The sequence below is a fragment of the Lotus japonicus genome, chromosome 2 (assembly GCF_012489685.1).
Source record: "Lotus japonicus ecotype B-129 chromosome 2, LjGifu_v1.2".
Classification (NCBI taxonomy): domain Eukaryota; kingdom Viridiplantae; phylum Streptophyta; class Magnoliopsida; order Fabales; family Fabaceae; genus Lotus; species Lotus japonicus.
The window spans coordinates 41854746-41926834 of NC_080042.1; the positions used below are offsets into that span (position 1 = coordinate 41854746).

At 40.8% G+C, this 72089-nt stretch overlaps 3 long non-coding RNA genes across 5 annotated transcripts; 1 reads left to right on the forward strand and 2 right to left on the reverse strand.

Moving 5' to 3' along the window:
- Nucleotides 1–17255: 17255 nt before the first annotated feature.
- On the reverse strand, nucleotides 17256–18866 carry LOC130738010 (uncharacterized). Its single transcript, XR_009019095.1, has 2 exons — nucleotides 17718–18866; nucleotides 17256–17613 (listed from the first exon to the last, which is right to left on the reverse strand). It is a non-coding gene; the product is annotated as an uncharacterized LOC130738010 (long non-coding RNA).
- Nucleotides 18867–35282: 16416 nt separating this feature from the next.
- LOC130738011 (uncharacterized) lies at nucleotides 35283–36641 on the reverse strand. Its single transcript, XR_009019096.1, has 2 exons — nucleotides 35830–36641; nucleotides 35283–35725 (listed from the first exon to the last, which is right to left on the reverse strand). It is a non-coding gene; the product is annotated as an uncharacterized LOC130738011 (long non-coding RNA).
- A 4240-nt stretch (nucleotides 36642–40881) lies between these two features.
- On the forward strand, nucleotides 40882–56181 carry LOC130738012 (uncharacterized). Of its 3 annotated transcripts, XR_009019099.1 has the most exons (6): nucleotides 42137–46323; nucleotides 46422–47015; nucleotides 47196–47371; nucleotides 47578–47662; nucleotides 47755–47845; nucleotides 48456–56181. It is a non-coding gene; the product is annotated as an uncharacterized LOC130738012 (long non-coding RNA). The 3 variants fall into 3 exon arrangements; XR_009019098.1 differs by lacking the exons at nucleotides 42137–46323; nucleotides 46422–47015 and adding an exon at nucleotides 40882–41505; XR_009019097.1 differs by lacking the exon at nucleotides 46422–47015 and having other exon boundaries at nucleotides 43770–46323.
- Nucleotides 56182–72089: the final 15908 nt, after the last annotated feature.

Here is a 72089-nt window from a genome sequence, read left to right on the forward strand (position 1 = left end):
TCAGAAGTGAGATATAGTTTACCTACCTCAAGGTCTTCGATTAGCGACGATCGGTGAAGAAAACGGGCAAGAAACGACGAAGATCCGGATTCTCTCTCTCTCTCTAGCTGCTCACGGTTTTGGGGGAGGGAATGGGTGCCTTTTTGCAAAAAATCAAATTTTCAAGCTATTTATAGGTTTTGGAAAAAGCGGAAAAAGGATTTTTTTGCGATTCCGATTTTTCCTGCGCGTTCCTCTGCGCATTCTAAGATAGGTTCTGGCGACAGAATTCCAGAACTCAAAACAGGATTCTTGGAATTAAACCAAAAGATCCAAAATCGGCATAAGTCGGTGTAAGTCGGATTATCCCGAAAAACTACTTTTTGCAGTGATCGTCGGATGAGAAAACTTCCTTCTGAAGAAAGATTAGGAATGATGAGAGAAATAGGAGAACGCGGGTGGAAAAAGTCTTCATCGTCTGTCGATCTTAGGTTTTCTCGAACTATCAGGGATTCCGTTTCGGCAAACTTCCGAGAATTGGAATTTGACGTTCGTACTTTCCAGGATTTCGCATCGAAATGGTTGTTTAAGGACGGAAAAGAGAAGTTCTAACATTTCTCTGAGGATTTTTTTTTTGGAATTAGTTTCCATCGTGTCCTAAAGCGTAAATTAACTATTCACTAATACCTTTGACCTAGGATTAAGCGTATGTTAGTCGTGCTATAACTCTTTCGGTTTTTCGATAAATTCTTGGACTTTTCCTGAACCTTTTTCCTTCCCAAATTTATCTTAATCAAATAACTCTTTTATTTTATTCACTTATCCAAGGCGTTAAAACTTGGGCCTTACAGAGTCAAACCTCTTCTCTTACTTCTCTCTTAGATTCTGAACTCTTGTGTGTTCCAACGTCCTTTCAGAACCCAAAACACTTGAGAGTTCCAGTGCCATAAATTGTCTACACCAACTCTTTTGAGAAGAGATTTCTTGTAGAGCCAAACAATCTTGTTGATTGTAGGAGGAGTTCTGTACAATACTTGGAGAAGTCCGTGATAATACTAGGAGGAGTCCTGTACAATACTTGGAGAAGTCCGTGATAATACTAGGAGGAGTCCTGTACACTACTTGGAGAAGTCCGTGATAATACTTGGAGAAGTCCTGTCTAATACTTGTATTGGAGAAGTCCTTGATACTTGCTAGTGAAAATCTTGGTGGTGGCCAAGTACTGGACGTAGCCCAATCGTTTAGGGTGAACCAGTATAAATTCCTGTGTGCTGATCGTTCTGCTTTATTTACTTACTTCCGCTGCACTAAACAGTTTTTGAAAAGTCACCAGAACAATTTTCTTAAGAACTTATCTTCTTTTCATAAACTAAAGTTTTAACAAGTAATTTTTAAGAACACAATTCAAACCCCCCCTTTCTTGTGTTACTTATTTACATATCAATTGGTATCAGAGCTTAGGCTCTAGAACTAACATCTTAACAGGTGTAGAGTAAAGATCCATGGCAGAAGATCAAGCTATCGCTACGGGCTCATCCAACAACAAGCCTCCTTTCTTTGATGGAACCGAATATCCCTACTGGAAGACGCACATGCAACTTTTCATAGAATCCTCAAGCTACAAGTTGTGGGATATCATTGAAAATGGCAACATCGTCTATAAAGATGACGCTGGTGAACCCATCAAGAAAGATCAGCTGACAGAAGCTCAACGCAAAGACTATCAACTCAATTCAAAGGCAAAACTATTTCTCTTATGTGCCTTAAGCAAAGCTCAGTTTGACAAAGTTGATGGACTCGCAACTGCCAAAGAAGTATGGGAAGCTCTAGGGCTTGCCTATGAAGGTACAGCAAATGTACGTCAAGCCAAAGTAAGTTTACTAGTGGCTGAATATGAAACCTTCAAAATGAAGGAAAATGAAACCATTGATGAAATGTTCGCAAGATTTCAAACCATTATCAATGGTCTTCGAAATCTCGATCGCACATACGCACACATTGATCAAATCACAAAAATACTGAGGTGCCTTCCTAAAAGATGGAGACCCAAATTTACTGCTATCCAAGAAGCAAGAGATCTTAGCACACTAAAACTTGAAGATCTCCTGGGATCTCTGAAGGTTCATGAGATTGAACTTTCTCAAGATGAAAGCCTAAAGAAGCAGAAAAGCATCGCCTTCAAAGCTAACATCTCCAAAAACAGTCAGACGAAAGAAATGTCTGATGAAGAAGATTCCTCAGAAGAACTGTCCGATGATGAGCAAGCACTGTTCAACAGAAAGTTCAAAAAGATGTGGATCAAACAACAAAGAGGAAAAGGCCTGAAGAAGGACAACAAAAGAGAATCAAGTCAGAAAAAGAAATCCTTTCCACACAAAGGTGAAAGCACCTCAACTGCAGACAAAAGCAACATTACATGTTTCGAATGCAAAAAGCCAGGTCACATCAAACCAGACTGTCCTAGACTAGCTAAAAAGCCTGTCAGGAAACCATTCTACAAGAAGAAGAAAGCTCTAGTAACTGGCTGGGATGATTCTGAAAACAACTCTGAAGATGACGAGGAAGAAGAAGATGAAGAATCTCTATTCGCTCTCATGGCTTCAGTAGATGGATCAGATGATGATGAAGATGATGAGGTAAGATCTGAAAACCTTGAAGAAGAGTTTAATGAACTGCTTGAACATTCTTACACTTTATCTGAAAAATACAAGAACCTGAAGAAACAGTTTTCCAAGTTGCAAAAAGAACATGAGAAAGTTTTAAAAGAAAAAGATTCCATTATTCATGAAAATGAGTTTTTAAAGAAACAAGACTCCACAATGGAAGTATCTGCTTTAAAGAAAAGAATCAAAGTTTTGATCGATGATTTATCTACTTTCACAATAGGGCATGACAACTTAGTTAAACTATGTGGAAACAGTAGAGACTTATATGATAAAAGTGGTCTGGGTTTTGACAGCAGTGAACCGTCTAATGAAACTATGTCTGATATATCGTTTACTTCTTCTATTGATAGTGAATCTAAATTTGTTGTGAACTGTTCAATAGAAAGGGAAGGAAAGAAAATCTTCTATGAGAAGAAGATTCCTCCCAAGCGTGCAACTAACCCTATAGGACCCAAGAAAATCTGGGTACCTAAGAAATCAATAATTCCTGTTGCAGATTTACTTAACAGAACGAAGGAAACGCCAACAATGGTACCTGGACAGTGGATGCTCGCGTCATATGACGGGAGAAAAGTCTATGTTTCCAAAGATTCAAGTTAGATCTGATGGTGGATCTGTAACCTTTGGTGGAAATCAAAAAGGATTCATTGTTGGAGAAGGTACTGTTGGTAAGGAACCTCTTCCAGTAATTAATAATGTCTTATTAGTTGAAGGGTTAAAACATAATCTACTTAGCATAAGTCAATTATGTGATAGTGGGTTCACTGTTTCCTTTAATAAAGTGAAGTGTAGTGCTACTGATTCCGATGACAAAATCATCTTTGAAGCTCAGAGACAAGGGAATCTATATAAGACGAACTTGGAAAACCTAGCAAATCAAAATGTAACTTGTCTAGTATCATCAGAGGATAATACATGGCTTTGGCATAGGAAGCTAGGGCATGCATCCTTAAGGACCATTACTAAAATCATAAGTAATGACTTAGTACGTGGTTTGCCAAAACTATCTATTAAATCCGATGCTACATGTTCTGCATGTACTCAAAGCAAACAGCATCGTACCTCCTGTCGTGCTAAAAACTTTGTCAGTACTAGCAAACCTCTGGACCTCTTACATATGGATTTGTTTGGTCCCACTAGGGTAGCTAGTGTTTCTGGAAAAAGATTTTGTTTTGTCATTATCGATGACTACACAAGATTCTGTTGGGTCTACTTCCTAAGAAGCAAGGATGAAACATTCCAAGCATTCAAGATCTTCAGCAAAAGAGTTCAAAATGAAAAGGGCTACTGCATCACAGCCATTCGCAGTGACAGAGGAGGAGAGTTTGTGAATGAAGATTTTGAAAAATTCTGTGCAGAAGAAGGTATCAGCCATCAGTTCTCAGCTCCAAGGACACCACAGCAAAACGGTGTAGCTGAACGGAAGAACAGATCACTTCAAGAAATGGCAAGGACAATGCTCAGTGAAACTTCCCTACCAAAGTATTTCTGGGCTGAAGCTATTGAAACTGCATGCTACATTCAGAATAGAATATCTATGCGACCCATGTTGAAAAAGACTCCATATGAACTATGGAAAGATAGAAAGCCAACTGTATCGTACTTTCATCCATTTGGATGCAAGTGTTACATTCTCAACACCAAGGACAACATCGGAAAATTTGACAATAAGTATGATCAAGGAATTCTCCTTGGATATTCTTCTCACTCCAAAGCCTATAGAGTTTACAACTCAAGAACAAAAGTTGTTGAAGAATCTATCAATGTCAAGTTCGATGATAGTTCAATCAAGGTCGTTGATCGTTTAGAAAGAGATTTTCTCAATCTAGACCTATCAGATCATGATGAAGCAGATGACGACACAACAAGAGCTCAACCATCAGAATCAGTTCATGAAGATCAATCTCCGTCACCTCCTGGTACTATTCCTGAACAGTCCGACCAAGTCATGACTTCAAGCGGAATCTCACTTCCAAAGGAGTGGAAGTACAGAAGTGATCATCCACCAGAGCAAATCATTGGAAGTGTATCAGAAAGAGTAAAGACCAGATCAGCATTCAGAGAAGAATCAAACAGCGCATTCATCTCAGAGATTGAACCAAGGAACGTTGAAGAGGCTCTACAAGATGAAGGATGGATTCTGGCTATGCAAGAAGAACTAAATCAATTTGAAAGAAGTCAAGTATGGACCCTAGTTCCAAGACCAACTGGAAAATCTATCATTGGTACTAAATGGGTCTTCAGAAACAAGATGGATGAAAATGGGAAAGTCACTAGAAACAAAGCGAGACTAGTAGCACAAGGTTACAACCAACAAGAAGGAATTGACTACACTGAAACGTTCGCACCAGTTGCAAGAATTGAAGCAATAAGGATACTCCTAGCTTTTGCATGTCAACATTCCATCAAGCTATATCAAATGGATGTCAAAAGCGCCTTTCTGAACGGAGTAATTGAAGAGGAAGTCTATGTGAAGCAACCTCCAGGCTTTGAAGAACCATCCACTCCAGACTACGTGTACAGGTTGAAGAAAGCTCTGTACGGTTTAAAACAAGCCCCAAGGGCTTGGTATGATCGTCTAAGCAACTTTCTCATGAAGAATGGTTTTTCAAGAGGAAAGATTGACAACACCTTCTTCAGGAAGCAATTGAAGGACGACTACATCCTTGTACAATTGTATGTTGATGATATCATCTTCGGTGCAACTAGCGATAAACTGTGTAAAGAATTTTCTACTCTCATGCAAAGTGAATTTGAAATGAGTATGATGGGAGAACTGAAATTCTTTCTGGGACTTCAAATCAAGCAAGAGAAAGACAAGATCTTCATACATCAGTCCAAGTACATAAAGGATATGCTCAAGAAATACAACATGCACAAGTCAAATGAGATGAGTACTCCTATGTATCCCAACACTGTTCTGGACAAAAGTGATGAAAGCTCACCAGTTGACCCAACATCGTACAGAGGGATGATTGGTTCACTTCTTTATTTAACGTCCAGCAGACCAGACATAATGTTTAGTGTTTGTCTATGTGCAAGGTTTCAGGTAAACCCACAGCAATCTCATCTTAGTGTTGTTAAGCGAATCTTTAGATATTTAATTGGTACTGCTAATCTTGGTCTATTATATGAGAAAGGTGAAGATTTCAGGTTGAAAGGATTTTGTGATGCGGATTATGCTGGTGATCGAGTTGAACGGAAAAGCACTAGTGGAGGATGTCACTTTCTGGGAAACTGTTTAGTATCCTGGACAAGTAAACGTCAAAGCACTATTTCCTTATCCACTGCTGAAGCTGAATATGTGGCAGCAAGTTCTTGTTGTACACAACTCCTATGGATAAAGCATCAACTTGAGGATTACAACATTCAAGAAAACAAGATACCTCTTTTATGTGATAACACAAGTGCCATCAATATTGCCAAGAATCCAGTTCAGCATTCAAGAACAAAGCACATTGAGATCAAACATCATTTCATTAGAGACCTTGTGGCAAAGGGAAACATTGATATATCTCATATACACACAGAAGATCAACTTGCTGACATTCTCACGAAACCTCTTTTAGAAGGCAGATTCTCAGATCTAAGAACAAGGATAAATATGCACTCTGCTCAATAAAAGGTATGGAAACAAAGGTTTCTATTTTGCAGGTTTCGTTCTTCGAAGAACATCCGCACTGTTCTGTCTCCTCACTGTTCAACTAGTAGATCAAATCGTTCAACAACTCTCCGTTCAATGAAGTTGCTCTCAGGAAATCTATATCGTTTGGTTAACAGCTGGCAAAGACATTGTTTAGTTCAATGCATCATTACTCTTGCACGTGCTACAACAGTGAACTTTGAAAGGTCTCATCACATTAAATGCGAAGCAGTTATCTCTCTTACTTTTAACGCGCATGGTCTCAACTGCTCAATTGTTTAATAGTTTCCCTCTCATGAAAAGAAAACCGCCATCTGCACACCACCCAAAACTGCCATTCCTTATTCCAAATCAAATATATCCAAAAGATTTCCTTCTCTCTCTTTCACCTCACTTCATTTGACATTTACTCTCTCTCTCTCTTCCAAGTAAAGAAACCCTAAGCCTTCTCTGAAACTTCCTCTCATTCCCAAATGGCCGGAGTTCTTGCTACCTCTTCCAAAGCCCCTTCCAAATCTAAGGCCCCATCCAAGAAAGGTGGTAAAACACCTTACTCTGCTGAAGAAATGGAGATCATCCAGAGGAGATCAGAGAGGATCAACCGCCAACGCTCTGTTCAACTCAAGGAGGTTGGAGCCGTGAAAACTGAGAAACTGGGTGACAACTCTCTTGTGTCCCCAAGGTACTTTGATCTGAAGGTGTTTGCCTTCGTGAAGATGGCTGGGCTTGCAGACTTACTTCATCAGGACTGGGAGACGGTGTACACCATGGCTCAGCGCGAAGTGTATGTGCCTTTGGTAAAGGAATTTTATGACTGTGCCGTTGTGATAAATCACAGACAAGTCATTAAGTCCAAAGTAAATGACAAGATCATCTCAGTGACTCTCAACGACATGGCTGAAGCACTGAATGTGAAGTTGGAAGTTGGTGAAAAATATTCCCCAAATTGGTTTGCGAAAGTTAATGACTGGAAGTGCATTTGGAAGAACCAAGAGGAACCACTGACTGTGGAAGTGGGCAATCTCATTGATGATGTAAAGTTCAACAATGCTGTGATTAGCAAGGTTGTCTTACCAAAGGATGGTGCAAGAAATTATGTAAATGCGCATGCAAGGTACGCATTGTACAAGATCTTGAAAAGAGTGAAAATTAACCCTGCACACTTGATGTGGAACTACTTGATCAACTATCTGGAGAAAAGCCAAGGATACCTTCCTTTTGGCTCGCTGCTGACCGTTATTTTCGAAAAGAAAGGTGTTATCAAAGAGTTTCTGGAATCAGAGGATCGCTTGAATGAAGATGTGATCTTTCCTTCACCGATCAGACTGGGAGATGTGAGCAAAATGAACATTCCCTTTGATGCCTCTGATGTTCCTGAAGAATACTTGCCCAGAACAAGGAAAAACACCAGAGGAAAAGAAAAGGTATCTGATGAACAGACTGTCCAGACAAGGAAGAAAAATATGACAGAACTGTCCGATGTGTCAAAGAAGGAACCGTCCAAGAGAATCGTTCCTGCAGCTCTCCGCATCGCATCGTTCCCTGAGGACGAGGAAGAACAGTCTGTTCGAATCAAGATTGTGAAGAGTGGTGAACCATTGCATTCTCAATCCAACCCCATCGCTTCAAGAACCAGATCAGGAAAAGGTTCTCCGCCTGTCAAGAATGCTGAACCCAAAAAGCTAAAGAGATTGAGGAAGCAATTTGAAGAATCTCAAGTTACTGTTGAACCACAACCTGCATGTCAGAAAAGGAAGATTTTCTCTGCTGAACCTGAGGAGCCCGTCTTTGATGAGGACATTGTTCTTCACACAAGGTTAGCAAACTCTCTCTTACCTTATCAAGAAATTCCTTCTGAAATGTCCAACAAAGAATTTCTGGATTCACTGTTTGTTGACAATACTCAAACACCACACTCCTCTCCAACACATTCACAACACCACACTGAACCATTGCCAAAACTCCCACCAAACACAAACCTCAATGAACCCTTGACTGAAACAACAAATGAACCACTCACATCTCAACCAAACTCTACCATGAACACTGCTTTCATCACTGACCAAACTGCCGTTGCACAAGAGAATGGCTCTGCATTCCAACTTGTTCAATCTTTGCCTAAGTCATTGATTGCCGATGAGCATATGACTTCTACTCTCAAACCGTTCACGAAAGCAAGCACTAAGAAGGCAAGCAGATCCGGTACTGTTCTCTATTTTTCTCAAGCAAGAAAGAGGCGCCTTCAGACGCTAGTGTCCTCTGCTATCCAACGCAGACGCACCTTGAGGACTACCAAGGGATCGTTCAAAAGCTACCTGAACCTTCTGGCAAGAAAGATTGACAAGTCTTCAAGCAATCAGCTCACCGCTACATGGAAACGACAAGAGGGTGACAACTACTTGTTCCAACTTCACGCTTGCAAAGTTTCTGATCCAGAGTTCTGGAAATTGAGTGTCTCTGAGGGATATGTTGGTACTATGCCATATTCTCTCATGAATCGGACCTCCGCGCTCTCACTGAAATTTGGAACTTGGGTGTTTGTACTCCTACCCACTCACATTCCTGAAGTTGTTTCTCATTCTGAGAAAGCCAACACTGAAAAAGGAAAGGAGAAGATGCTTGAAGAAGCAGATGATACAGAGTCACAACTGAACAGTTCTGCTGATGGAGAAGAAGAAGATGAATCTGCGGGACTTCAAGCTGATTTCAAGACTGAAGGTGGAAGCTCAAGTGCTCAAGTCTTGGCGACTCAATTTGTCACCAGAGAAGACTTTGAAGACCACCGTGACCACATCAACCAGCAGTTCATGACTCTTGCCCAGAAAATCGATCAGCTGCTGACACGCTTTGGCTAATGGCCAACTCTCTATCCTGAACAATTCGCATTTACTTTTATGTTTTCAGACAATTGTTCACTGATTATGCATATTTTATCGTTCCATCATGCTTATCGTTTTATAACTAACGTTTGCCATGTTTACTATGCATATTATACCTTTCTACTTATTTCTTTTCCCTTTCTTTTTAATAATGCCAAAGGGGGAGAAAATAGGAATTAGGAATTATAGAAAAGTTTAAGATCAAGTTCAAGGTTGTTTCCTTAACCTAACACCAAAGTTTTATACAACTCAGGGGGAGTAATATGATTTGAATAAGTTTTTTTTAAAACTTTTATCTTACCCAATTTAGGGGGAGCATAAATTCTTTTTACTCTTGATCATTATCCTTTTCAATAAAAATTGTCATTATCAAAAAGGGGGAGATTGTTAAGTTCAAACGTGTTACAACGTGTTTCAATCTTATTTTGATCCTAATAATTTTTATAAATACTTTTCTCTACTAAAATCTAATTCCAGATGTTAATGACATTTTTCAGGAAATATATATTATAAGGTCGCATGCTTCAACGAATATGTCTAAGCCTTATAAGGAAAAAGAAGTTTATGCAAGATATGACCGCATCGTCCAGTAAACAAGGAAGACACTTATTCTGTATCGTTTCATGCCACGTCATACCTCAGAATTTCAGAAGAAGCCTTTGAGCGGGAAAGTCAAAATTGTATCTCAACTATTTGCCCCATGCTTTAGTCAGAAGGAAACTAATCTGGTCACGTGCAAACTGATTTACCTTTGAAGAGAGAAGTCTCAATGACCAATGAAGAGGAAAAAGGACAACACGTCAACATCACTTTTCCAAAATGTCTCTCTTCTGCAAAGTAGCCCAAAGCTATCACCACCTACTAGCTGACAAAGTACACCTTTTTGGCTAAAGGATAGCTTTGAACAGCAGCATGCATTTAATGAAGCTACCAACCGGAGATTTGAATCAATGGTTAGATGACACTCACAACGGCTACAAACAACGGCCAGATTTTGTGTCTCAACGGCTACACAACTAGCAAGATCATATATAAAGGACATATCTGAAGATTGAAGAAGACAAGAAGAGAAAAATTTATTGCAAGAAAAGAAAGAACTCAGAGCAGTTACTCCAAACATTCTTCAAAGCATTAAAAGCTCACAGCAGATTTCCTAAGAGTAAAATCCGATCTCATACCTCTGCTAAATCAAGAGAGAATACCAAACCTTAAAAGAGTCAAACCTCTTCTCTTACTTCTCTCTTAGATTCCGAACTCTTGTGTGTTCCAACGTCCTTTTAGAACCCAAAACACTTGAGAGTTCCAGTGCCATAAATTGTCTACACCAACTCTTTTGAGAAGAGATTTCTTGTAGAGCCAAACAATCTTGTTGATTGTAGGAGGAGTCCTGTACAATACTTGGAGAAGTCCGTGATAATACTAGGAGGAGTCATGTACAATACTTGGAGAAGTCCGTGATAATACTAGGAGGAGTCCTGTACAATACTTGGAGAAGTCCGTGATAATACTTGGAGAAGTCCTGTCTAATACTTGTATTGGAGAAGTCCTTGATACTTGCTAGTGAAAATCTTGGTGGTGGCCAAGTACTGGACGTAGCCCAATCGTTTAGGGTGAACCAGTATAAATTCCTGTGTGCTGATCGTTCTGCTTTATTTACTTACTTCCGCTGCACTAAACAGTTTTTGAAAAGTCACCAGAACAATTTTCTTAAGAACTTATCTTCTTTTCATAAACTAAAGTTTTAACAAGTAATTTTTAAGAACACAATTCAAACCCCCCCTTTCTTGTGTTACTTATTTACATATCAAACTTGACTAATTCAATTCGGAACATTTTTATTAACGAATAAAGTATAGGAAACTAAAGGGGAAAATAATTGCGAAAGACGGGGAAAAGTCGACTTTTGTTGTGGGTTCTGGAGAATTGCTAGACACCAGGGGGGGTGAGCCACGGTGATGAGTGAAAGTCACCGAGTACTCTAGTACTCTTGTTGTTGGAGTTTGTGTTGTATTGACCGACACTAAACTCTTGGGTTTTGAGATTGGGTTTTGAGCTAAACACTTGCGTTGGGAGAACGATTCGATGTTTGGCTAACCATATTGCATCATGCATCATTTGAGGTTTGTACGATCGAAAGATTGGGCCTCGGTGAAGAACGGGAATGTTTCACGAAGGTTGGGGAATAGCTTTCATCGAAGAACACATAGATGTATCTTCGGCATAGCGGGCAGAGTGGCACGACCTAGGGTGGTTGGGGCTGATCCGACTATGCATGGGTTTGTAAGCGACACCCGAGCAAAGTTGGCGACACTAGGCCTGTGTCGTGTGGTCTCGTGGTGCCCATCCCAAATTGAATTATCCGGATCATGTTGAATTGCATTTCACGCATACATTCACGCTTACTGGAATTGTATGTTGTTTGAATTATTGAAGCATTGTTAGAGCCAATAACATGCTAGGATTATTAATATATATATAAACATATATATCTATACCCCAATCACATGTTGAATGTATAATTACTTTATTCCGTGAGTTGACCCTAGCGCCTTGGCTTTGGTTTCATGTTTGTGTTTGGGCGGTCGGCTTGCTGCCAGATGTCGATGGCGGACTGGTTTTCGATGGTCTCTCCCTCCGGGGGGATCAGGTTTGAGTTGGTGGACCGTCATGCCCCTACCGCTTGGGTGATCGATGATGTGGATCATCGAGCGACGTACCGGGGAAAGGTCATGGAGGACCGGACAGACGAGCGTGGACGTTTGACGAGGGGAGTGCTACAGCGCATGGAGCTGAGCTTTGACTTGCCGCCTTCAGTTCGTTGTGGACCAGGTACTGGTCGAGGACCACCTGCACCACCTCCGACTTCATCTTCTTCCGATGACGAGGACCCATCCGAGATCGAGGTTGATGTGGCTGCACCTGTTGCACCACCTCCTTCTACTGCTATTGATCCTACCGACGTGGCGTCGTCCTCGAGGCTCGTGGAGCCGAAGAGGGAGTCTGTTGTTCCATCTGCCTCACGTCGTTTTCCTTTTACTCCACCGCGCGGCTACCGTGTGGAACCCCTGGTTCGGGTGGTGGAGGAGGATGTTCTTACTGGAGAGGTGGATGTTGAGACGGGCTCGACTAGGACGGTGCGCAGGACAGTTAGGAGGGAGGTCATGGACTTGGACACCGAGATGATCACGGTGGATTCTGACTCGGACTCTGACAGCGATGTGGACAGCTACTCGCTGAGCGACTAGGGAGAGGAGGAGGAGCTATGAGCGGTACTAGGAGGGTAGGTTAGGCAGCGTCATATTTTGTGTAGAGCTCTGATTTGTCTTACTTTTGGGACAGGGTAGGTTCCCGATGCATGGCTTTTTGTGTGGTTCTCTTGACGAGGAATCACAGAGAGTCTGTCGGACTATAGGGGTCTTTTGTTTAGGCCATTTTGGAGCCGACTTTCTCATTGGATGACTGTACGTAAAACCTTTTACTTACACTACTGGTTCTGTACATATTTGCCTACGGGCACACTATTTTAGAGTCACTGCGAGTGCGCATGACGTTGACGTGCAGCTGAGGCTGTACATGTATATATGTTTGTACATCGGTTAGTTTAGTTGCTGGGTTATGTTTTTAATTTCTATCGCTTTAATTTTAAGGAACCAAACGAAAAAAAAATACCTGTTTTCCGCGTAAAGTTTATTTTGAGTTACTTAAGTGACACCTGGAAATCGGGATGTTACAGGAAGGGGGAAGGGGGTGTCACAATTGGTGGTATCAGAGCGGTCGGTTCAAATCGGACTGTGACCCGTATATAGAGAGAGAGTTGAGTCTAGTGTACATGGCTTAGGATTTTGTGACCACTAGTAGGAATTTGTAACTTCTGATTGTTCTGGTATGGGTTGCAGGCCTGGCCAACCTGGTAACTCATTCGACAAAATGAAGTCCCAAATATCCTAGGTTGCAGATAGTATAGGTAAGTTTTGGGTCAAGGGAAATGGGTTTAGTGCGTTTCTGTTGAATACTCTGAGGATAGTTAAACTTTCAGTGATTTGGTGGATAGAAGGTTGCTAGGACAAGAAAGATCTATACTTGGTGCTGAAAGTTTATAGGATAATGAATCATGAGTCTCTGAGGATAAGTTATGATCCTTAAGGTTTCTTATCACTTCCAAAGGAACTTGTAGTAGTCTCAGTAAGTAGTGGGCGGATTGGTAGGAAACATTTTTACCTACTTAACTTACTAGTAGTTAAGTGGTCATTCGAGTTCACAATTAAGGGAATTGGTCTAAAGGGAATTGAGTTTTAAGATAGGTATACCACGGGAGTAGCAAAACCCAACAGGAACAATGACTAACAACTAACACTCTAACACTCAACAGATTTTTCCCCAATCTGTTGAAGATACCTTTAGGTATCAATACTAACACTTGAAGTGATTATGAGTGTTGAATTGCAATATGATTATGTGTTCTGTGAATTTGATGTGAATTTTTGTGTGCATTTCTGGATTGTTGATGCTTTATATCACCCTAGGCAGACGACTTATGATAGGATAATGAGTAATGTGCGGTGTTAGACTGCCATTTAGTTAGCTTTAATCTACCATAATCTTTTGTAGAACTAGGACTTTGAGTTGCCAACCCTATGGCAACAATCTTTTGCACGTTATATAGTTAGATAGAATAGAAATTCTGAATAGGATGCGTAGATAGACGACCTTCATTCACGTTTTAGATCTATTCTAGGAGCACAGAATCCCAAAAAAAACTCTTTCTTTATTAATCCCGACACTTCTGAAACAAGATATGGACTTACGCAGTAAACGTAAAGTTCAAGGAAACTCAGAAGCTGGCATCAAAGGAAGCTTATCATACACGCAATACACCAAAAGAAAACTCACCTAAAGTGGAAAAGGGAATGCCGCGAAAGAAAAAGAGGAAAAGTAGGAGGGAAAATTCAAAATTTTTCTTGATCATTGTGTAGTATTCGGCCAAATCCTAGCCTTTCAAATTACTTTTTGTGAGAAATCCCAACCATTCCTTGTCTTGATCCGTGCTCCAATGTCTCGACCAATCACCATTGTAACGCCCCGATTTCTCGAGTGTTACACAGTAACTAATTAACCAATTTTCGTAAAGAGTTTTCGTCGATTCATTTATTAATCTTGAATTAATGATAAAAGTTCAATTTTACAAAATTCTCGAAACTTAACCATTTCAAACTTGCGGAAATAATCATCAACGTAAACCTCAAACTTTATTAATCATTGAAAAGAGTATGAAATAAATATCCGGAAGAAAACTTCAAAGTAAATTACATCAAGCTAAACTATCTTAACTAAAATAAAGTAATGGTTCAATACTTCCAAAATTCGGTACTCTCAACCCAAAAGAAAAATGGATGTCTCACAACCCAACCATATCCTTGGCCCCTTCCTCTTTATCTTCTTCCACTTCATCAGAAGTGTAGTCGTCATCCGGTAGTGGCTCATCACGTAGCATCAACTCCCAAGAATGAGTCGTCGTCATGATCTTCACGACCATCTACCCCCCTAAATAAACACATAGCAAACAAGCAGGGTCAGGTACAACAAAAAGAATGATAATGACAAAATCAACAACAACATAATATAAGTACATTATATGTTTTTTATGGGAAAGAGTCAGTTACTAACGGAATCTCACATCACACAACCCACCAATCCTGCCTTGTGTAACGCCCCGAATTTCGGGTGTCACTTTAGTAACCTATTAAAGTAAATATGCAATATTTTCCAAACGAATGTATAAACACGAGTATTATATTTTTTTTTCTTTTCGAAGTGTATTTCCAAAACATGTCATGCATACTCCCAACTACAAAGCCTAACCAATAGAAACAACTCAACAAAACTATTATGCAATGACACCATGAATCCGACATACTCCTTACGATCTCCACATCGGGGAACCGCAGGAAAGCAATGCATCGGAACCTACCCGAAACCTCAAATATAAATTCCTAAAATCTTTATGCAAGCTTAAACCAATAACGGTAAGCTCTGCAACCCAAGGCTTTAGCCTTAAACCAGACTCTACTCGTCGAGTACTCCACTATCCTTCAAGTCCTCATCTCTACTTGCACAAAGGTTAAGCTCCTTCGAAGATTCTCCATCGCCTAATAGCGTTAAGCGCCCAAACAACAAATAACAAACAGAAAGGGTTAACTCCATGCAATTACCATGTATAAAGAGAAAATCATGCTATTCAAATTTAATTACCTAGCATGGTAAATAAACTAGCAACATAACTCAACTCATATATCAACAACTTAAACATAGATTAACTCAGATAATAATAACCTCAACAATGTATCATCAAATCAGATATCAATAAACCAATAAATAGAATCCAACAACATAGGGTCAGGTGTTAGTTTCCTATAATGCAACTATATGCTGCTACCAAAATGGATCGATCAATAACGTCTCTCAAGACGGGACAGACATGTGAAACGACAACCACTGAATGCCACTTAATATCGCCTCACAAGACGGGACAATCATGTGGAACGACAACCACTGAATGCCACTTAATAACACCACGAAGGACGAGACAGACATGTGGAACGACAACCACTGAATGCCACTTAATAACGCCTCACAAGACGGGACAACCATGTGGAACGACAACCACTAGATGCCACTTAATAACGCCACGAAGAACGGGACAGACATGTGGAACGACAACCACTGAATGCCACTTAATAACGCCTCACAAGACGGGACAACCATGTGGAACGACAACCACTGAATGTCACTTAATAACGCCACGAAGGACGGGACAAACATGTGGAACGACAACCATTGAATGCCACTTAATAACGCCTCAAAAGACGGGACAGACATGTGGAACGACAACCACTGCACTACCACTAAGTTCAGCCCTATATGCCAAAATCAATCAACAATAATCACGTCTTATCCACTTGAAAGCAGTAATGACGGAAACTAGTAAACGGCCGAAGCGTTCAGAAAACATTTGGCACAAGCCTCAGAAACAGTCAACATAAGCAAGCATACAACATTGCAAGCATAATAATCATAATCCAGTGCCAATCAATATAAACATCTTCATCTCAAACGCAGGCAGTGCAATAAAAGCATGCAAGACTCAAAGACACTCTAAAACTGAGTTACCCTTACCTTAGCCAATTTCCTGCCTAAACTGCAACTTCAATCCAATAAAATATTTGTTTTCCACGTCGGCTCGCTTCCTTCTATTCTTTAGCTTCGCCGCGAGGCGCTTTCGTCCTTCGTACCCTTCACAAAGTTCATATACTAAACCTTAGCCTCTAAGGTCACATCCAAAGTTCCAAAACAAGCTTAGCTAATCTTTCTAACTTACTTAGGCTAATTCAAATGCTTTATTGTTTCAAGGACTAAAGTCCAAGAGAAAATATTTATGAGTCTTAAAGAAAGGTCCTTTAAGAAACGCGTTTTGCAAATAAGTCCTCAACTATAAGTGAGTTCTTTTTCAACCCTCAATCTTTAATAAATTTATCAAACAAACCCCAAGACTTTTAAAACTCAAGTTTAACCCAAAACTTCTAAGCATATTGTGTTTTAGGCCCTAAAATTATTTTCATACAATTTCTAACACTTAGAAAATCCACAAGTTATTCAAGCATTGTAATATAATTTTAAAATAAAATATTTTCTCATCTATTTTCCAAAGTAATTCTTTGCACTTGAAATAACTAATTTTGTCAAACGATTATAAACTGTACAGCGACTTTGGCTAATTTTTAAATATGTCAAATGCACTCCAAAAAATCTAATATTTTTATCATGGTTTCGTCTACAGGTTTTGTAAATCCCTATAAATTTTCAAGTCTAAATTCGAAGTACAAAATTCAGGAAAAATAGAATACTAACAGCAGTTCCTGAGAAACGGGACAGCTTAACCCGTGCTCACTAAAATGCGCATAACTTGAGCTACACGAGTCGGAACGACATGAAACCAGCGGCAAACGTTTTCTAACGAAAAGATCTACAATTCTTATGAAGACAACTTCTTGAAATTCATTTGTTAACACAGCTTAAGAACGAGTTCAAGAGTTCGTAAATCCTACTAAGTTTTCATTCTGAAAACCTAACCTTTGTACTTTAATTCACAAAGGGCTAAAGTACAAGGCTTCCTATATATAAAAGAAATACAGCAGCACCATGATACATTTTGTAAAACTAAAATCCAATTTCTATTTTCCAAATCAGAAAAATATATTAACCCTAGACTAACAATTGACAAAAACCATACAACCAATAATCTTATCTTTTCAATTAACATATAATTTCTAAACACAGTGTTCAATTCTTTCTCCTTCTACCTCAAGTCTCATGGTCATGGGACTGAGCTTCACTTCTTCCTCTGGTCTGGTCTGGTCGGGCTCTCCCCTTCCTCCAGTAGCCATTGAAACTGAATGATAAAGGCACATAACTCAGAGAATGGAACTCAGGATATGAACAAGAGAAAAGCTAGGGTTTTGAAAAGGGAAATTTGAAATAGATAAGAATAATCACCTCTTAAAGATGATTGAGCCTTAGATTCAGGAAGAGGAGGTTGAGAGCTTCAAGAAATTGGCCTCCTTTCTCAGAACAAAGCTTGCCGGAGAAGACGGCGGCGACGGCGGTCGCCGGAGTCACGGTGGCCGATCATCGAATCGATGGAGGGGTTTTGTTGCGGATGATGAGGGGAGTTCATTGGTGGTGTTTGTTTCTCCAAAAACTTAATGGGTCGCCGGAGATCGGAGGAAAAAGGTGGCGGCTAGGGTTTTGTGGTGGTGACCAAGGTGGCTCGTTCATGGTCACGTGATGGTGGTGAGGACGTGGTGGTGCTCGCAGCTGAAGGAGGTGGCGGCGTCACCGTGGCTGCTGGCGGTGGTGGCTAGCTTGGGTGATGCCATGGTGGTTTGCACATGGAAGGAGAAGAAGGACATGGTGCTGATGCTCAGCTTAAGGGAGGAGAAGGAGTAACTGGGGCTGTGGTGAAGAGAAGAGAAGGTGATGGTGATGGGTTTTGCAACAAAAATAAATTGAAGAAGAAGAAGGTGTTGTGGGTGAGTTGCAGAGGAAAAAGAGAAGAAGCTGTAGTGGGAAGGAAGAAAAAGAAACGTGAATGAGGAGGGTGGAAGAGAGAGAGAGCGGTTGAGGGAGTGGATGAAGGGAGAGAAAGAAAAGAAAATAATATCTGATTGGTAGGAGTGGGACCCGCGTAGGAGAGAGGAAGAGTAGTGGAGAAGAAACCAAATTTGACTAATTAAAGAGAGAGAGAAAGAATGAGGACGGTTGGGGGTGAGTGAGGGAAGAGAGTGTAAATTCAATTTTGATTGGTGGGGTAGGGACCACGAAGAGAGAGAAGGTTATCAGAAATTTGAATGTGTAATGAGGATGAGAGAAGAATAAAGGATATTCTTTTATGATAGGCTATCATAGGGAATTAGGAAAGGTGACCTGTTAGAGCAGGTCATCTCTTCAATAAAAAAAGAGATAATTAAAGAGTGGAAATTCCTAAGATTAAAATAGAATAGTACACACAAAAATAATTAATACGTCGAAAATAAATCAATAATCTAATTATTTATTTTAGAGTCTTACAATACTACCCTCTAAAAAGAAAGTTTCGTCCTCGAAACTTGGTGTCAGAGAAAGCTCGGGAATACCGTTCCCTGACATTTCCTTCCACCCTACAAGTAGTGTCAGAACGCATCCCAATACAGGGAAACGTTACAACGAAATACCTTAAAGGTGACATACAAGACAAAAGCAATTTTTAGGTATTATCAATCATCCTCGACTAGACCTAATAACATGCTCATGCTAGTGTACTAAGCATCAAGATCCAAAGCCTAACTCACTCGCTATATGAACGACTTCACCGATATCGTCGTGCTCTCACACTAACAGCTCAACCATAATACTCACTACCATAAACCTCATGCTAATACTATTCTAATCTCATCACAAGCTTCTTCTACCAACAGTCTCTTACGCAATAAGTCATCTTAGAATCTAACAATCCACTAACGTCATCTCTTTCTGAAACTATCCTCATTATAACCATCCAATCAAGTTTAGTCTCTTAGTGCAATTAGCACGGAATCACATAGCCTATGGTTTTATAACTTTCGAAAGAATACTTAAGACTCTCTAACATTGAATCTTTTGTCTTAGTCTACCTCTACTTAGAGTAATCATGCAGACACTAATTATCGACTATACGACAATCGTCAACTTTCAAAGATTTAAATCTCATTCCTCTACCATCAAGTGCTTAACATACTTACCTACCAACTCGACTAATCATCGATCAACTCTAATCAATCCTCCTATCATAGTCCATGCCAGCTGTGATTCCAAATATCAACCCCTCAATATTAAGTTGATCAGGCTCAATATCTTGCGGAAGAAAATTCAGAAAAAACTCACTAGTAAGGCCAATGAGTCTATCTCATCAAGTGGTCTCATCTAAATTAAGATCATCTCTTAATCTACTCAATCTCTAACAACTCCATCTAGAAGAAGTACAACCTTAGTTCTTGAAACTCAAACAACACTCTCTTAGGATTCATTCTAAGCTTCTATCTTCCTTACTAACATATCTGTACCAAAACAAGTTTCAAGGCTTAGAACTGCTCTAAACCCTATACCATTGTCCTAATTAGAATGCACACAACAGTCAAAGGAATGTGCCTAATGCATACTCCTTTCCCTGTTCAACAACATATAGTCTCTACCTAGAATAACGTATAACAAAGCAGACAAACAACGAGTACGGTTAATATTTCGGTGGGGGTACTAACCATCTAGTCAGAAGTTAAGGAGTTAGTATTCAAAGCAGCAACATCAAGCAATAAACATCTAGTAGACAAAATAACAAGTAATCATATAATCTATATGGTAACACTCTGTCAATCGATCAACACCCAGCCGATCAATTACAGAGTTCAAACAACCTAACACAGAAGACCTATTCCCCAACAAGCTCTGGTTTCTCAACCAAAGCTCTGATACCACAATGTAACGCCCCGAATTTCGGGTGTCACTTTAGTAACCTATTAAAGTAAATATGCAATATTTTCCAAACGAATGTATAAACACGAGTATTATATTTTTTTTTCTTTTCGAAGTGCATTTCCAAAACATGTCATGCATACTCCCAACTACAAAGCCTAACCAATAGAAACAACTCAACAAAACTATTATGCAATGACACCATGAATCCGACATACTCCCTACGATCTCCACATCGGGGAACCGCAGGAAAGCAATGCATCGGAACCTACCCGAAACCTCAAATATAAATTCCTAAAATCTTTATGCAAGCTTAAACCAATAACGGTAAGCTCTCCAACCCAAGGCTCTAGCCTTAAACCAGACTCTACTCGTCGAGTACTCCACTATCCTTCAAGTCCTCATCTCTACTTGCACAAAGGTTAAGCTCCTTCGAAGATTCTCCATCGCCTAATAGCGTTAAGAGCCCAAACAACAAATAACAAACAGAAAGGGTTAACTCCATGCAATTACCATGTATAAAGAGAAAATCATGCTATTCAAATTTAATTACCCAGCATGGTAAATAAACTAGCAACATAACTCAACTCATATATCAACAACTTAAACATAGATTAACTCAGATAATAATAACCTCAACAATGTATCATCAAATCAGATATCAATAAACCAATAGCTAGAATCCAACAACATAGGGTCAGGTGTTAGTTTCCTATAATGCAACTATATGCTGCTACCAAAATGGATCGATCAATAACGTCTCTCAAGACGGGACAGACATGTGAAACGACAACCACTGAATGCCACTTAATATCGCCTCACAAGACGGGACAATCATGTGGAACGACAACCACTGAATGCCCACTTAATAACGCCACGAAGGACGGGACAGACATGTGGAACGACAACCACTGAATGCCACTTAATAATGCCTCACAAGACGGGACAACCATGTGGAACGACAACCACTGGATGCCACTTAATAACGCCACGAAGGACGGGACAGACATGTGGAACGACAACCACTGAATGCCACTTAATAATGCCTCACAAGACGGGACAACCATGTGGAACGACAACCACTGAATGTCACTTAATAACGCCACGAAGGACGGGACAAACAAGTGGAACGACAACCATTGAATGCCACTTAATAACGCCTCAAAAGACGGGACAAACATGTGGAACGACAACCACTGCACTGCCACTAAGTTCAGCTCTATATGCCAAAATCAATCAACAATAATCACGTCTTATCCACTTGAAAGCAGTAATGACGGAAACCAGTAAACGGCCGAAGCCTCTCAGAAAACGTCTCAATAAGTTTACTCGGCCGAAGCCTTCAGAAAACATTTGGCACAAGCCTCAGAAACAGTCAACATAAGCAAGCATACAACATTGCAAGCATAATAATCATAATCCAGTGCCAATCAATATAAACATCTTCATCTCAAACGCAGGCAGTGCAATAAAAGCATGCAAGACTCAAAGACACTCTAAAACTGAGTTACCCTTACCTTAGTCAATTTCCTGCCTAAACTGCAACTTCAATCCAATCACATCTTTGTTTTCCACGTCGGCTCGCTTCCTTCTATTCTTTAGCTTCGCCGCGAGGCGCTTTCGTCCTTCGTACCCTTCACAAAGTTCATATACTAAACCTTAGCCTCTAAGGTCACATCCAAAGTTCCAAAACAAGCTTAGCTAATCTTTCTAACTTACTTAGGCTAATTCAAATGCTTTATTGTTTCAAGGACTAAAGTCCAAGAGAAAATATTTATGAGTCTTAAAGAAAGGTCCTTTAAGAAACGCGTTTTGCAAATAAGTCCTCAACTATAAGTGAGTTCTTTTTCAACCCTCAATCTTTAATAAATTTATCAAACAAACCCTGTAAGGCCCGAGTTTTTAAGTTTATGCTAAGTGAATAAACTTCTTATTCACGATTAGAGTTGATGTAATGTGAAGGGAAACCTGAACGAAAGTTTATTAAATGAAATATATTTATGAAGGAGAAAGTTCAGGAAAAGTTCAAGGATTGAATTATGATCGATAAAAGTTATAGCACGAACGTGTTACGCTTAAACCTATGTCAGAAACCCTGGTATATAGCTAATTTTCACTTTTAGGCACGCTGGCAGTTAATTCCAAAAATCTTCAGAGAAATGTTAGAACTTCTCTTTTTCCATATATCACAATCGTTTCGAGGCGAAACTCTAGGATCTACGAACGTCCGATTCCAATCATCGGAAGTTTGCCGAAACCGAATCCCTGGTATTTCAAAACCCTAGAATTTCTCGACAATGAAGACTTTATCTATTCAGAGCTTCAAATGAATATTCTACACGCGTACACCCATTTCTCTTGATGATTTCAATCTTTCTTCCGAAGGAAGTTTCCTATTCCGACATTCGATGCAAAAAGCAACTTATCGGGTAAAATAGTTTTATACCGACTATGCATTAGTTGCCAAAAATACAAGGAGACCTCTTTATAGTTTTGGAATTCTTTTGCCAAAACATATCTATTAATTCACGAAGAATGACGCCGGAAAAATCAGATTCGCGAAACTTTCATTTTCCCGCGAATTTCCAACCTTTATATATAGCAAAGAAAGGAAGAAAAACTCAAATTCTCCTCCATTTTCTCTCTTCAAACCCGCGGCCAAGAACAAGGAAGAAGGAAGAAGAATTTTCTTCATCGTTTGCTTGATCGTCGATCAATCAGTTGCTACTTCAAGGCTTCGAGGTATAGTCGCTAATCCTTACCTCCGATCGCTTTTTCCATAGCTTTTCTGTAGAGTTTTCTGAGTGGATAGTTTATGGGTTTTTGCAAAACTATCCTGAATCTTTCATTTCTGATTCTAAACCTCTTCCTTATGCGCCCAAGATCACTTCTGCCGGATTAGATTTTCCGTTATGTCGCCGGAATTCCGTCGGAATCAATTTGAGTCTAAAATACCCATTTTTGGAGTTTTTGGAGTAAAGCTTCAACCTTTAGGCTGAAAACTATCGCCTTAGCTTAGTGCTAGTAGGATTAGTTGTCATAAACGTCGTTGGTGACGTCCCTGCAAAATTTTATTTTTGGGATTTCAGTTTTGAAAAATCCTAAGTTAAAAATCATGACCAAAATACCCCTGCGACAGTTTTTGATCCGATAATTTTTCCGAGTTCAGAATACCCTTAGTTACGGCTAATGATAGCATAGGAACCAAGTTTGATCGAAGAAAAATCGAGCCCCACAATTACCAAAAGTGGCCGAGCCCTATAGGGGAGGAGGAGGAAAATTTCCTTTTCCGAAAACTTGTCTTTCGCGCTAGATTATCGTACCTTAGAGTATAGATTACTTCGAGTAACCTTAGTAAGTATCGATAGCTTAGTTTTCGATAGATTCTTATAGTATTCTGTGATTTTATTGTAAAGGTGCTTTTGAGGATTTCCCCGAGGACCAACACTTTGAGAGCGAGGAAGCACTAGTTGATCATTCTGGAGAACTTTCAGGTGAGGGCTTCTCACTGAATCTCTAGTTAATGCTTAGGGTCGATGTTTCGACATTGTTTACTGTTTATGCACTGGAATTGTGTGTGATTGGAAAATGTTTTCTGAGGCTTCGGCTGACAATGTAGATGATTCATCTACTGAATGTTTTTGAGATTGTCTTACATGCTATGTGCTATGTGGGTAATCTAGGATGTGTGGTGCATGCTTTATATGCTAAGTGCTAAGTGTTTATGATGCGATTTATTGATATATGACATGTTGTTGATTGTGATGATTTAAATATGCTCTGTACTGGAATCTGAGATTCTGAATGGTGAGAATAGCGGGCAGGTCATGCCGATTTTATTTTGAGAGTTTTGAGAAAGTTTGATAGGACGAACGAGGTTCGGACCTTAATTTTGTTTAGTGGATCGAGACATCCTCTGGAAGCGACTTGGGATTGGGAGATCCTGAAAATGTATAAGACTTGCGATAAGACAAAATGGAATCTATTTTATAAAGAAAATTCATAAGACCTTAAATAACCTCAAAATCTTTAAGTAATGATAACAACCTCGAAGGAAGGCATTGGAAGTCAAATCATAGTTTTGGAAAAACGAGGAGTGTCGTCGGATCCAAGTGTTGAGGAGTTTGGTAAGTTCTGAGTATGTTGGTACTCCTTCGCTCGTTGAGCAGTTTGTTAGCCATCCAAGGGATGAGCCGAGAAGCTTCACTGAGGCGTGAGACCTTGTGAATGCGGGATACTCCACTGAGGCGTGAGACCTTGTGGAAAGCATGGAACTCCACTGAGGCGTGAGACCTTGTGAGAGCATGAAACTTCACTGAAGCGTGAGACTTCGTGAGAGCATTGATGACCCGAAGAGTCATCGTGAGTGGTTGCACTCATTTTATGATTATTGTATTTTGTCGCAGAATCGACTTTACCTTAGGGTAAGCTTTTAGAGACATTAATTTAGCTAGAACACGTGGCGACGTGTCGAGTGAGGTCGGAGACGTTGTTTGGCTAATCACTGCATTGCATGCACTCATTAAGTGGTTTAAACACGGCGAGATACCGGACCACGGCGGATTCCAAAATTGGTTATAAGACCAGGATTTCCGCGTAAGAGCGCTGCTAGGTGACTCTTAGTAGCAGACCGAAATGGCAGGCCTTCGGGTTTTATGCTGATCTGACTACATGATGATGTTGGAGTAAGAGGCATCACGGGCCGAAATGGTCCCACCGTGGCTGGTGTTAGGGCTGATCCGATGATGTCCATCCGTTCCGGAATGCATATTGATTGACTGGGTTAACCTGCATATCATATCATGCAACATGCATACTAATTTAGTTGTCGAATGTGATTGTTATTTGTTAATCCTATTTGGAACATGTTAATTGTTATTATTGCTGTTATGTACATTATGGAATATGCAACCCTAGGATGTTATCCCTAGCTATAAGCCTAAGTGGCTATTTATTATTTGTACCTATTGGGTTTATTATCTACATAGTTCTTTAGAGTTGACCCTCGCGTCTTCTGTGTGTGTTTTGGCGGACAACGCCTTTTGTCAGATGAATATTGCGGATTGGTTCACCATGGTCCACCCTTCGGGGGGGATTAGGTATGAGATGATCGATCAGGACGACCCCGGGTCGTGGGTGGTTGACCCCGCGAGCCATCGAGCGACGTATTCGGGGCGCATCATGGAGGATCACGTGGATAGCGGAGGACTTCTGAGGTCAGGAGTGTTGAGGCGATGCTCTATCAACTTCAACTTGCCACCGGGCGTTCACTGTGGACCAGGACTTGGAGGACCACCACCACCACCACTGTCTTCAGACGAGGAGGATCCCTCAGAGGAGATTCCAGTGGGAGTGCCTTCGGCAGGGTCTAGTGCACCCACCGTTGCGATCATCGATGATCAGGGTTCGGGCCCTAAGCCCGTGAGTCCAGCATCGGAGCGCACTGCGGTTGCGAGGGGAGGACGGATAGGGTTAGTAGACTTGGTCGTTCTGGATTCTGATTCAGACGACGATCATGCTAGCACATAGTTTTGAGTGTTGGTATGAGCTCCTCGAGTTAGGATTAGTGTAGGAGTAGAGTTTTAGCTCTGACAGTCTTGCTTCATTTGTTACTTAGGGGACAGGGTAGATCCGCCTATAGCTTTTTGTGTGGTTTCCTTACGGGAATCACAGAGAGTTGGTTGGACTAAGGAAGTCTTATTTTCAGACCATTGGGTCAGCTGATTCTCAGTTTTGAGGGATAGTGTTGCGGGCACTTCACCTTTTCATTTGGTTTGTATATATTGCCTACGGGCGTTGCACTTTTCTTTCCGTCACTGGAGGTTACTCGTGACGAGGTTGCTACTACAGCGGGGGCTGTTTATATATTGTATATTAGTTCTGATTTTTGTTATTGTTGGGTTTTATTTAATTCCGCCTTGTCTTAGTTATTATTATAAAAAAAAAAAAATATTCACGTTTTTCCGTATTAAGTTTATTTTGGTTACTAAAGTGACGCCACCGAAATCGGGGTGTTACATTGTGGTATCAGAGCACGGTCGAGTCTTTCGGGAGTTGTTGGGGAATAGGTCTTCTGTGCTAGGTTGTGTGACTCTGTAAAGAGTGAAAATTGATTGTCTGCAAGCGATTTTTCGCTTAAAAATTGATTGAAGTTATTGCTTACTCATACTGTATAGTGATGCTAGATGCTATCTTATGATGAGTACTGACTGTTTGCTTCCTTTATCAGAATATGGTGAATACCAATCAACTAGCTGAGATGATGGCCACTATGGCCCAAGCCGTTACCGCACAGGCAAATGATAATGCCATGAGGCGTGCTACTGAAGAAGCACGTGAACAGCATCAGCGCCAGAGGGAAGTCACTCTGGACCAGAACAAAGGCCTCAATGACTTCAGGAGGCAAAACCCACCAAAATTCTCTGGTGGTACTGATCCAGACGCAGCGGATCTCTGGATCCAGGAAATCGAGAAGATTTTCGGCGTTCTGCAGACTGTAGAGGGTGCCAAAGTGGGCATGGCGACTTATCTTCTGCTGGGAGATGCTGAATACTGGTGGAAGGGCACCAGGGGGATCATGGAAGCTAACCATGAAGAGATCAACTGGAACTCTTTCCGGGACGCATTCTTGGAGAAGTATTTTCCAACAAGTGCCCGGGATGAGAGGGAGGCGCAGTTTTTGACACTCCGTCAGGGAGGTATGTCTGTACCGGAATTTGCTTCGAAGCTGGAGTCTTTGGCAAAGCATTTCCAATTCTTTAATGATCATGTTGACGAGCGCTACATGTGCAAGCGCTTCGTGAATGGACTGAGACCCGATATTGAGGACTCAGTGAGGCCGCTGGGAATCATGCGATTCCAATCATTGGTGGAGAAAGCCACGGAAGTGGAGCTGATGAAGAACCGGAGGTTGAACCGGGCTGGAACTGGAGGGCCGATGAGGTCGGGCTCTCAGAATATTCAGAACAGGGGAAGGTTTCAAAACAGGAGGCCGTATCAGCGTCCTGCTGGTAGAGGGTTTGCATCAGGATCTTACAAGCCCATGGTGGGTGCTACTGGTGGTTCTGGGGGTCAGACTCAGAACAGGGAACTGACGTGCTTCAAGTGTGGGAAGCCGGGGCACTTTGCTCGTGCTTGTCCCGACACGAGGCCTCAATGCTTCAATTGCAACAAGTTGGGGCATACTGCTGCTCAGTGCAGGGCACCAAAGGCGGAGCCAACCGTCAACACTGCTCAAGGAAAGCGTCCTGCTGCAAAGGCGAGAGTCTACACCATGGATGGTGAAGATGCTGAGGGGGTAGATGGACTGATTAGAGGCGACTGCGAGATTGACGGTAACCTTCTATCCGTACTTTTTGATTCCGGAGCAACGCATTCATTTATCTCTAGAGATTGTGCAATCAGATTAAGACTTCCTATTACTGCTTTGAGCTTCGATCTGATAGTTGCTACTCCTGCCAAGACTCTACTTGCTAATTCAGCATGCATGTATCGTCCGATAACATATAACAATAGGATCTACCATGCTAACCTAGTATGCCTAACTCTTAAGAACCTAGATGTTATCCTAGGAATGGATTGGTTGTCCCGCTATCATTGTCTTTTGGACTGCAACCGAAAGAGAGTGGTATTTCCTGATTCGGATCTTTCCGAGTATCTATCTGCCAATCACATCAGCGTCTCTTTGAACGAGGGATCTCAGGAGTATTCTGTTTTGCTAAGCTTGGAGAGCAAAGGGAACCCGGAAGTTGGCAGTATTCCAGTGGTGAGAGACTTCACAGATGTTTTTCCTGGCGATGTACCTGGTTTGCCGCCTGTACGCGACATTGAGTTTGCTATAGATATCGTACCGGGAACAGGGCCGATTTCGATTGCACCATATCGTATGGCACCTGCGGAGCTAGTGGAATTGAAGTCTCAACTCGAAGATCTTCTGTCGAAGGGATTCATACGACCAAGCGTTTCACCTTGGGGAGCCCCAGTCTTATTGGTGAAGAAGAAGGACGGGAAGTCGAGATTATGTGTCGACTACCGACAATTGAACAAGGTAACCGTCAAGAATAGGTATCCGTTACCTAGGATTGATGATTTGATGGATCAACTGCGGGGAGCTACCATATTCTCGAAGATCGACCTGAAGTCGGGTTATCATCAAATCAGGGTCAAGACCGAGGATATCCAGAAGACGGCATTCAGAACCCATTATGGACACTATGAGTACTTAGTGATGCCATTTGGGGTGACAAATGCGCCGGCAATATTCATGGCTTACATGAATATGACTTTCCATACATTCCTGGATCGATTCCTCGTGGTGTTTATCGACGACATCCTGATCTATTCAAAGAATGCTGAAGACCATGAGGAGCACTTGCGACAAGTTTTACAAGTGCTGAGGGAGAAGGAGTTGTATGCCAATCCTTCTAAGTGCGAATTTTGGCTCGAAGAGGTAAAATTCTTAGGCCATGTGATCTCTAAGGAGGGGATAGTTGTGGATCCAGCAAAGGTAGAGACCGTATTGTCGTGGGAACGGCCGAAGACAGTGACGGAGATCAGAAGTTTTGTCGGTTTGGCGGGATACTATCGTCGTTTCATCGAGAACTTCGCGAAGATAGTTGGACCTTTGACTCAACTGACGAGGAAGGACCAACCTTTTGCATGGACTGAAGCGTGCGAAACTAGTTTTCAGACGATGAAGGAACGGTTGACGACGTCACCTGTACTCGTCTTACCGCAACCGGAGGAACCTTATGAGGTATACTGTGATGCTTCGCATCAAGGTTTGGGATGTGTGCTGATGCAACATCGGAAGGTGGTTGCTTATGCTTCAAGACAACTGAAGGTGCATGAGAAGAATTATCCAACTCATGACTTGGAACTAGCTGCAATCGTATTTGCGCTGAAGATTTGGAGACATCACTTATATGGATGCAATTTCACCATATTTAGTGATCATAAGAGCTTGAAGTATTTGTTTGAGCAGAAGGAGCTGAACATGAGACAGCGTCGGTGGATGGAATTTCTCAAAGATTACGAGTTCACTCTGCAATATCATCCTGGAAAGGCGAATGTTGTTGCTGATGCCTTGAGCAGGAAGATGCACATCTCGTCGATGATGGTGAAGGAGCTGCAACTGCTGGAACAATTTCGAGATATGAGCTTGGATGTGAAATTGTCCGAGGGAGAACTGAAGTTTGGGATGATCAGAATTACCAATGGATTGATGGAAGAAATCCGAGACCAACAGTTACAAGATGAGTTTCTGCTCGGGAAAAGGAATTTGGTAAGTCAAGGTAAAGACCCAGAATTCAAGGTAGGAAGTGACAATATCCTACGGTGCAAGGATAGGGTTTGTGTACCTAACAACCCTGACTTGAGAAGATTGATTATGGATGAAGGTCACAAGAGCAAGTTAAGCATTCATCCTGGAATGAAGAAGATGTACCAGGACTTGAAGGTGAATTTTTGGTGGCCAGGAATGAAAAGACAAGTGGCTGAGTATGTAGCTGCATGTCTGACATGTCAGAAGGCGAAGGTGGAGCATCAGAAGTCTTCAGGTATGCTACAAAGCTTGGATGTGCCAGAATGGAAATGGGATAGCATATCGATGGATTTCGTCGTGGCTTTGCCAAGAACTCAGAAGGGATACGATTCTATTTGGGTAATCGTGGATCGACTGACTAAGTCGGCTCATTTCGTACCGGTGAGGACTACGTACAACGTGGAGAAACTATCAGAGTTATATATAGCGGAGATTGTACGACTTCACGGAGTACCGACAAGTATTGTATCCGATCGAGACCCGAAGTTTACATCACATTTTTGGGGAACTCTTCAAGAGGCTTTGGGAACGAGGCTGAGACTAAGTTCTGCTTATCATCCGCAGACTGATGGACAAACTGAGAGGACAATCCAGTCGTTGGAGGATTTGCTACGCGCTTGCGTATTAGACAACAAGGGCAGTTGGGATACCTTGTTACCGTTGATTGAGTTCACATACAACAACAGTTTTCATACGAGCATTGGTATGGCACCGTATGAGGCTTTGTATGGCCGCAAGTGTAGAACACCTTTGTGTTGGTACCAAAACGGAGAAAATCTGTTGGTAGGACCGGAACTTCTGCAACAGACCACTGAGAAGATCAAGCAGATCAGAGAGAAGATGAGGACTTCTCAGAGTAGACAGAAGAGTTATGCAGATCAGAGGCGCAGAACTCTGGAGTTCGAAGAAGGAGATCATGTATTTCTGAGAGTTACTCAGACGACGGGTGTTGGTCGAGCAATCAAGTCAAAGAAGCTTACGCCCAAGTTCATTGGACCGTATCAGATCACTCGTCGAATTGGACCAGTCGCTTACCAGATTGCACTACCTCCATTTCTATCAAATATTCATGATGTATTCCACGTGTCACAACTGAGGAAATATATTGCGGATCCGACACATGTTATCGAGCTGGATGACATTGAGTTGAAGGATGATCTGTCTTTCGAGACACCGCCAATTAGCATTGGAGACACCAGGATAAAACAGTTGAGAGGGAAAGAGATCGAGTTAGTGAAGGTCATCTGGAATAAAGACACTGGTGATGCGACATGGGAGCTGAAGGAGAAGATTCAAGAACAGTATCCAGAACTTTTTACTAACCCTTAAGTTTCGAGGTCGAAACTTTCTTTTTGGAGGGTAGTAATGTAAGGCCCGAGTTTTTAAGTTTATGCTAAGTGAATAAACTTCTTATTCACGATTAGGGTTGATGTAATGTGAAGGGAAACCTGAACGAAAGTTTATTAAATGAAATATATTTATGAGGTCGAAACTTCCGATGATTGGAATCGGACGTTTGCCGAAACCGAATCCCTGGTATTTCAAAACCCTAGAATTTCTCGACAATGAAGACTTTATCTATTCAGAGCTTCAAATGAATATTCTACACGCGTACACCCATTTCTCTTGATGATTTCAATCTTTCTTTCGAAGGAAGTTTCCTATTCCGACATTCGATGCAAAAAGCAACTTATCGGGTAAAATAGTTTTATACCGACTATGCATTAGTTGCCAAAAATACAAGGAGACCTCTTTATAGTTTTGGAATTCTTTTGCCAAAACATATCTATTAATTCACGAAGAATGACGCCGGAAAAATCAGATTCGCGAAACTTTCATTTTCCCGCGAATTTCCAACCTTTATATATAGCAAAGAAAGGAAGAAAAACTCAAATTCTCCTCCATTTTCTCTCTTCAAACCCGCGGCCAAGAACAAGGAAGAAGGAAGAAGAATTTTCTTCATCGTTTGCTTGATCGTCGATCAATCAGTTGCTACTTCAAGGCTTCGAGGTATAGTCGCTAATCCTTACCTCCGATCGCTTTTTCCATAGCTTTTCTGTAGAGTTTTCTGAGTGGATAGTTTATGGGTTTTTGCAAAACTATCCTGAATCTTTCATTTCTGATTCTAAACCTCTTCCTTATGCGCCCAAGATCACTTCTGCCGGATTAGATTTTCCGTTATGTCGCCGGAATTCCGTCGGAATCAATTTGAGTCTAAAATACCCATTTTTGGAGTTTTTGGAGTAAAGCTTCAACCTTTAGGCTGAAAACTATCGCCTTAGCTTAGTGCTAGTAGGATTAGTTGTCATAAACGTCGTTGGTGACGTCCCTGCAAAATTTTATTTTTGGGATTTCAGTTTTGAAAAATCCTAAGTTAAAAATCATGACCAAAATACCCCTGCGACAGTTTTTGATCCGATAATTTTTCCGAGTTCAGAATACCCTTAGTTACGGCTAATGATAGCATAGGAACCAAGTTTGATCGAAGAAAAATCGAGCCCCACAATTACCAAAAGTGGCCGAGCCCTATAGGGGAGGAGGAGGAAAATTTCCTTTTCCGAAAACTTGTCTTTCGCGCTAGATTATCGTACCTTAGAGTATAGATTACTTCGAGTAACCTTAGTAAGTATCGATAGCTTAGTTTTCGATAGATTCTTATAGTATTCTGTGATTTTATTGTAAAGGTGCTTTTGAGGATTTCCCCGAGGACCAACACTTTGAGAGCGAGGAAGCACTAGTTGATCATTCTGGAGAACTTTCAGGTGAGGGCTTCTCACTGAATCTCTAGTTAATGCTTAGGGTCGATGTTTCGACATTGTTTACTGTTTATGCACTGGAATTGTGTGTGATTGGAAAATGTTTTCTGAGGCTTCGGCTGACAATGTAGATGATTCATCTACTGAATGTTTTTGAGATTGTCTTACATGCTATGTGCTATGTGGGTAATCTAGGATGTGTGGTGCATGCTTTATATGCTAAGTGCTAAGTGTTTATGATGCGATTTATTGATATATGACATGTTGTTGATTGTGATGATTTAAATATGCTCTGTACTGGAATCTGAGATTCTGAATGGTGAGAATAGCGGGCAGGTCATGCCGATTTTATTTTGAGAGTTTTGAGAAAGTTTGATAGGACGAACGAGGTTCGGACCTTAATTTTGTTTAGTGGATCGAGACATCCTCTGGAAGCGACTTGGGATTGGGAGATCCTGAAAATGTATAAGACTTGCGATAAGACAAAATGGAATCTATTTTATAAAGAAAATTCATAAGACCTTAAATAACCTCAAAATCTTTAAGTAATGATAACAACCTCGAAGGAAGGCATTGGAAGTCAAATCATAGTTTTGGAAAAACGAGGAGTGTCGTCGGATCCAAGTGTTGAGGAGTTTGGTAAGTTCTGAGTATGTTGGTACTCCTTCGCTCGTTGAGCAGTTTGTTAGCCATCCAAGGGATGAGCCGAGAAGCTTCACTGAGGCGTGAGACCTTGTGAATGCGGGATACTCCACTGAGGCGTGAGACCTTGTGGAAAGCATGGAACTCCACTGAGGCGTGAGACCTTGTGAGAGCATGAAACTTCACTGAAGCGTGAGACTTCGTGAGAGCATTGATGACCCGAAGAGTCATCGTGAGTGGTTGCACTCATTTTATGATTATTGTATTTTGTCGCAGAATCGACTTTACCTTAGGGTAAACTTTTAGAGACATTAATTTAGCTAGAACACGTGGCGACGTGTCGAGTGAGGTCGGAGACGTTGTTTGGCTAATCACTGCATTGCATGCACTCATTAAGTGGTTTAAACACGGCGAGATACCGGACCACGGCGGATTCCAAAATTGGTTATAAGACCAGGATTTCCGCGTAAGAGCGCTGCTAGGTGACTCTTAGTAGCAGACCGAAATGGAAGGCCTTCGGGTTTTATGCTGATCTGACTACATGATGATGTTGGAGTAAGAGGCATCACGGGCCGAAATGGTCCCACTGTGGCTGGTGTTAGGGCTGATCCGATGATGTCCATCCGTTCCGGAATGCATATTGGTTGACTGGGTTAACCTGCATATCATATCATGCAACATGCATACAAATTTAGTTGTCGAATGTGATTGTTATTTGTTAATCCTATTTGGAACATGTTAATTGTTATTATTGCTGTTATGTACATTATGGAATATGCAACCCTAGGATGTTATCCCTAGCTATAAGCCTAAGTGGCTATTTATTATTTGTACCTATTGGGTTTATTATCTACATAGTTCTTTAGAGTTGACCCTCGCGTCTTCTGTGTGTGTTTTGGCGGACAACGCCTTTTGTCAGATGAAAATTGCGGATTGGTTCACCATGGTCCACCCTTCGGGGGGATTAGGTATGAGATGATCGATCAGGACGACCCAGGGTCGTGGGTGGTTGACCCCGCGAGCCATCGAGCGACGTATTCGAGGCGCATCATGGAGGATCACGTGGATAGCGGAGGACTTCTGAGGTCAGGAGTGTTGAGGCGATGCTCTATCAACTTCAACTTGCCACCGGGCGTTCACTGTGGACCAGGACTTGGAGGACCACCACCACCACCACTGTCTTCAGACGAGGAGGATCCCTCAGAGGAGATTCCAGTGGGAGTGCCTTCGGCAGGGTCTAGTGCACCCACCGTTGCGATCATCGATGATCAGGGTTCGGGCCCTAAGCCCGTGAGTCCAGCATCGGAGCGCACTGCGGTTGCGAGGGGAGGACGGATAGGGTTAGTAGACTTGGTCGTTCTGGATTCTGATTCAGACGACGATCATGCTAGCACATAGTTTTGAGTGTTGGTATGAGCTCCTCGAGTTAGGATTAGTGTAGGAGTAGAGTTTTAGCTCTGACAGTCTTGCTTCATTTGTTACTTAGGGGACAGGATAGATCCGCCTATAGCTTTTTGTGTGGTTTCCTTACGGGAATCACAGAGAGTTGGTTGGACTAAAGAAGTCTTATTTTCAGACCATTGGGTCAGCTGATTCTCAGTTTTGAGGGATAGTGTTGCGGGCACTTCACCTTTTCATTTGGTTTGTATATATTGCCTACGGGCGTTGCACTTTTCTTTCCGTCACTGGAGGTTACTCGTGACGAGGTTGCTACTACAGCGGGGGCTGTTTATATATTGTATATTAGTTCTGATTTTTGTTATTGTTGGGTTTTATTTAATTCCGCCTTTTCTTAGTTATTATTATAAAAAAAAAAAAAATATTAACGTTTTTCCGCATTAAGTTTATTTTGGTTACTAAAGTGACGCCACCGAAATCGGGGTGTTACAAACCCCAAGACTTTTAAAACTCAAGTTTAACCCAAAACTTCTAAGCATATTGTGTTTTAGGCCCTAAAATTATTTTCATACAATTTCTAACACTTAGAAAATCCACAAGTTATTCAAGCATTGTAATATAATTTTAAAATAAAAGATTTTCTCATCTATTTTCCAAAGTAACTCTTTGCACTTGAAATAACTAATTTTGTCAAACAATTATAAACTGTACAGCGACTTTAGCTAATTTTTAAATATGTCAAATGCACTCCGAAAAATCTAATATTTTTATCATGGTTTCGTCTACAGGTTTTGTAAATCCCTATAAATTTTCAAGTCTAAATTCGAAGTACAAAATTCAGGAAAAATAGAATACTAACAGCAGTTCGTGAGAAACGGGACAGCTTAACCCGTGCTCACTAAAATACGCATAACTTGAGCTACACGAGTCGGAACGACATGAAACCAGCGGCAAACGTTTTCTAACAAAAAGATCTACAATTCTTATGAAGAAAACTTCTTCAAATTCATTTGTTAACACAGCTTAAGAACGAGTTCAAGAGTTCGTAAATCCTACTAAGTTTTCATTCTGAAAACCTAACCTTTGTACTTCAATTCACAAAGGGCTAAAGTACAAGGCTTCCTATATATAAAAGAAATACAGCAGCACCATGATACATTTTGTAAAACTAAAATCCAATTTCTATTTTCCAAATCAGAAAAATATATTAACCCTAGACTAACAATTGACAAAAACCATACAACCAATAATCTTATCTTTTCAATTAACATATAATTTCTAAACACAGTGTTCAATTCTTTCTCCTTCTACCTCAAGTCTCATGGTCATGGGACTGAGCTTCACTTCTTCCTCTGGTCTGGTCTGGTCGGGCTCTCCCCTTCCTCCAGTAGCCATTGAAACTGAATGATAAAGGCACATAACTCAGAGAATGGAACTCAGGATATGAACAAGAGAAAAGCTAGGGTTTTGAAAAGGGAAATTTGAAATAGATAAGAATAATCACCTCTTAAAGATGATTGAGCCTTAGATTCAGGAAGAGGAGGTTGAGAGCTTCAAGAAATTGGCCTCCTTTCTCAGAACAAAGCTTGCCGGAGAAGACGGCGGCGACGGCGGTCGCCGGAGTCACGGTGGCCGATCATCGAATCGATGGAGGGGTTTTGTTGCGGATGATGAGGGGAGTTCATTGGTGGTGTTTGTTTCTCCAAAAACTTAATGGGTCGCCGGAGATCGGAGGAAAAAGGTGGCGGCTAGGGTTTTGTGGTGGTGACCAAGGTGGCTCGTTCATGGTCACGTGATGGTGGTGAGGACGTGGTGGTGCTCGCAGCTGAAGGAGGTGGCGGCGTCACCGTGGCTGCTGGCGGTGGTGGCTAGCTTGGGTGATGCCATGGTGGTTTGCACATGGAAGGAGAAGAAGGACATGGTGCTGATGCTCAGCTTAAGGGAGGAGAAGGAGTAACTGGGGCTGTGGTGAAGAGAAGAGAAGGTGATGGTGATGGGTTTTGCAACAAAAATAAATTGAAGAAGAAGAAGGTGTTGTGGGTGAGTTGCAGAGGAAAAAGAGAAGAAGCTGTAGTGGGAAGGAAGAAAAAGAAACGTGAATGAGGAGGGTGGAAGAGAGAGAGAGCGGTTGAGGGAGTGGATGAAGGGAGAGAAAGAAAAGAAAATAATATCTGATTGGTAGGAGTGGGACCCGCGTAGGAGAGAGGAAGAGTAGTGGAGAAGAAACAAAATTTGACTAATTAAAGAGAGAGAGAAAGAATGAGGACGGTTGGGAGTGAGTGAGGGAAGAGAGTGTAAATTCAATTCTGATTGGTGGGGTGGGGAGAAGGTTATCAGAAATTTGAATGTGTAATGAGGATGAGAGAATAGTAAAGGATATTCTTTTATGATAGGCTATCATAGGGAATTAGGAAAGGTGATCTGTTAGAGCAGGTCATCTCTTCAATAAAGAAAGAGATAATTAAAGAGTGGAAATTCCTAAGATTAAAATAGAATAGTACACACAAAAATAATTAATACGTCGAAAATAAATCAATAATCTAATTATTTATTTTAGGGTCTTACACCTTGACCAATCACTTACATCCGCAGATGTACAATCACGTGAAGCTGCAATACTTCACAAAAATCTCATGGTGACCGCAGTCAACCAAACATGTGGAGCCGCAATGATCCACAAAATCTCTAGGTGACCGCAGTCAACCTTTTCACATGGAGACCAACAGTCAATCCACAATTTTCCCTCGCGTGCAAGCCCATCATTCTCATGGACTATAGTCTACACTAGACCTATGCCCATATTATTCACATTTACTTGCAAGCGAGTTAATTACACGTTTCTCTTAGTTTAAGTCTCTAAAGTCAACCTAGAGTCTTACATCAACATCTCATAAATACAACAATTAAACGATTACAGACACATCGGGAATTACAGCTAGATGAGCGACCCTTTGAACAATTTCCAATAATATCACAATTCACGTAAGGCATAGCATGAACTTACACTTACGCATGGAACATCATGGCATAAATTATCAAATAAGGTAACATAAGGCTTATGCATGGAAAACAACACATTTTCGCAACTTAGCTTTTTGGACAGTAGAAACAACGTTCACAAAAACAGAGCCACAGAATGCATCTTTCAACCAAAAATCACGTATGATACCTTTCTGGAAAGCTATTTTAAATATCTACAACTCTCTAGCTACACACTTGTTCATTTGAGTCCCAGAATTAGGTGATATTAGGCCTTAAAGCTAACTGTCCGGAACAGGAAAAAGAGCAGGTGTGACAGTTACTTAAACAACCTCTAGACCTCATTACTAAACCAAAATTTATGATTTTTATATGTCTGGAACGCTATTTCAAAAATCTACAACTTTCATTTTAATCACTTTTGCATTTGACGACCAGAAATAGATGAAAATGGGCTCTGAAGTCCGCTGTCCAGTACAGGAAACTGGCAGCGAAACTCCCATGGCTCTATGGTTTTCAAAAATAATTTTCCTTCCTTCCCCTTTGATCATGGCAATCTTGGTACAGCCCCAACAACCCAAATATTCACTCAAAATTTCAGAACCAAACATTTAGCAAGGATCATGTTATAACAAGTGCAAAATAGCACAAAACTTAACAAATACCATGGCAACTCGCATAAAATCATAGATTCAGATCATAAACAAAGTTTGAGGATCATATTCATGGCTTTTCAAGAGAAAAATTCCAGCAAGCAAGCATGTACAGGAAATCATGCAAAAACAGTCCAAAACTCAAGTTGTTTCTCATGGCAATTCATGGCATATTCCCTAAAGAACCTACCCATTCCTAGAACCAGCCCTTACCTTGATTCTTGATCTGAAAAGAGAAGAGAATGAAGTTTGGAAGAACAATCTCTTGCTGTCCAAGTCCCCTTCACCTTCCTTCTCCCTCACGATTTCTCTCTCCCTCTCGCAAGCTCTCTCTCGCGCGCGCAAGGTGTTCCGGCGGTGGTGGCTTGGTCGGCGGCGGCTAAGGGTGCAAGGGGCGGTCCTCTCACTCTTTTCTATTCTGTTTTCTTTACGTAAGGAGTGCAAGGGTTTCTGTTTCAGAACTGAATGGAAAAGAAACTTTTCCCCCCTTCAAGACCCTAATACAACCACGGGCTCCCCCTCTTCATGGGCTTGGGTTTCTTTTCTTTTCTCTTGAGCCCGCTCCATGTCAAACCCTTGACCCAATAACTTAAGCACTTAATCAGACCTGAATCTAATTAAAAACTTAAGCCCTCTTAAGTAATTTCATAATCAAATTCGGAATTAGAAGAAAACAAACTAATTTACTCGCTGGTACTGTACAGCCGGAACCACCGTCGCTTAAACGCGAATATCTCGAGCTATGGAGGTCGGAATGACCTGTTTCAACTTCGAGAATTTTCTTAACTTAAAGGGCTACAACTCTCATGAAGGAAGTTTTCCCAACCGAGGTCGTTAAGACCCTCTAAAAATCCACACAAGTTGACAGCTATAATCTGTCAATTTACAAACTTGGCCAAAAACCTCATTTTTATTCAATTTTTCTCAAAAACGATACAAAATGAATTTAGGGCCTTACAACCATCAAGCATTCTTAGTGGATTTTGAGTATAAATGGGCGTAGAGTCTTAGTAGGAATATCACAAGTGAGGCAAGTAGGAAGCGAGAGTGATTTAGATAGTTCGAGCCTAAAATTTTGAAGTAGAGAGAGTCATCATGAGTTCACCTTTTGAGCGAATTGCTGAACCCCAACGGGAGATTGAAGAAGTTCAAAGAGAAGAAGAGCGAAGGGGAAATAGGCGTCTTCCCATGTGGATAAATCGCCGGCGCACCTATATAATTCTCATACTTGCAATGGTTTTCCTCAAGATGCTCTATGATGTCGACATGGAGTATAAGTTGGAACGCCTTGGCATTTTTCTCGGCATGTCTACGGTCATATATCTTACTTATCGATTGGGAAGGTTCATAAATTGGATGTTAGGCTTTATAGATGATGAGGGAAATCCAAGAGGTTTAAGCCATCTAGCTTATGACCCCAAAGATCTTCAAAAGTAGTTTTTGAACCATAGTATGTTTTAGGTGTACCTCTTACTCTTTTGTCTACTCGTGCTTATGTAAGCTTGATATCTCAAGAATTCCCCGTTAAGGATGAATGACGATGTCCTTAATCTTAATCGTGCTATTTTGAATCCAAGTCTCATGATCTAACTCAATTTAACCATTATCTCATCCTTATGATGTTCTTGTCTCTAAAATCCCAAGAACATGATTCGTTAAGCGCTTCTAGTGACTCTTCGACAAAGTCACAGACGACAACCCGGATGATTAACCTACCCTAGAGAGGACCCTAGAGACCTGGAACAGATTGGAAAGCCTTTAGACTAAGATTAGAGATATGTACCGACCAGAACTGGAACCTTGGAATAGAAGGATAGAATGTAGGAAGGATTGAGGGCAGCCTCATGCCACTTGGAGTAGAGAATAAGGCGTAGAAGAACCACCCAACTTTGGGAAAGTCGTGGGGAGGAAATTGTAGGACTAAAGTACTAGAGTTCGCAGTGGAAGCGTAAGTAAGAAGGAAGGTATTGCAAGGAAGAGTATAGAACTTCTAACAATTAGGTTAGAGATCTTGAACTTAGTCTAAGTGTAAGATCCGAGGACAATGTGAGCTAGTCATGCCCTCTCCGTTGCTCTCAACCTCAGAATGGAATCTCGAGGACAAGATTTTATTTCAGGGGGACAGAGTGTAGCATCCCTCACTTTAACCTACTTAGAAAATATGCACGACAAGTGCGTACTTAGGTAATCGACGAGCGGACAAGCCAAACCGATAGTTATAGGACTCGATATCAATGAAGTACCTTGTTCTTTGATCGCTTAAATTGATTTTAAGTGATCCAATATCCTCCCTAACTACCTCATCGATCTTAAAATAATCCCTACTACGATATGGTATCCTCATGGAAATTTTGGTGTCGATCGAGCGAGCGAAATTCTATATCGTCAAAACTAGCGCCTATATAGACTTTTACCTTGACTTCTCACTAAGTGCAGCCCATGCACGAATCTTTCCCTTCCAAATTCACTATTATAGACTCATTCTACCTTATAACCCAATGGAGAACACATATGGCAAAAAATGTTACTACTTAAGTGATAACCCATCATCACTTCCACCACATTTCAATAGCATATTTATTCAAACTTCCTCAATGCATGTGACCATCTATTTAATTACCATTTTGACATGCAAATAAGGCCAAAAGACCATGACATCACCATCCAACCTCATTTGTACACTCTTGGGACTTGGTATCACATGTGTGTAGTCTAATACCCCAAAATACTCATTCAAGCCTTCTCCAAGCCTTATGCCACACGCCCAGCCCCTCTTTCTCACCATAAAATTCTGAACATGCATTTAATTCTCCTCATCATTACTTTCACAAACCAACAAAAGATGACATCACCACATCCATGCATCATGATGCAAAGTGCATGACCATACATCATGAAAATCATTTAAAATTCTCTTCTGAAGCTTGTGCCACGCATATCACCTCTCCACCACTTGAATTCACCATTCCCAAGAACTTAATGCTAATGATCTTGCATGTAACTCCATTGGTGAAGCAACATGCTTAAGGAAATAACCATGATTTCTTCCCTAATCACTCCAGCCCTATATATTCGTAAATTCTGAAGCTCCAGGGGTCCTAGGACATTAAACTTAAGCTCAGAAGCAAGAGAGAATCAATGAGAAGCTCTCAGCCCCTCTCTAGCTCAAGATTCAAGCTCCAAACTTCAAATCTTCGAATCTCCCTTTCCTCTCATCCAAATCACTCCAAACCTGTCCCATTCTGTTTCTGGAAGATCATAGTTTGATTCTGGGCTAAATTTGAGAAGTTTTGGTCAAGAAATCGCGAAGAACAAGAAGCTGCGATTCCTCCGGCGAACCTGCCAAGATTCCGGCGAGGGTTAGCGACCTGTAAATGCTCTTTTCTTCCTCCTCCGATCGAACCACGCCACGAAACCACCACCATTCTCTTCCTGGAAACGAGACGCATCTGAAACTTCCATTTTATTCCTCAAAATCAGAGAAAAACAGCTCCGGTCACCTTCTCCGGCGAGCCTTTTCGCCGGAAAAATCGTGAAACTCCATTCTGGTTCGTTCTGACCTTCCCCGACGTATTTTTAAGCTCTATTTTACCATTTAGGACATGGAAAGCATAGTTTTAGGCACTGGGTAAGCTAATTTCGAATTGGATAAAGTAAAGTTCAAACCTGCACATTTTGACAATTCTAAGGCACTAGGACAGCATAAGCTCGGTTCTGAACTATTAGAATCATTCTTGGGTAGCTTTATAAGCCTTCTGGGTACAGAAATGGAGTTAGGAGTCAGGGGAAGGAAAAATTGATTTTCACTTCCTTGATGTTCATGGTGTTCATCACAAGGATGATGATCTACACGGTTCTGACATCAACCTCACTATAGACTTGTTGAATGATAGTAATATAAGTCTGAAAGTAGGAAAGAATAAATTAGGCCTAAGGTTTTGTCATGAAATTGCATTCTTAAGTCATAAGAAACACTAGTAATGGTATATTAATTGAGAAAATTGTTAGTTAATAGATTAGAATAGTTATAATGTTACTAAGACCATAACCAGATTTATAATGAAAAAGAAAAGTGTTAATTGTTGCTGTTCATAACTTGTTAGGGTTAATATGGTTAATTAGTGACTAATTAGACTTAATTAAGTTAATGGTAGTAATTAGTATAATAGAACATGATTAGGTGAGGCTAAACTAGATTAATATGAGGTTTGGTAGAAAATAATTAAGTTGAGATTAGTAACATGCTTAATTAGGATCATTAGAGGATTAATTAAGGAAAATGACTAATGTTAAGTGTAGTTAATCTTGATTAATTAGGACTAATATAGCTAATTGTGGTTGATTAGACTTAATTAAGTTAACTGATGATAATTGCTGGTAAAACCTAATAATGTAAGGACTAAATTAGATTAGATGATAGTAGAAAAGGAATTAAGTAATGAATTAGTTAAGGTGATTAAATAAGGTGAATGACTAATGTTATTGTGGGATTAATTGGTTAAGCTAAGAATTAGTGAAGTTGTGGTTAAATAATGAAGTAAGTAAGAAAGTAATTAGGGAAACGGTAACTTAAGTAAGCCATAATCAGTAATAGAGATAAAATAGTTTAGTACAAGACAAATGAACTAGGATATAATAACTAGTTAACCTAAGTGTAGTTAACTATGCTAATTAGAAGTTTGCTAAAGTCTTTAAGAACATAATTCAACTTAGATGACTAAGAATAATAAGTGGACTTAATAAGGTATCTATGTGAAGTAGTTAAAGGAACCTTAGAATAATCAACTAAAGTAGATGATTAATGAGAAATCACTTAATAAGTGCATATGCATATAGAACAAGTAGGAGCAAGACATAAATCAAGTAACCTATAGACACTCTAGGAGTAGCGCTATAACATCATAAATCGTTGCAGAATGAATGATTGTGCGAGAACTTAATCAAAGAGATCGTCACTAGGTATCATGAAGGAAATGACGCCAGGACGAGGAATCTCCTAACTTATGTTTAAAATGCATTGGATATCCAGGTCAGCGGAGGACTGAGTTTACCTTCATTATAAGGGCTTGAGTGTGGCTTTAGTGCATACTTTGGTTATGTGTTTGGTTGGATTATGTGTTGATTGAATTGATTGTCTGATATATGCATGACTTGAATGAATGATTGTTTGAATAACATGCTTATTGAATGTATGTCTAATATGCCATATGATAATGCTGATTGTGATGAACAGATGTCTGACTTGTTTGGAATGGATGTGCATGATTGTAATGTTGCACTGTTTAGAAAGGGATTATAAGTACACTATGGGATATAGTGGTACTTTAGGTGATAAAGCCTTTGGCTTGGACATTGAAAGAGTGTGGCATAGTGATAACTTGAGCCGAGGAAATTATTATAGTTTGAGCTCACAAGAATGGACGCCTATGCAATCCAAAAAGGTTTCTTTTGAAATAGTAGTCGTCATCTTCAGGAGATTCTCATTTGAAATGTTAGGTAGATTTGATAAAACCCTGAAGATTAGGTTTACTCCTTTTGGTTATCGTTTGGTTCAAAAAGGTTTCAATAAAGGTAAAAGTGAATGCATAGATGGACCCCCGAGGATAGTGCTCAAGTTACCACGTACCAGGGACTAGTTGTCGGCGTGAGTGGGACATGATGTTGAATGGGACGCATCATGAGCCACAATAAAGTCGGGGACTAGCACCAAAAGGTGTGCCTTGTGGAATTCATCTTAGTTATGAATATCCTTGAATGATATAGAAGAAATAAGGGGGCGTATGTATGGCATATGAAAACACAAGAAACAATAAGGAGTAGGAAGGTACTGTCACTACCACTAGAGAGAGTGGGAATACAGAGACGCCAAAGGTGGCCTTGTTCAGAGATGAATAGGCCCGGGACTTACACTGCGGTACACCTCTATTGTCGGTTACGACGTGGATCCCTGAGGTCGGGCTGGCAAGAAGTTTAAGGCAAAGAGTTGAGTCGTGTATTTCTGTCGGAAAAGCTACTGAGCGTTCATTGTCCGGTAAAGAGTGGACTGTAAGGAGTGTCCATGTTCCCGGGACGACCTTCCGAAGATTGTGAAGCTAAAAGCTTCGGGCCTTAAAACACACATATACAACCTAAATAATTTAAAAAGGTCAGGCGAGGAACCCTCTTCTCCCATGATCAACGAGGGAGAAGTCTGACTGAAGGAAGGGGTAATAAGGTGGTAAACTCTCACGCTGCATCATATTGTATGTGTTTGATGATTGGTTTGTGATGATATTATGATATAATAATATTGATATATCTAGAATATGAATTGTGTTTGGTCGACCGGCATGTGACTCGAGTCGGTGCTACTAACACATTCATGTTCTTATATTGTTGGTAGCTCACTCCCTCCAGTGGTTAACATTTTCAGGTAAAGGATTGAGATGGGCTTAGATCGAGTTGGTTGCTGTTTGCCGAAGCTATTAAGCCATGGTAGCTGTCGGTGGTTAGGAGGATAGGACCTAGTGAAGAAGCAAAGTTAAGTGTAAGGATGTAGAATTAGGTTTCAGGTTGTTTAGGCATAGACGTTGTCTACTTTGATTTGAAGTTTAAAAAGGGATTATGATATTCCGCCTTAATCCTGAGAACAAGTTGAGTTGAGATTTGAAAGTTTGATGTACTTAAGGAAGTTAGTCAAGAGAGTTAATAGTCAAAAAAAAAAATCGTGACGTCTTCTTTCCACTCTCTGAGTTGACGTTACTCAGGAAGGGGGAAGGGGGTGTCACACTTCATGATTAATTGAGTTGATGCAATCAAGGAGGGTGGTTGGTCCAGAGTAGGTGTAGGGAACAAGGGAGAGGTTTGGTTCAGGTGATGAAGATTGATTGCCTCTTTCTACCTCAGAGGGAGAGCCAATCTGCAGAGTCTGATATGTAGATATGTTGGCCTCAGGGTTTTGATGAGAGGTTTCAGTCTCAGGGTTTTGTGATTTGTCTGAGGAATGGTTTGACACTGATTCAACATTCTCTGGAAGAGGAGAATGAGGAAGAGGAGGTGGAGGAGGCATTGAGGAGAGAGGGACCCCTTGGATTGGGAAATCCGGAGCAACCAGAGGTTCTGGCCTTGGTCCAGGGTAGCGGTTTGGACTGGGAACAGTAATGAAATTTGGAGGAATTTCTGAAATCATTTCTCTTGCAATTTGAAAGAATTTCCGATTGGCTTCAGATTCATTTGAGGGAGAGGCGAAAGAAACATTGGTTGGAAAAGAAACAGAGGGACCAGGAGAGAGAATTTCACGTTCAGAGTGAGTATGTGTATGTGGTTCAGAGGTGGTTTTATCAGAGGCTTGCACTATACCACAAAAAGGATTAAGTAGCGGCTCAAAAGTAGCAGTTTTAAAAGAACCACTACCTTATCACCTTTTTTTTTTTGAAAATTGGTGTGAAGGGGCTAAGGTAGTGGTTAAAAAAACTACTGCAACCTTTAAGCAAGCATTGGTAGTGGGCTAAATAACAAAACAGGGAAGGAGGGCTTTGGCAACGGGTAAAAAAGAACTGCTACCTTAGAATTTGCTACTTTAGCATTTTAAAATTAAAAATTAAAAAAAGCTGGGTTTCTCACTTTCTCCACTAATAGATTGTGCACGCATAGATTCTTCCCGCCCTACTCCACACCTTGCTGTGCCGTCATTGCATCGATCCTTTTGCCATCTCGCGCCCTAACTGTCTCCTTTCCCCATTTCTGAGCCGACCCACAACTCCTCTGCCATCATGCTCACCAGAAGAAGACGGAGAACGAACAACACCAGCACCAATAGCAGTTGTAAGGCCTAAAACCCTTGATTCCACAAACCCCATCTCCAAAATTCCCATTTTTTAGGTCAGGGGTTTCCAATTTAGGCGAAACTGGAAGAATTGTAACAGGAACATTGCGATTGGGATTGGAATCAGCAGAGCGACACTTTCGACCTTCCCAATCAGCGGTGAAAGATGCGGTCAAATTCGCTGTCGATGCCCATGACACGGAGGTTGGTTGGGTCGAGGAGGGAGTGGAAGGGAGGAGAGGAAGAAGTTGAAGAAGGAGGGGTTGGGGTTGGGGGCTCGTAATCGATGTTCCTCTTGGCGTTCAAGCGCTGCAACCGAGGTTGAGGTTGCTTCTTCGTCTTCCACTTCCACTCCATTGTTACTGGTTATGCTCTTGTTCTTCTTCTACTGCTTCTTCTCTGGCTGCTGGAAACTACTAGAAAGGAATGTGCTGAGTTGTTTCCTCTTGGTTGCATTCTTTCTTACCACTTTTACTTACTTACCCATGTCAACCAGTGGGGTCTATCACTATACCACAAAAAGGAGTGTGGCTCGTATTAACTGGAGCTATTTTGTGTTGAGGTTGGTTCTCTGTCTTTGATGTTGTTACCCCAGCCAATTTTAGTGCTCCTCTGCATTGTGTTTTGTTCGGCTATTCTCACCTCTTAGATGGCCTACAGTTGCTGAGATTGCCGGTTGCTTATCTTGGCTGCATTGTTTCTGCGACCCTGCATTTTCCTTGCTGTGTCACTGCCTCTACACGTTATTGATTTGGTTGTGTTTTTCCCTTGTTTCTATTTTCTGTTTTGTGCACTGTGTTTCTTTATCTTTCTGTTTTGTTCCTTTTCTTCTCTGGCCTTGGCGGTCTTCACTTTGTGTTGGTCCCCCTTGGCTTTGCCCGTACTGCTCTTGAGCTTTTCAGCTCATGTCTTATGCAATTAAGCTTTTGTTTCCAAAAAAAAAACTAATAAAACACTAGTATGATATAATGATACTAGTGTGCGGACAATGTCTGCTTGGCAGCCGTAGGTGTTTATCTTCCCGTTACTGAAAGAAAATAGATTATTAGTATGAATCTAGACTTCTCCAAATGGTTTTCATGGATTTTGTAATGGGTGGATAGGATCGGTTCTGATATTAGATGCAAATTGTCTATTTAATGAAAAAATGCACGAGCTCTTTTAGGATTATATAATGATAGTGATATTTTGTCATAGGTTCACATTATGCAGAAACTGTAAGCGCCTTTCCAAGAAGAAAATACTTATATTCATGTATGCCCTGTATCTCTTATTTTGTTATACAATGTGCTAATTGATAATTCCTCTAATAGGACTAAATGGATGAAATGACAGCAATGGAAGTTCATTTTTCCTTTAAAATGTTAAATTTAATGCACCAATTGTTTCTTTGAAACATCCCATGAAGCAACTCTGAATAGACTTTGTTTTCAGTCTGTAGGGAAGAATTTTGAGGGCAATGAGCTTGAGGAATTGGGCGCATATGAGAAGGGTCGCCTTCAAAATCAACTTCTCACATGTTCTGCAAAACACTTACTACCTCTGATACCATCACTCACAGGGGATTTTCTGTTCCTCGTAGAGCTGCTGAGGACTGTCTTCCTCCTTTGGTGTGACATCTTTCACTTGTCTTTCTGAACATATAGCATGTTTGTATTAATTTTCTTCTCTCACAATCAATTCTGAAATCCAGAAGCTACTCATGAAAACTTCTATCCAGAATTTATTCGGGCTTAAGAACCAACTGTAGAAAGATTTCCAAATAAGCACATATCAATTCTAAAGTTTGATTGTGTAGTTTCCCTGAAATTTACAGGATTATAAGCAGCAGAGACCCTCTCAAGAGCTTGTTGCGAAAGACCTGCATGGTGTGGAGTGGAAATTTTGTCATATTTATAGAGGTAATGTGATTAAGGGAAAGTTAACAACTATACAAGGTGTAGCTTCATATGTTGACTAATTAGCACAAATAATCAATCTGGTGATTTGTCAGGTTAACCAAGGTGGCATCTACTCACTACTGGCTGGAGTATTTTTGTAAGCCAAAATAATCTTGTTTCTGGTGATGCAGTGTCTTTTCTAAGGTATGTATCTATCTATATGTGTGAGTGTGAGTTTGTGCATGGAGAAATTCTTAGGTACTCCTGTGGCAAATTTGTTTTTTCTTCTGACCATTGAATCTTTATCCCCTCAGCTATGTCAGCCTTTACCACTTCAACTATATTTTTAACATTATAGCTGATAAAGTCATGTTGCATGTGTGTGATGAACTGGGACATTTTAATAGGCATCAGGTCCCAGTAGAAAGTAATCATCCATTGGCGAACAAAAGTAGATGTTATTAATTTTGTCTTTTTATACAAAAAGTAATAATTTTTGGTGTATTATTAATATTCAATAGCTAATTGTCTTGGTGAGCATTAAGTACCAAACTGTGAAAAAGAGCCAGGAAAAAGAAAATATCTACACACAAAACATACCTCAAAACCCATGGCTTCCTGTACATGAAAATCATGAATATATGTCTTGCAAACTTTGAAATCGCTAAAAAGGAGAAATAATAATCTTTGAATGTCCATTGATTAATCAAACTTGAAATTCCAACTACACAGTCTCTAAGAAAGAGAAGACTATCATCTATCATTCTTATACCTTTCAAACCCTCAATGCTTATTGCCTGTCTTTAATTTGTAGGGGCGAAAATGGAGAACTAAGATTGGGAATCAGAAGATCTGTTGGGCCTAGAAATGGTCTTCCTGAATCAACTGTTGGTAATCAGAACAGTTATCCCCATATCCTATCTGTTGTGGCAAATGCTATATCCACCAGAAGCATGTTCTATGTTTTCTACAGTCCAAGGTACTAATACTAACTGATCACGTATTCTTGCTTTGCAAGATGTATGGAGTTCATGCTGTAATTATTTTTTATTTTGTTGTCAGTTGTCTCAATGTAAGTAAAATAAAACACTAGTTTCTTACTTTTTTTATTATTTCAATTAATTTTGTGCACGCTCTGGCATGATGCAAGGTTAGTGTGTGTGTGTAATAGCACTATGTGTATGACAATTGATAAGAATGAACTTGTGAAACTCCACTGTTGTGAATGGAAACAAATAGGGAACACTTTGATTTGGACAGAATGGCCCTATCCTTCCTAGAAATTAAGATAAAAATATCTTTACAGCTTACTTAGTAGCTGTGGCCATAACCATAAGTTCATAACCTATTTATTCAACCAATTTTCTCCTTTTCTGATTCCTGATAAGTGGTGGTGGGAAATGGGTTCCTTCTACTTAGAGCCTTTAAAAAATAAACTAAATATGATTCTTCCTCTGATTGGTTTTCTCATAAATAAAAAATCTTTTGCCATAAGTTTTAATTTTGTGTTGATGTAACTTCTTCCTCTTTGGCTGCTAACTCATGAGTCATGATTACTATGTCGCTCTAGCAATGAGTCTGTAACATGTTTGAATTTGCTATAATACAGAGCAAGTCATTCAGATTTTGTTGTTCCCTACCAAAAATATGCTAAAGGCATACAGTTCATTTAGAAAAAAAAAATTAACGCAGCGGTTTGGAACCGCTGCCTTTGTTGTTAAATATTTAAAAAAGGCAGCGGTTACAACTGCTACGTTTGACGTTCACTGGAGTCATTTGTGCAGCATTGGTAGCGGTTCCTTAAATATCAACCGCTGCCTTTAGTGTTTAAAGGTAGCGGTTATGAACCGCTACTGTTGCACTTACTCAAAGGCTACACCTTGCTTTTCTGCGGTTAGAACCACTACCTTTGCTATATTTTAACCGCTACCTTATCTATTTTTTGTACTAGTGTTGTGTTTCAATAACTTGTGGTTCAAAGGTTTCTGGATTGTATGGAAGTATAATAGGTGAGGTGGAAGCAGAGGGTTTGTTTGCTTGGAGCATTTTCCAGAGAGGTTCTTCCTCAATGGAAGGTTGGAAGAATGAAGCTCTAGGGGGTGAAGGAGGAGAGGTTGGTTGATTGATTGGAGTGGGTTCATGATTGGTTTGATCATGAATTGCATCAAGCAAATTTAAATCATCATCTGAAAGAACAACAAACTTACTTGAAGCTCTAGCTGCAGATCTTGTGACTCTGGTAGAAGGTGCAGTTCTAGCAGGCTCCTGAGTTGGTTGCAGATGAGTGACTCGAGTCACAATCCTGACCTTCTTGGCCTTCTTCTGAGGCGGTGGTTCATCATCATCATTGTCATCACCATCAGAGGGATCATTCTCCTCAGAGGCTTCAACTTGCTTTCTTTTAGTCTTCCTTTTCCTAGGAGACTCAAAGTCAGGAGGATCTGGAAGATTCCTGAAGAATTCATCCACATCAATCTCATAGCCTTGTCGCCTCAAATCATCAAGGTAGATTCTGATTGCCTCTGGGTCATCAGCCTTGGACCAGAGGGGGTAGTCCTTCAGATGGGTTCTTCTTCTTGGTGTTGCATCAGCAACTTTGACCTCAGTCTTTGTTTCTATCAGGCCCATTCTCTTCATGGAAGTAGGAGTGAAGACATCCCCAGTAAATGTTGTCAAGTCTTCAGTGCATCCTAATTTTTGCAAATCCTTTATCAGTTTGCTCTCAATGAAGAAATCAGAAAGCAGTCTGCCAAATGGTATGTATTTGATTGCAGACTTAGGTGAAGCAGTGGTTCTTGACTTCTTGATGCACTCCTTCAGATAGGAGAAGAGAAAGTAGGGCAGACAGACTTTGCGGTGCTCCTTGATGAAGAAGAGTAACACCTTCTGGGTGAAGTTGATGTAATCTGGAGAGCTTCCCTTAGGCCTTTGATTTATGCAATTCAGCAGAATCATGTGCTAGATTCTCAAATCAGGATGAAGATCCTTGGTCTTGCAGTCATTTTTCCCTGGCTTCCATGTAGAGTAGAGAGTCATGTTGACTGCCTCTTTGGTTTTTGGTTTGACCTTTGATTCCTGCAACTGGAATCTGTAGCCATTGTTTGTTTCTGCACCCAGAAGCCTTGCAAACGACCTCTCAGAAATAATGATCCTCTTCCCTATAACAAATGACACCACTTGATGCTCATTGCAATCAGCGTGTTTCCAGAATTCCTTCACGAGTTTATCATAAACTGGACCATGGAGTCTTTGGAAATATCCTTCCCAGCCTTGAGCTTGAGCTTCAGGACGAAGATCAACTCCGTTGTCAGCAATATTGTCGAGGTCGAATCTCCATTCAGCAAGAACTTGGAGATCTTCTGGAGGGAAGACGCAGGTAACTGCACATCTTCTCTGAGAAAGGGGAACAACATCTGCGTCTTGGACTTGTGCTTGAGCATCCTCAGTCGATCTGGGACGCAGAGCAGGACCCACTTGCCCTGTTGGAAGACCCACAACCATTCTGGGAAATACTCTTCCATCGGCAGAATCAGATCGGTCATTGGAGTCAGCTCTTTCAGAATTTGCCATTGTTGAAGGTAGAAGGTTTGGGTAGAATAGAGATGAGTGAAAGCGAGAGAGAATCGAAGAGAATGAGGGTTTTGTAAGTAAGAGAGAGAAGGAAAAGACGTGAATGATGGAGAACGTGTGTGCGTAGTGGTTTTAGAAAGTAACCGTTGTTGATTGTAAAAGCAAAAGTAAAATCAACGGTTGAAAATTAAGGACATCATTATGAACAGTTAATACACACATCACACGGTGGAGATAAAGCACATCAACACTCAATACAACAGATTGTCAGCACGGGCACAAGGAACGATGTATCAAAGTAACTGACACACGCTTACTGTCTCATCTCAGAGTAAGCACCAATGGGTACTTATCTTCTGACTAAGTTACCTTCTGAACTAGACATCTTCTGATGAAGAAGTATCATAGTCAGAGGTTCTGATCCATCTTCATACTGGACAAAAGTCCATATTCAGATTTTTCAGTATAAATTTAAATCTATCCTCTGCTAAGGGCTTTGTGAAAATATCTGCCCATTGATGGTCAGTATCAATAAACTTCAGAAGAAGTATGCCCTTCTGAACATAATCTCTAATAAAATGATACTTCACCTCAATGTGTTTAGCCCTTGAGTGTAAGATTGGATTCTTACTGAGTGAAATTGCAGCAGTGTTATCACAATAAATTGGAATGCTGCTCTCAAGGATTTGATAATCCTCTAGCAGTTGAGGGAACTTTGGGTATTACTGAGCTAGATTGTGAGGAAAACCTACCCCGCGAGGCTGGAGCAACTCGAGGTTAGGGCAACTTACTTACTAGCTATTGTATTGTAGGCGTCGATAAATTCGACTTGAATATTGTTTGATATTGAATATTGCTTGGATATTGTTTATCGCTTTGAATTGGAAAATGTTTTCTGGAGGCTTCGGCCGAGTAAACTTATATGAGACGTGTGTCTCCGTTTTCTGAGAGGCTTCAGCCGTTTACTGGTTTCCGTCTTATGATTTCCGCACTGAATTATTGTTATATTGACATTGTTATTGAACTGTGCGCTTTGTCGCGACTACGGAGTATGGAATCATGGAACGTCCTACTTGTATTATTTCGGGTTAAATGAACAACCCTAGGCAAGTCCAAACCTGAGGTTTGAGATTAAGCCGATTGGAACACTTAGATTTTCCCCGGGGGATTACATTTGGGGGGATTTTGGCAAACTTGGAATGATTAGAATTTGGAACTAGAGATATTAGGGAACTTAGTTTTCAAGAATGAAACTCATAACTTGACTAATTCAACTTTAAATATTTTTATTAACGAATAAAACCATAGGGAACTCAAGTGGAGAAATGATTGCGAAAGACGGGGAAATGTCGACAAGTTTTGGAGCTGCTGAGATTTGATGGTCGTCACGAGGATGAACCATAGTGACCAGAGATACGTCACTGAGTACGATGCGTACTCCGGCTACTTACAGCCTAGTCGTAGAGTCGACTTTGACCTTCGGGTACTATTGAATTAAGAGTCGTAGCTAAACATTATATGGTGAGGACGATACCATGTTTGGCTAACCATATTGCATCATGCATACATTCGGGGCTTGAGACGATCGGAGGATCGGACTTCGGTGAAGTTGAGACGGCCTCGGTCGGCTTCACGAAGGTTTGAGACAGTCAAAAGATTGGCCTTCATCGAAGAACACCAAGAGTGTATCTTCGGCATAGCAGGCAAAATGGTTCAACCTAGAGGGGTTAGAATTGATCCGACTATGCATGGGTTTGTAAGTGACACCCGAGCGGAAATGGTTAAACACTAGGCCGGTGTTAGGACTGACTCGATAGTGCCCATCCCAATTGAATTATCCGGATCATTTGACACACATTGCAAGCATACATGCACCCTGACTGGAATTGTGTGCTATTGTCTATTGAATTATTGTTAGAGCCAATAACATGCTAGGAATATATATAAACATATATATATCTATACCCCAATCACATGTTGTTTGTATATTTACTCTATTCCGTGAGTTGACCCTAGCACCTTGGCTTTGGTTTCATGTTTGTGTTTGGGCGGTCGGCCTGCTGCTAGATGTCGATGGCAGATTGGTTTTCGATGGTCTCTCCCTCGGGGGGATAAGGTTGAGCTGTTGTCCGACATGCCCCCACCGCTTGGGTGATTGATCCTGTGGATCATCGGGCGACGTATCGGGAAAGGGTCATGGAGGACCGGACTGATGAGCGTGGACTGTGGACCGGGCACTGGCCGGAGACCACCTTCACCACCTTCATCTTCATCTTACGACGAGGATCCATCTGAGATCAAGGCTGATACTGAGGCACCTGTCGCGCCACTTCCTGCTACTGCTGTCGATCCTACCGATGTTGCGTCGTCCTCGAGGCTCGTGGAGCCGAAGAGGGAGCGTGTTGTTCCGTCTGCCTCTAGGTTGTGTGACTCTGCAAAGAGTAAAAAAAATTGATTGTCTGCAGAGCGATTTTCGCTCTAATTGTTTGCGTTTACTACTTAAACTTTGACCTTATGATTATTATCCCTACTAGGACCTTATTCGAAGTTGCTCGTGATTTAACTATAGAAGTTATACGAGGTCTAGAATAGCACGCTGGGCTAGGAAGTTGTTTTACCGATGCACCGATAAGGAAGCTAGGATCTTAGGGATATTCCTTATGGGTACTATACGTAGGATATTAGGGCCTTTAGTTTCGAATTGGAGACGTCAGAATCTAGAGAGTAGGAGAGACTCAGATGTGCCTGGTATTCAGTGGTTCGAGATTTCGCTGATGTTTTTCCTGGAGATGTACCTGGACTACCGCCAGTATGCGACGTGGAGTTTGTGATCGACATTGTACCCGGAACCGGACCGATTTCGATCGCACCTTACCGTATGGCACCTGCAGTGCTAGCAGGGTTGAAGTCTTAGTTGGAGGATCTTTCGGCGAAAGGATTTATTCGACCAAGTGTCTCACCGTGGGGAGCGCCAGTGCTTTTGGTCAAGAAGAAAGATGGAAAGTCAAGATTGTGTGTGGACTATCGACAGCTCAACAAGGCGACATTCAAGAACAGATACCCGTTGCCAAGAATAGATGATTTGATGGATGAACTTCGAGGGGCTGCCGGATTCTGTTGGTCAATCTGCAAGTGCACAGATATCTCCGGGTTTTAATTTATCGAACCACAGGGAATTGGAATGTGAATTCAGTTTAAGAGTCAAGTTCGAGGTTAAAAAGCGAGTAAAATTCAGTTTTTAAGATTGGTTGTTTCTTTGATTATGTAAAGATAATTGAACAAGTAGTAAAGTGATCGAAATTCAGAAATGAGATTGCCTTGGGTTCTTGTTCAACTAATTCAGTTTTAGCAAACCTTCCTATCCAATAAATCCCGAGTCTCTCCTTGAAGTTCTAGCCTAGATAGTCAGCTATCGATGCCTCAGAAAGAAAACCCTTTCTAACCAAAAGATAGGTTCAATTCCTTGATAACCTAAACATTTGATAGAAGCAATAAGCATACAATTCAGGCCAACCAACCCCAACTCTTCCTCTATTCCTAGCAGCAAGTATAGAAGGAGTAATCTCACAACAAGTCCCAATTCTATAACAAACTATCGTTATGATTATAGAAACGTAAGAAGCAAGCATGCATTCAAGCTTGAAAGATTAAGCATAGAAGTGAGATTCAAGGGTTTACTCAGAATATTATGAATAGGAAAGGAATTAAAAGCTAAAACATCCAAAGTCTTACAAAGAACCCAAAACAAAGGGGTTTTTAGCCAAGCATGGCTATGGAATCCATACAAGAAAAGAAAGGCAAAACCTGGATCATAGGACTTGGAGGAAGCTCCTCAAGCTCTAGAACCCAAACCCTCTCTTCTAACTTATTGAAATATGATAAAATGACAAAAGGTTCCAAGAGAAATGACAAAAATCCTATTTATAGGCAAAATGAGTGAGTTTTTCAGTGTGTCGGGCGCTCAAGCGCCAGTGCCAGGCTCTCAAGCGCCAGCACCAAATCCTGGCACAAAAAGTTGTAAGATCAAGGTTTGATCAGTGGTTGCATCTCTATGTTTTGATGATTACAACTAAGGTTTGTGATGATGAACAATTGTGGTACCCTAACGTTTGTCTTTTTAAGCTGTGACAAACAGGTTCTGAATCTGACCCAAGCCTATTCGTTCAGAAGAAGAAGAACCAAGGGTTACTAAAAAGAGAGCTATTTAATCTATCATGTTCGTTCTGAACAGTGGCAAATACTTCAGAAGCTCTGAAGATGGAAGCTCTCAAGAAGCTCTGAAGAACTCAAGTCAGAAGTTCTGAAGACCAGATGTTCCAGTGGAACGGTCCAGAAGCAGAAGACTCAAGTTCTGAAGACCTGCAAGAAGTTGGTTCTGAAGACCCAAGCTATTCTAGCTCTGACGATCAGAAGTTCTGAGGAACTTGTTCAGTAGCAGAAGTTGCAAGGTCAGAAGAATCCAAGCTTCAATCTGACGATGATCAGAAGCTTCACCAACGTTCATCTGAAGCTCCTTCATCTCAAGTCAACTGGTGAAAGGACAGGTCGCTTTCACAATACAACGTCGTACAAGTCTCAGTCTGTCCGCCACCTACCTTGTACAGCCTAGCAGTCTGATATTACAGAATTGCCACTCCAACGGATAAAACCCTAGCAACGGCTACATCACAAGTCTTGGAGTATATAAAGGCTGAAGGAAGAAGAAAGAGGCCAAGAAACTTTGCTGAAAATATTCAACATATACGAACCATTCTCTTAGCATTATTTCTTCACTGTTCTTCAACATCTGAGTTTACTATTCGCTTGTTAGAAGCACTCATTGTAAACCTGAAACCTTTTACATCATATTGTAAAGTTCATCAAGAGACCAAGGTTGGTCGGATCTTGAGAGGACTGAATCAAGGCTGATTCAGTATTTAGCTAGTCTTAAGAGGATCGGTAGATCAGCTTCTTAAGAGGATACTAGTGAGAAAATCAGTGTATTGTTAGTCACTTAGCAGGTTGGGTGCAGTTGTAACACTCATTGATTTTAGTGGATTGCCTTCATCAGAAGAAGGAAGAAATCACCTTCACAGGTGGACTGGATTAGCTTGAGCTTTTATCTCAAGTGAACCAGGATAAAATACTCGTGTGCTTTACTTCCTATTATTCAGCACTTAGTTTTATCATTGAGTTTTGAAAAAGCTTAAAAATATACCCGAGATTCAAAAACTCTATTCAAACCCCCCCCTTTCTAGTGTTTTTCGCACCTTCAATTGGCATCAGAGCTCCGGTTCTGATTTTAACACCTAACAGTGTTCAGTGATCCAGAACCTTGTGTGAAAAACAAACAATGGCCCAAGCCAATACTTCCGCTGACAACAACAACAACAACAATCAACTCAGAGCACCAATCTTTGATGGTGAAAAGTTTGAGTACTGGAAAGATAGAATAGAATGTTATTTCCTTGGCACTGACCCAAATCTCTGGGATATGGTCATTGAAGGCTATACTGATCCAGTAGATGCTTCAGGAGTGAAGATCCCTCGTTCTGAAATGACTGACGCTCAGAAGAAGCGTTTCAAGGATCATCACAAGGCGAAGTCCATGCTATTCAGCTCAATATCATATATTGAGTATGAGAAGATCTCGGACAAAGAAACTGCTAAATCCATCTTTGACTCCTTGGTCATGACGCACGAAGGAAATGAAGAGGTCAAGGAAACCAAGGCTCTTGCTCTCATACAACAATATGAGCAGTTTAAGATGGACTCTGGTGAAACCATTGAGGAGATGTACTCAAGGTTTCAAACTCTGATTGCTGGAATCAGAGTGCTAAACAAGGGCTACTCTACTGGTGATCATGTCAAGAAGATTATCAGAAGTTTGCCTAAGGAGTGGAGAGCCTTTGTCACTGCCCTGAAACTCTCCAGAAATTTGAACTCCTTGAAGTTAGAAGAGCTCGTGAGTCATCTCAGAAGCCATGAGATTGAACTCAAAGGAGACAAGCCTCAGAAGAAAGACAAGTCTATTGCTCTTAAATCAAAGTCTGACAAAGCAAAAGCCTATCAGGCAGAAGAGGAAAATTCATCTGAAGAGCTATCAGATGCGTCTGATGATGAAGAGCTGTCTCTTTTCACAAAGAGGATAAGCAAACTCTGGAAGAACAGACATAGCAAAGGCAAAGGACCAAAGAAAAGCTCAGGAAGATATGAATCTTCATCTGGTCAGAAGAAGTCATCTGGAAAGGAAGTCACTTGCTTCGAGTGCAAGGAATCTGGGCACTACAAGAGTGACTGTCCCAAGCTTAAGAAGGACAAGAGACCAAGAAAAGTCTTCCAGAAGAAAGCTCTCATAACTTTTGATGCAACTGATTCTGATGAAGCTGAGTCAGAAGAAGATGAAGCTGTGGAGGCTCTAATGGCTACCACTAGCAGAGGTGCTGAAGCTTCAGAAGATGATTCAGACTCTGAAAATGATGATGAGGTATTCTCTGACTTTTCTCTATCTGAGCTAAGAACTGCTTTATCTGAAATAATGAAGAAACATGATATTTTGCTAAATAAGCATAAAGAGCTTAAGAAGAAATATGCTGCTAAAACCAGTTCTTCAGAAGTTCATGAGAAGTCAGTCTCTGAACTCATGGATGAAAACTATATTCTTGTTAATGACAATGCTGTTCTTCGTGCTAAAAATGATGTGCTAGAAGATCAACTTGCATCATCTGATGTTAAGTATGAAACAAAATATGAGAAAGCGTTTCAAAAGTTCCTTGCAAAGGGCATAGACAGAAGTCTTATGGCTTCAATGATCTATGGCATGAGCAGAAATGGGAACAGTGGTCTTGGCTACTTTCAATCCATGAAAGATGAGTCAACTGAGTCCAAACGCGAACCCTTGCATAAACATTTCGTTCCCGCTGGCACTGTCATTCCAGAAAAGGCTACACCAAAGGTGGTGAAACCAAAAGGGAAATTTAAACTTGATATGTCTAAATATTATACTCAAGTTCCTCTGCATTATCCTCCTGTTGCACCCAAAGTTCCAAGAACTTCTGGGAAAACTAACAAGAAAGGACCCAAGATGTGGGTACCTAAAGCAAAAATTATTCCTGTTGCAGACATCTTATGCAGCTCAGTTAAGACACCTGTCATGGTACCTGGACAGTGGATGCTCGCGACACATGACGGGCACAAGGTCTATATTCCAAGAACTGACACCGCTTAAGTTAGGAGGAGATGTTGGCTTTGGAGGAAACCAGAAGGGAAAGATTATTGGAAAAGGCTCTATAGGAGATGGAAAAATTCCAGTCATCAACGATGTACTTCTGGTGGAAGGATTATTTCACAATTTTCTCTCCATAAGCCAAATTGCTGACAAAGGCTACGATGTGATCTTCAATCAAACCGGATGCAAAGCTGTTAGTCAAACAGATGGATCTGTTTTGTTCTCTGGGAAGAGGAAAAACGATATTTACAAAATCAGATCTTCTGAACTGTTATCTCAGAAGGTTAAGTGTCTCATGTCAGTTAATGATGAGCAGTGGATCTGGCACAGGCGTCTAGGACATGCAAGTCTCAGGAAAATCTCTCAACTTAGCAAGCTAAATCTCGTCAGAGGATTGCCTCGTCTGAAGTATTCATCAGAGGCTCTATGTGAAGCTTGTCAGAAGGGTAAATTCACCAAGAAGCCTTTTAAAGCAAAAAACGTGGTATCTACAACAAGGCCCCTTGAGCTACTTCACATTGATCTTTTTGGACCAGTGAAAACTGAATCCATTGGTGGAAAGAAGTATGGGTTAGTTATTGTAGATGACTATAGCAGGTGGACATGGGTAAAGTTCCTAAAGCACAAAGATGAAACACATATCGTGTTTACCAACTTCATTACCCAAGTTCAGAAGGAGTTTCAATCTTCTGTGATTACTGTCAGAAGTGACCATGGTGGAGAATTTGAAAACAAAGCTTTTGAAGAATTATTCAACTCTCAAGGAATCTCTCACAACTTCTCCTGTCCTCGCACTCCTCAACAAAATGGAGTAGTTGAAAGAAAGAATAGAACTCTTCAGGAGATGGCTCGCACCATGATGCAAGAATCAAGTATGGCCAAGCACTTCTGGGCAGAAGCAGTCAACAGTGCATGCTACATCCAGAATAGAATCTCCATTAGACCAATTCTGGAGAAAACTCCTTATGAGCTATGCAAAGGAAGACAACCTGACATCTCTTACTTCCATCCATTCGGAAGTACTTGCTTCATGCTCAACACTAAGGAGCAATTGGGTAAATTCGATTCTAAAGCTTTAAAATGTTATTTTCTTGGCTATTCTGAAAGATCTAAAGGTTTTAGAATTTATAATATTATTCATCAAACTGTTGAGGAATCCATCCAGATTAGATTTGATGATAAGCTTGGCTCAGAAAAGTCAAAGCTGTTTGAAAGATTTGCAGATTTAAGCATTGACTGTTCAGAAGCAAATCAACCAATGAAAAGCCCAGAGGATGGTGCTCCAGAGGCAGAAGCATCTGAAGATTTTCCAACAACTTCTGATCCACTTCAAAAGAAGAAAAGAATAGTTGCTTCTCATCCAGAAGAATTGATTATTGGCAACAAAGATGCTCCCGTCAGAACCAGGTCTATGCTCAAACCTTCAGAAGAGACTCTCCTGAGTCTGAAGGGATTTGTGTCTCTCATTGAGCCGAAATCAGTTGATGAAGCTCTTGAAGACAAAGGCTGGATTCAAGCAATGCAAGAAGAGCTAGATCAGTTCACCAAGAATGATGTATGGACCTTAATGCCCAAACCCAAAGGTTTCCATGTCATTGGAACCAAGTGGGTATTCAGAAACAAGCTGAATGAAAAAGGAGAAGTAACAAGAAACAAGGCAAGACTGGTGGCTCAAGGCTACAGTCAACAAGAGGGAATTGATTACACTGAGACCTTTGCTCCTGTAGCAAGGCTTGAAGCTATAAGGCTACTGATCTCCTTCTCAGTAAATCACAACATCATTCTTCACCAGATGGATGTCAAAAGTGCCTTCCTCAATGGCTACATTTCAGAAGAAGTGTATGTCAAGCAACCTCCTGGCTTTGAAGATGACAAACACCCAGAGCATGTCTACAAGCTCAAGAAGTCACTCTATGGATTGAAGCAAGCTCCCAGAGCGTGATATGAAAGGCTCAGCTCCTTTCTTCTACAGAATGAGTTTGTAAGGGGTAAAGGTGACAATACTCTTTTCTGCAGAACCTATAAGAATGACATTCTTATAGTTCAGATTTATGTTGATGATATCATTTTTGGTTCTGCTAATCCCTCCTTGTGCAAGGAATTTTCTAAGTTAATGCAGGCAGAATTTGAAATGAGCATGATGGGAGAACTTAAATACTTCCTGGGAATTCAAATAGATCAACGACCAGGAGTCACCTATATCCATCAGAAGAAGTACACCCTGGAACTTCTGAAGAAGTTCAACATGAGTGACTGCAACATCTCAAAGACTCCAATGCATCCAACATGCATTCTTGAAAAAGAGGAAGTTTCCTCTAAGGTTTGTCAGAAGCTCTATCGTGGAATGATAGACTCTCTTATTTACTTAACTGCATCTAGACCTGATATACTGTTTAGTGTGCATCTATGTGCTAGATTCCAATCAGATCCTAGAGAGACTCACTTAACTGCTGTTAAGAGGATCCTCAAATATCTGAAAGGAACTACTAACCTTGGCTTGATGTATAGAAAAACATCAGAGTATACACTTTCAGGTTTTTATGATGCTGACTTTGCTTGAGATAGAGTGGAAAGGAAAAGCACTTCTGGAAGCTGCCACTTCCTTGGATCGAATCTTGTATCTTGGTCAAGCAAAAGACAGAACACAATTGCTCTATCAACTGCTGAAGCAGAGTATGTCTCAGCTGCCACTTGCTGTACACAAACCATATGGATGAAGAACCATCTAGAGGACTATGGATTGTCTATGAAGAAGGTTCCTATCTACTGTGACAACACAGCTGCTATCTCACTCAGCAAGAATCCTATTCTACATTCAAGAGCAAAGCATATAAAGGTAAAGTATCATTATATTCTTGATCATGTTCAGAAGGGCACTCTATCATTAGAGTATGTTGATACTGACCATCAGTGGGCAGATATCTTTACTAAGCCCCTGGCAGAAGATAGGTTTTTATTTATTCTTGAAAACCTGAACATGGATTTTTGTCCAGAGTAAGGTTTTCTTCAGAACTTCTGACCATGGTACTTCTGAAGTCATCAGATGTTACCTCTTTCAGAAGTTACTCGATCAGAAGCACTTAACCCACTGGTTAAACTTCCGTGGTAGACAACAATACACGTGTCACTTCATTTGTGACATAGTTCCTTGAGTCGCGTGGTATATCTGCTATAATGATGATGTCTACTCTCCTCTACTATGCTATTTTCAGACTATATATTTTATAACCGTTGATTTTGCCTTTAATTTCTTAGAAAAACTGTCAACGGTTACCATTAAACCCACTATATGCACTGTCACACACGATCTCCCACTCACTTACACTTACGGTTTTGAAACTATCCGTGTGCATTGCATTCATTCATATTCCTTCCTCCAACATCTCTTCTCTCTCTGAACCCTAAACCTCCATCTCTAAGAATCATGGGCAAATCGAGGAAACCTAAGGTGAATGTTTCTGCTTCTACCACACAAACTGCCAAAGATCAAGAGAAGCAAAGATTCGAGGAAGCACAGAAGATTCTGAATGCACCAAATGTAGTCACCTGTGCAAAGAAAGTGGAAGAACTGAGTGTGTGCTGCGAAGCAAGAGTTGATTTTGATAATCTTGCTCAACATGGGTTTGATATTAGGAACCAAGTCAATTTGCAAGGATGGTCTGGGTACTTCAACAGGCTCGTTGGTCCAATTTATCACAAATTGGTTGTCGAGTTCTAGAAGAATGCAGTCTGCAACGACTACTACGTCGTCTCCCATGTACTGGACAAGAAAATTGTGATCTCTGAAGAATCTATAGCAAAACTGCTGGGTATGGAGTTTCAGCAGGGAAAAAGGATCAAGAATGTTGAAGCAAATGTTGCTGGAATGAGGACCGTGGTCAACAAGGCGCTTTATGATAACTGGTCTTACGAGAAAACCAAGTACAGCTTTAAGGACTTGAAGTCTGAGATGAAGATTTGGCAAAAGATCTTCATGCACTGCATTCACCCTAGAACTGGAGGAACTGATTACCTGAATGCAACTCAGAAGGTAATCATGTACTACATCTCAACTGGTGAGCTTATATGTCTGCCATTCCTGCTTTTCAATTATCTGAAGGAGTGTGTTGAGAAATCAAGGACCACAACTGGTTCTGAGAACAAGAGATTCATCTCTTACATTCCGTATGGAAGGCTGCTGTCAGACATCTTCGTCCAAAACAAGCTTGTCAAGACTCTATCAGATCTTGGACTTCACGAAGATCTGGCCACGACAGTTGGTGATACTCTCAATAGCACAAAGTTGAAGAAAATGCAGATCATTGAGAAGATCAAAGTTGCTCCCAAAGAAGACACTTCTGATGAAGTTCGTCGGAGGAATTACCCCATTGATGATTTTCCCATTTGGTCCAAGAAGGACAATCCAGCATGCATTATGGAATATGTAAGGATGCTCAGAAGACAAGGAGATCCTATCACTCTTACAGAATTTGTTAACACTCTTCCTGAAAGTCCTCCTAAGCTGACTACCAGGAAATCCAGGAGAGCAACAAGCAGCAAGCCCTCAGATCCTAAGGGCAAAGGGATTCTGATAGAGGAACCTGCAAAGAAGAAGGCTGCCTCCAAGACTGTAATCATCAGGGAAGCATCTCCTGAAAGGCCGCTGAGCAACCTCTGCCTATATCTACCTCTCTGCCTACCACAAACCAAACCAAACCTCTTCAACCTGAACCTCACCTTGAAACACAACCTCAAACACAAGCTGCACCTCAAGCTCCTACATCCACCATCCAAACAGCTACCACAGCCATCCCTTCCACTCCAATTTACACCTCAACCACATCCATTTCAACTGAACCAATACCTCCCTTCAATTCCTTCATTCAAGGCATTATTCAAAGTGAGGCAACTCTGAAAACCTTAGTTCAGCAATTCTCTCCCAAGCCTGCATCCACTCCACACACCTTTCTCATAACCCAAACTGGTGAGATCCCTGTTGAGAAAGAAAAGGAAGATGATGATGTCCAGATCCTTGAGCCGCCTTTCAATGTGAAGCCCCTTCAACAAATTGCTTCCAATTTTGAAGATCGGATTCCAGATGCTGCTGAGACCTCTTATGTATCCTTGTCCAATTACTCAGCAGTCAACTCACAGGATCTGAGTTTCACTTCACCTGAGAAGGCTGTCACCTCCAGGCAAAGGCCAGATACTATCTCTGAAGTTGAGCACATGGCTGAATCAGATCACTCAGGCTTCGAGAAGGACCATGAGATGGATTTCACTCCTTCTGAGCACATGGAAGAATCAAATGCTTCGAGCTCCAATGCTGCCAGAACTCCTCAGCCTGTTCTGACCCTGGCCACCTCTTTCCTTCCTCAGAGTCTTCCTCAACTCATTCAGGAGTTTTCTGCAGAGGCCATCAGAAGGCTGAACTGGCTGTATCAGGTAACTGATAATCAGTTTGATGCCTCTCTTGTTGATAGTCTATGGTCTGCATTTGAGAGTTGGTCAGAAGGAAAAGGTCATGAACTTCAGAAGCAACTTAGCAGGGAGAAAAGACTAAGAGTTCATGATGCATCTGAGAGGGCCTATGAGCAAAGGCAGAGAGTGCTGCACAAGGTGTGTGAGCCCCTGAGACGAGCTATGGCCGAAAGACCATGTGTTGTTTCTGAATGTACATCAGAAGATGCTGTGATGCTCTCAGCAGAGGAAGAAGAAGAAAGCACAGATGGTATAGTCATTCTGGAAGATGCAGATATTCATGAGGTTGAGAAGCAAGGGCCGACTCAAGTTGATACTGTCATGACTTTAGAAGCTGACGCTGCTACTCATCCACAAGCTTCAGAAGTTCCTACATCTGATCCAGCTCCAGAAGTTGAAGTTCTTGCTGCCCGAATTGACAGAATTCAGAATGATCAGCAGAGGTTATTTCAGATGGTTGAAGAACAAGGACGTATTCAGAATGAGCAAAGCAAGCAAATTCAAGAGTCCTCAGGCAAAATGGAAGCAATCATGAAGTACCTCATGGACAACCTTCCCTCCTCTTCCAAGCCTTGAATTCCTCATCTCTATCATGCATACAATTAATTGTTATGACTGCATTTATTTTATGCTAACTCTGCTTAATTATTCTTATCTGATTCAATGCACCGTCCGTTTAGTAACTCACATGCCTTTATGATTTGATAAGTTTTATGCATGTTTTTCTGTTACTTTTCTTCCTTATATTCACTGCGTTCATCTTCCCCTTCACATTCAATCTCATTCTTCTCTATTCTTACCTCTTCCGAGTCACAATGACTACTGTCAATTTGATTTCTGAACTCAAGACTTTGGTATTTGACCAAGTCTTTCCATGGAGTGTTAATCTATCTTCCTCTGAGATCTCTCAAGCTATTGAGAAGATTGAGCATCCTCTGACCTGTTGGCTCACTTCTCATCAGACTCACTGTCTTCAGAACCTTCAAGAAGTTCTGAAAGACCTCCTCCGTCTGACCAATCGTCGGAAGGACGTTGAAGATCTGTTCCAGGGCGTTTGCATGCTTCTGGAATATGAAGCAGATAACGATGAAGCGGATCCAGATGCGGTCCAGAAGAGTGTTGTCTTGAAGGAGGAACTGGCTACTCAGTTAGCCTCCATTGATAAGGACATTCGTCCTCTCCATCTTCAACTTCTCTCCATGAAGAATTCTCGAGCGTTCCTATTTATCTAGGATTAGTCTTCTTCATTCCTCTCGATCCTTTGTACTTTTTCTCCATTCAATAATAATAACCTCTCTTTTTGCATCACTTCTCTGTTATTGTTTTGTTGATTGTGTTTTTCACTCTTTTTGATTATGACAAAAAGGGGGAGTACATATATTGGTTTTGATAAATTTTTATATTACATAAAACCAGTAGAGGAGAATAAGTATCAATACTTATAGCACATAGATATTGTCAAGCGTCTCAGATAAGGAATACATTTTGAACTAATCTTGCTTCTAACGCTTTCTGGACAAGACTCTATGTTATTTTGTGAGATACGCTAAGTTCTGAAACCATCACTTCTGATGAGTATACACTTCTTCAAGCGTAAATTCTAATCACTTAACCAGACTCCGAATCTAGATTATTCACAAATTCATCAAGTCATAGATTCAGGGGGAGACCCTTGCTCAGAATCAGGTGATAACCCAGATTCAGAAAGAGCATTGCAAACCACTACACAAGGATAAGTTTAATCTCTGATCCTTCCTTTCCTGTGTATTCAGTTTATTGTGTAAAAATTGTTCATCAAAATACTTGTTTTGTCATCATCAAAAAGGGGGAGATTGTAAGATCAAGGTTTGATCAGTGGTTGCATCTCTATGTTTTGATGATTACAATTAAGGTTTGTGATGATGAACAATTGTGGTACCCTAACGTTTGTCTTTTTAAGCTGTGACAAACAGGTTCTGAATCTGACCCAAGCCTATTCGTTCAGAAGAAGAAGAACCAAGGGTTACTAAAAAGAGAGCTATTTAATCTATCATGTTCGTTCTGAACAGTGGCAAATACTTCAGAAGCTCTGAAGATGGAAGCTCTCAAGAAGCTCTGAAGAACTCAAGTCAGAAGTTCTGAAGACCAGATGTTCCAGTGGAACGGTCCAGAAGCAGAAGACTCAAGTTCTGAAGACCTGCAAGAAGTTGGTTCTGAAGACCCAAGCTATTCTAGCTCTGACGATCAGAAGTTCTGAGGAACTTGTTCAGTAGCAGAAGTTGCAAGGTCAGAAGAATCCAAGCTTCAATCTGACGATGATCAGAAGCTTCACCAACGTTCATCTGAAGCTCCTTCATCTCAAGTCAACTGGTGAAAGGACAGGTCGCTTTCACTGTAACACCCCGATTTCGGTGGCGTCACTTTAGTAACTCAAAATAAAATAAAGCCGAAAAGCAGGTATTTTTTTTCGTTTTGTTTAAATAAAAAGACTTGTCGAAATAAAGACTCAACCCAATCGCGATTAACAACAATTAATATACAATACAAGCACAGCCCTCGCTGCAACTAAAAACATCGTCACGAGTGACCTCCAGTGACGGAAAGGTAGTGCCCGTGGGCAATTATGTACAAACTAAAACAAAAGGTCAAGTATTCTGAATACAGTCCTCCAACGAAAGTAAGTCGGCCCAAAACGGCCTCAAAAGACTTCCTACGTCCGACAAACTCCCTGTGATCCTCATGGAAGGGAATCACACGAAAAGCTAATAGTCGGGGACCTGCCCTGCCCCAAAATAAGGAATGACAATCAGAGCTATGACTCTAACAACCAACTCAAAGACTCTAACCACCCATATCCCACACTACTTTCATCGACCCTTCCTCGATCAGGCCTGAAGTCCGGGTCCTCGTCGAAAGCTTCAGTAATAGTCATTACGCCCCTGGTCCTCCTCGAGTGACGAGTCATCACGAATCGGCTGACGGACGCCTGGCAGCAGGCCGACCGCCCAAACACAAACATACAAACAAAGCCAAGGCGCTAGGGTCAACTTACAGAATACAATAGATATACAACCAACATGCGATAAAGGGGGTATATATATGTTGTATATATACATATAAGTTATGCGTTGCCTACCCTAAGGTATATACATGACATGTTATCAAATCTCTTACACAATTCAATCATCAAAACACATAACGATGTTTATCAACATCAAATCATCAAGTCTCAACAATTATAGTTAGAGTGCATGATATGTCATACAACGGTAATCATAATAAGATGCATGGTGTGCCAATGCAGAATATGCTGACACAAACCCGAATAACGTCACTCTGCTTGGCGACGGGACAAACCAATGGTATTGCCACTTAAAGGCTGGGCACCTCGAGACGGTCGTAACACTGGCCTCGTGTTTAACCATTTCTGCTCGGGCGTCGCTTATCACCTTTGGCTATAGTCAAGACGATCCAACTCTACATGGTTCGACCATTTCTGCTTGCTATGCCGGACATCAACAGGCACGATACAACTCTACATGGATGATCGTTACCTTCTGTTGTGCCAGGTATAGTCAGGACCGATTCAACTCTACACGGCTGATCGTTGCTTTCTGCTATACCGAAGTACTCCACTTGGCACTTCATCGCGTGTATGCATGGGTGCAATATGGTTAGCTAAACAACGATTCGTTCTCACAGGTAAAATTGGTTCATTGACCAAAGGCATCTACAACGAGAAACCTAGGCTATAGTCAAGTCGGTTGTGACCCCACGGGTTTAACCATTCTGCTTGCTACGCCAGACATCAACAGGCACGATACAACTCTACACGGCTGACCGTCACTACCTGTTGTGCCAAGTGTACTCTACTAGGTACCTTACTAACGCCCAGACCCTTGGCTAAAGCCCGTCTTCAAATTCTTCCCCATAAAATGAGTTCCCTTAAAACAATAGTTCTCTTATTAGGTAAAATGTTCCATCGTGAATTAGTCCATTATGTCGTTAATTCCAAAGTTCAGTTTTTCATTTCCAACACCTTTCAAAATAAAGTTCCCAAAGCTAGGATCACCGACCCATTCCTGTTCTCCAACTCACTTTCATTCCTAAGTCTTTTCCGTTGAATCATCGTCATTAATTAAAAACATTATATTCTTAATAAATATATTATGGATTTATTTACATAAAACAAATTATGATTATTTTCAGTCCAAAACTCTATAAGTTCAAAGTTTCCATCAAACCCAAACAACTCCCCGAGAAAACACTAGATCCCCTAGAACAATGAAGGTTCGAACCTTGGTCCGACCTAACAAACGTTCCCAAAACAAACCCGTCCTTGTCATGACGAAGGTAAGTGTATTCTACACTCCAAAAGTGGCATCAAAATGCACGAATATAGTCAGCACAATTTAATCATAAACGCAAATACATCAAGCTCTATCGAGCGATGAATCAATATGGCAGTGCTGTAAACATAACCTTGTCATATCCACTAGAAAGCGATAAGACAGAAACCAGTAAACGGCCGAAGCCTCTCAGAAAACGGAGATCTCGTCTCATATAAGTTCACCCGGCCGAAGCCTCCAGAAAACATTTTTCAATTCAAAGCGATAAACAATATCCAAGCAATATTCAATATCAAGCAATACTCAAGTCGAAGTTATCGACGCCTACAATACAAATAGCTAGTAAGTAAGTTGCCCTAACCTCGAGTTGTTCTAGTCTCGCGGTGCAGGTCTCGCTCACAAGCTTGCTCAGTCAATCCCAAGGTTTCCACAATTGAACCTTTGAGCAAACAAAGCAATAATGAATCAACACAAGTCGATACAGTCGAAACAATCCTAACTAATGGTCGACAAAGCTCGAGAAGCTTCAGAGTACAACATTTAGGCACGAATGGGAGGGCTTCCCCCGAATGGATGAGTTTTGACTCGATTCAAGTTTTGTACAAAAACACTTTATTCGCTAAAACGTGCATAACTCGAGCTACAGAACTCGGAATGACACAAAACCAGCGCCAAAATTTCGACAATTGAAAGAGCTACGCAATGGCTCAGGTCATAGAGACTCAAAAATTATTTTTGGACACGGTACCCAAGCAAATAGGTTTCGGCCACTATGGAAAATAGGGTTTTCGAACTTTTTCTTCGATCTAAATCAATTCCTAGGTATTCTTAGGCGATATCTAGGCCAGGGAAACTCTCAGAAAAATTATCGGGTCGAAAACTGTCGCAGGGGTATTTTGGTCAATATTTTTAGCTCGGAAACTCAAAATCAGAATTTCGAAAAACAAATTAGATGGGGTCGATCCTAACGACATTTATAACAACTAATCCTACTAAAGCTAAGCTCAGTCGAGAGTTTTTGATCCAAAAAGCGGAACCTCAGCATAAAAATGGGTTTTTGAGCATAATTGAAACTCGGCGGCAATTCGGCGAGATTCAACAGAAAACAACCGGATATTCATGCTCTAGAGCACGTAGGCAATAAGTTTAGACACTGAAATCAAGTTATTTGGACAGTTTTACAAAAAGCTCCAAACTTTGAGCTCAGAAAAACATAGAAAAAGTCGACAGATCTGACGATCAGAAGTGAGGGATAGTAACTATACCTCGATGTCTTCGATTAGCAACGAACGGAACGACGATCGGTCAAGAATTGGAAAAAAAACACTTTTCCTCCTTTCCTCCAAGAGCTCTCGGCCGTGTGTGTGTGTTTTGGGATTTTTTTGTTTTTTTTTTTTTCATTTTTCATACTATATATAGGAAATGGAAAATGCGGAAAAATGAAAATTTCGCAATTCCGATTTTTCCTACTGATTCCAACGTATTTTAGACACGATATTCTTCCCGCTGAATCTTCTAATTCTTCAAAGAAATATCAGTATGATTTTTGGTTTTCGAGGCTTGTTTTTAATGCTTACCGGCATTAAAAATGCACTTTATGACCTCGGATGCAGAAACTTCCTTCTGAAGAAAGATTTGGAACGTCGATTAGAGTGGGCGTACGCGGATGAAATCTTTATTTGAAGCTCCGAATAGAAAAAGTCTTCATCGTCCGTCGATTTTAGGGTTTTTGAACTATCAGGGATTCCGTTTCGGCAAACTTCCGAGAATTGGAATTTGACGTTCGTACATTCCAGGGATTCGCATCGAAATACTTGTTTATAGACGAATAAGAGAAATTCTAACATTTCTCTGAAGATTTTTGGAATTAGTTTCCATCGCGTCCTAAAGTGTAAATTAGCTATTTACTAGTGTCTTTGACCTAGGCTTAGGCGAATATTAATCGTGCTATAACTCTTATCGGTTTTGATACAATCCTTGAACTTTTCCTGAACCTTCTCCTTCATAAATTTATTTCATCCAATAAACTCTTGTTCAGGTTTCCCTTCACGATACATCGAACTTATTCGTTAATAAGGAATTCACTAATTTATTTTAAGCTTAAAATCTTGGGTCTCACATTCACAGTACAACATCGTACAAGTCTCAGTCTGTCCGCCACCTACCTTGTACAGCCTAGCAGTCTGATATTACAGAATTGCCACTCCAACGGATAAAACCCTAGCAACGGCTACATCACAAGTCTTGGAGTATATAAAGGCTGAAGGAAGAAGAAAGAGGCCAAGAAACTTTGCTGAAAATATTCAACATATACGAACCATTCTCTTAGCATTATTTTTTCACTGTTCTTAAACATCTGAGTTTACTATTCGCTTGTTAGAAGCACTCATTGTAAACCTGAAACCTTTTACATCATATTGTAAAGTTCATCAAGAGACCAAGGTTGGTCGGATCTTGAGAAGACTGAATCAAGGCTGATTCAGTATTTAGCTAGTCTTAAGAGGATCGGTAGATCAGCTTCTTAAGAGGATACTAGTGAGAAAATCAGTGTATTGTTAGTCACTTAGCAGGTTGCAAAGTGCAGTTGTAACACTCATTGATTTTAGTGGATTGCCTTCATCAGAAGAAGGAAGAAATCACCTTCACAGGTGGACTGGATTAGCTTGAGCTTTTATCTCAAGTGAACCAGGATAAAATACCCGTGTGCTTTACTTCCTATTATTCAGCACTTAGTTTTATCCTTGAGTTTTGAAAAAGCTTAAAAATATACCCGAGATTCAAAAACTCTATTCAAACCCCCCCTTTCTAGTGTTTTTCGCACCTTCAAAAGTATCTGCCATCCTGGCGCTCAGGCGCCCATGTGGAGCGCTTGAGCGCCCCAGCTCGCCTGAAAACCTCTTAAACTTCAACTTTAACACACTTTAATGCCTCCATCAAGCCTTTAAACCCCTTGGCCTTCTTCCTTCAGCTGTTACAACCTGATTGCTTGCATAGAAAGACTAGGAACAAAACCAAGAAACTCAAAGGTTAAATTGCACAAAAGTATAAAATGAACTAAGAATTAAACTAGACCCCTAAACTCTACTAAAATACCATTAAAGACCTTATAAAACTATGAAATTACCAAAGCAATGCAAAAGGACTAATAAAGATAAAAATGCATGAGAATGCATGAAACACTACATGAGACTCAAAAAAGACTCAAAACCCACAACGAAATGACCCTAAAAACACTACTAAACTGGGGTCATCACACCACTATACTCAACGACAGCTCGCCCTTGAGCGTAAAGAACAACTTGCTTGCCCTCAAGCGCAAGAAATGCTCCCAAAACAAGTGCTCTCAACAGAATACTTATCACAAAAACTAGGGGATATTGAAACTACAGCTGGTTCCAAAAGAAAGACATAACAGTCCACTTCATGCAATTTTCTGACAAAGAAGAGTGTAGAGTCCATTATGAGAAGCAAAAAGATCTAAAATTCCTAGGATGAGATATAAATTTAGTGTACTGAGCACACAAGTAGTTCCCAGGTTCTGGATATCATTCCCTCAAGAGCAACAGAGATCAAACATGCACAAATTCAAAGAGACTTCACAAGGGTTGAAATGTTGGCTTGGTGAAGTACAAGGTGGTTGGTCCCTAAGGAAGACTATGCTTCAAAACATATTGAGTGTGGTCCAATCACATAACCCTGGAGCTTTCATCAACAAACTTTACAAGCACCAATCTCTTGACCCCTTTCTCAATTTTCTTTTCTTTTCTTTTTTGCACTCCAACTTTGATTAGGAGTTCTTTTCTTTTTCTTTTTCTTCTTTTTCGATATTTTTCACTTGGGACAAGAAACTATTTCACAAATTATTCAGATCCACAACAATTCA